The sequence below is a fragment of the Silene latifolia genome, chromosome 7, assembly GCF_048544455.1.
Source record: "Silene latifolia isolate original U9 population chromosome 7, ASM4854445v1, whole genome shotgun sequence".
NCBI lineage: Eukaryota > Viridiplantae > Streptophyta > Magnoliopsida > Caryophyllales > Caryophyllaceae > Silene > Silene latifolia.
In genome coordinates, this window is record NC_133532.1 from 91541652 (window position 1) to 91613740 (window position 72089).

At 40.7% G+C, this 72089-nt stretch overlaps 4 protein-coding genes and 1 long non-coding RNA gene across 8 annotated transcripts; 4 read left to right on the top strand and 1 right to left on the bottom strand.

Moving 5' to 3' along the window:
• Window positions 1-3021: 3021 nt before the first annotated feature.
• On the top strand, window positions 3022-4675 carry LOC141590352 (uncharacterized). Its single transcript, XM_074410949.1, has 3 exons — window positions 3022-4020; window positions 4125-4295; window positions 4472-4675. Exons 1-3 carry the CDS (start codon window positions 3022-3024, stop codon window positions 4673-4675), a joined length of 1374 nt encoding a protein of 457 aa, XP_074267050.1.
• Window positions 4676-4908: 233 nt separating this feature from the next.
• LOC141590353 (uncharacterized) lies at window positions 4909-6189 on the top strand. Its single transcript, XM_074410950.1, has one exon. The coding sequence runs from the start codon at window positions 4909-4911 to the stop codon at window positions 6187-6189; it is 1281 nt and encodes a 426-aa protein (XP_074267051.1).
• A 27744-nt stretch (window positions 6190-33933) lies between these two features.
• On the top strand, window positions 33934-36163 carry LOC141590354 (uncharacterized). Its single transcript, XM_074410951.1, has 4 exons — window positions 33934-34321; window positions 34373-34716; window positions 34865-35215; window positions 35279-36163. The coding sequence occupies exons 1-4, from the start codon at window positions 33934-33936 to the stop codon at window positions 36161-36163; spliced, it is 1968 nt and encodes a 655-aa protein (XP_074267052.1).
• A 4845-nt stretch (window positions 36164-41008) lies between these two features.
• LOC141592358 (uncharacterized) lies at window positions 41009-42380 on the bottom strand. The gene is made up of 3 exons (XR_012521133.1): window positions 42110-42380; window positions 41683-41800; window positions 41009-41447 (listed from the first exon to the last, which is right to left on the bottom strand). It is a non-coding gene; the product is annotated as an uncharacterized LOC141592358 (long non-coding RNA).
• A 338-nt stretch (window positions 42381-42718) lies between these two features.
• On the top strand, window positions 42719-53632 carry LOC141592359 (uncharacterized). 4 transcript variants are annotated; one of them, XM_074412989.1, is made up of 3 exons: window positions 42719-42952; window positions 52745-53022; window positions 53152-53632. In XM_074412989.1, exons 1-3 carry the CDS (start codon window positions 42831-42833, stop codon window positions 53562-53564), a joined length of 813 nt encoding a protein of 270 aa, XP_074269090.1. In that variant the 5' UTR covers window positions 42719-42830; the 3' UTR covers window positions 53565-53632. The 4 variants fall into 4 exon arrangements, 2 of the variants coding, with proteins under 2 accessions (XP_074269090.1, XP_074269089.1); XR_012521135.1 differs by lacking the exons at window positions 52745-53022; window positions 53152-53632 and adding an exon at window positions 43885-48340 and having other exon boundaries at window positions 42719-42968; XR_012521134.1 differs by lacking the exons at window positions 52745-53022; window positions 53152-53632 and adding an exon at window positions 43885-48340.
• Window positions 53633-72089: the final 18457 nt, after the last annotated feature.

Here is a 72089-nt window from a genome sequence, read left to right on the forward strand (position 1 = left end):
TCCGTTGGGTGGAGTTTTGTTATTCCAGCCATGCCCGTCTTTTTTATGGGGAGCACTGCTTGTGGTCTTGTCAGGGTGTCCAGCAGGGTGATCCGTTGGGCCCTTTGCTTTTCGCTTTGGTTTTGCATCCCTTAGTATGCAAGATCCGGGACACTTTTGACCTCACTATGCAGGCGTGGTACTTAGATGATGGCACCATCGTGGGTGATACTTTGGAGGTAGGGAAGGTCTTGGATTTGATTATGGTGGATGGCCCTCGTTTTGGACTGCATCTTAATGTCTCCAAGACGGAGGTCTTTTGGCCTGTTGCGGATCCTCGGAATCGGCTTCCTGGGATTTTCCCCCCTTCTATTTCTCGGCCATTGCGTGGTGTTACAGTTTTGGGTGGACCTGTCAATACTTGTCCTGGTTTTGGCAGTGAGATTGTGGCGAAGAGAGTAACTAAGATCATTGAGCTAATGGACTTGGTTGCGAGGATTGAGGACCCGCAATGTGAGTTGCTTCTACTTCGAGCTTGTACTGGTATTTCTAAGCTCTATTTCTCACTTCGTACTTTTTCCCCTAGTGTTTTTGGGTCGGTCCATCTTCCTTTTGATGTCGCTCTTCGTTCCAGGTTGGAACGTATTGTCACCGCGTCTGCGCCGGGTTTTGGGGATTGGTAGTGGCGCCTTGCTACATTCCCTTTTCATCTTGGTGGTCTTGGTGTCTATGCGGCGGGAGATGTTTTATTTTATGCTTTTATTGCGTCCCGTTTGCAGTCTGTTAGTTTGCAGGCTAAGCTCCTCGGCCCTTCTGGTATTGTAGCTGCTGGCCCTACTTTTGATGATGCCGCGTGGGTGTTTACTGCGACTACAGGCTCTGGTATCTTAGGTAACCCTAGTGAAATTGCTACCCCCAAACTTATGAAGAAATTGGCAGACATTTATTTCGCGACGGTTGCTACTGCCTCAGAGTCTGTTTTCTCTTCGACACCACGCCAGCTTGCTTTATGGCAGTATCAGCAGGGTTCTCACTCCTCTGATTGGTTACGTGCGGTTTCTATCTCGGGATTGGGTCAGACTATGAACGGGAGGACTTACCGTAGTGTGCTTGGGTATCGTCTGGGTGTTCCGTTATTCTCGGTATCTAGGCCCTGTCCTGCTTGCTCTCGGGTTTTTGCTGAGGATGTTTTTGGGGACCACGCTGTTTCTTGTACTGGTACTGTGGGCGTTAAACATCGGCATAACCTCGTCCGGGACACTCTTTTCGACATCTGTTATAGATATGGTATTATTACGGGAAAGGAGGTTGATATCGGTTTGGTTGATGAGCATGGTGGCTCTCTTCGTCCTGCGGATTTGTTGCTTTATTCTTGGGACAGAGGGTGTGATGTGTACGTTGACTTGACAGGGTCTTCTCCCTAGTGAGATTGCTGCCTCCAAACTTATGAAGAAATTGGCAGACATTTATTTCACGACGGTTGCTGCTACCTCAGAGTCTGTTTTCTCTTTGACACCTCGCCAGCTTGCTTTATGGCAGTCTCAGCAGGGTTCTCACTCCTCTGATTGGTTACGTGCGGTTCCAATCTGCGGGGTCAGGAAGCGGACTATGAACGGGAGGACTTACCGTAGTGTCTTTGGGGTATCGTCCTGGTGTTCCGTTATTCGCGGTATCTAGGCCTGTCTGCTTGATCTCGGGTTTTTTTCTTTGAGGATGTTTTTGGGGACCACGCTGTTTCTTGTCTTGACTGCGTGGGTGTTAAACATCGGCATAACCTTGTCCGGGACACTCTTTTCGACATCTGCTATAGATCTGGTATTACTGCGGGGAAGGAGGTTGATATCGGTTTGGTTGATGGGCATGGTGGCTCTCTTCGTCCTGCGGATTTATTGCTTTATTCTTGGGACAGGGGGCGTGATGTGTGCGTCGACCTGACAGGTTCTTCACCTTTGACTCAGACTGGGTTGACAGAAATTGAAACCCTAGTGTCGAAGTATTGGACTCACATTACCACCCCTGAAATACTATATTTCGCCAAAGGTTGGTATTACTTTCGATTTGCTAGTGCGGAGGATATGCAGAAAATTAGGTCTGATACTTGGAATGTCAACGGGTATCCCTTGGTGTTCAAGCCTTGGAGTCCAACTGTAGTGGATGAGCTAACTGTTACCCATGTTCCTGTGTGGGTTCTTTTCCCAAATCTGGACCCTTGTTTCTGGTCTAGTACAGGCCTGAGTAAAGTAGCTAGTGCTATTGGACATCCTATATGTGCTGATGAATATACTACAAACAAGAGTAAGTTGGCTTTTGCTAGGATACTTGTGGATGTTGATCTTTCAAAGGAGTTACCTAAGGCTTTTCAATTGAATACCCCTTACCGTGGTACCCTTCTGCAGAAGGTGGAGTATGAGTGGCTTCCTTACTTTTGTACTGCTTGTAACAAGGTGGGTCATACAAAGGATAGGTGTAATCCTGCTGGGAAGCCAAGGGCTAAGCCTGTTTACAAGCCTAAGCCTGTGGTTCCTGAGGGTGATGGAAGGAAGGTTGTCTCTCCTCATAAGACACCTGCCCCCTCCAATACTCAGGCAAAGAAATCTGTGGCGACTAATTTGTCTAATAGATTCACTGTTCTTCAAAATGAATCTGTTCTTGAGCCAGCTGATGAGGTCTCCTCTGTGGTAGATGTCTCTGATACTGAAGAGGATGTTGGCCAGGAGGAAGAGGTCTCTGATAATGATGAGGGCTCTGGTCAGGAGGATGCTGCTTCTGAATCTCAGGAAAGTGGCACTGTGGGAGATACTATAGTCCCTGACTCTTCTATTGTCTCCAAGGATACTGAGGATATTGATGTGGATCCAGATGGGGCTGTCCTTCCCCATGATTCTCTCCTCTTGGAACATTAGGGGTCTTAATGACCCCTTAAAACAACAAGAGGCTCTAAGCTTTTTGTTGGAGAATAAAGTGGATTGTGGGGCTATCATTGAGACTCATGTGAAAGCTGGTGCCCTTAAGAATGTTAGTGGAATTTTTTCTATATTTCAAATGGTGCATAACAATGATATGCATTATAATGGTAGAATTTGGGTTTTTTGGAATCCTAGGGTGTTTTCTCTCACTGTTATAGCTAAATCTTCTCAGCATATACATTGCTCCTTACTTCACCATGCTTCTCAAAAACATTTTGAAGTGACTTTTGTTTATGCTTTCAATGTGAGAGGGGATAGGAAACTTCTTTGGCAACACCTTCAAAACATCTCTCATCAGGTCCTTGTGCCTTGGGTTTGTATGGGTGATTTTAATGTTGTTCTTAAGATGGATGAGAGGTTGGGTAGTGATCATATTCATCTGGCTGATATGCAAGAATTTGGTCAATGTTTAGATACCTGTGGTTTGGTGGATCATCCAGCTACTGGAAGTCATTTTACTTGGAATAACAAACAAGGGAATGGTCTTAGGTGGGCTAAATTGGATAGAATTCTAGTCTCTCAAAGCTGGTTTAGTACTTTCCAGTCTACTGCTAGTTTTTTGAATGCTAGTGTTTCTGACCACTCACCTTGCCTTCTTAATGTTTTGGACAATGGTTATCTCAGGAGGGGTTCTTTTAAGTACCTGAACTGTTGGGCTTTATCTCCTTCTTTTCATAAATGTGTTAGGGAGGGTTGGGATTCTCACTACTATGGGGGCAAGATTTCTACTTTGTTTCAAAAGCTCAAGAGGCTGAAGGGGTTCCTGAGGGGGATTCACTCCTCTGATTTCTCTAATTTGTCTCTTAGGGTTTCTGTTGCTAAGACTGAGCTCCTGTCCTGTCAAGAGAGACTTCAGACTAATCCTACTGACAGCTCTTTAATCTCTGAAGAGAAAGAGCTTCTTACCAATTATTTGTTGGTCAAGAAGGCTGAATTGCAAGCTCTGCATCAAAGGGCTAAGGTTCAGGATCTCAAGGCTAATGATGCTTGCACTAGATACTTTTACTCTCATCTTGCTGCTAGGAAGGCTACTAATAGTGTTGGTAGAATTTTGGATATTAATGGCGGCTACATTGTTGGTTTAAGGAGGTGGCTCAGAGTTTCGTCTCTTATTATCAGATGTTGCTTTGGGGTCACTAGCACTTTGTCTTGCCTATTCCCGAGGATTTGTTTTTACAGGATATTGTTTCTCTGATTGTCATGATGCACTTGTCCAACTTTGTGTTGACTAAGGAAATTATGGATGCTCTTAAATCTATTGATCGTAATAAGAGTCCTGGACTGGATGGGTACTCTTCCTGGTTTCTTTCTCGGATGCCTGGACTGAGGTGGGTTCTGATTTCAAGGCAGGTGTTAGGGAGTTTTTTGATAAGGGTGTGATGCCAAGAGCTGCTAATTCAACTCTCCTGGTGTTGGTGCCTAAAAAGGAAACGCCCTCTTCTGTCACATCGACGACTTTAGACCCATAGCTTTGTTGTACCACGTTTTACAAAGTTGTAAGCAAAATTCTTGCTAACCGTTTGAAGCAAACTTTGGATCTTGTCATTGGGCACAAGCAAGCGGCTTTTGTTCTTGTGAGGGACATTTTTGATAATACTATGGTGGCTCATGAGCTTGTCTCTAAATATGGTAGAGCATACCTTACCCCTAGATGTCTCCTCAAAGTTGACATCGGGAAGGCTTTGACTCTTTCACTTTGGGGTTTCTTGGAGATTGTTTGGTGCAACTGAAGTATCCTCTTCAGTTTCTGGATTGGCTTATGGCCTGTGTTACTTCCCCTCACTATTCTCTTCAAATCAATGGTGGGATTGAGGGTTTTTTCCCTGGGAAAAGGGGGTTAAGGCAAGGGGACCCCCTATCCCCTTATCTTTTTGTCATTTGCATGGAGGTTTTATCAAGACTTTTGAGACGACTTCCTAGATATGATAACTTCTCTTTTCATCCTAAGTGTGTTCAACTAAACATGACACATTTGATATTTGCTGATGATCTGGTGGTTTTCATTAGGGGAGATCTTCCCTCTGTTAAAGCTGTTGCAACTTGCTTGGATAAATTTGATCTTATGTCTGGGTTGCAAGCTAATCCCTCCAAAACTAGTCTATATTTTGGTGGGGTGTCTCCTGATATAAAGGAGCTTATACTGGCTACTACTGGTTTCAGTGCTGGGGAATTCCCTTTCAGGTATTTGGGCTTGCCACTCTTTACTGCTAGAATCACAAAGGATATGTACCAGCCTCTTCTTGATAAAATTAAAGCTAAGATTATGCACTGGGCTAATAGCTCTTTGAGTTATGCAGGGAAGACTCTGTTGGTTAACTCGGTTATTTTTGGTTTGAACAACTTTTGGGGTGCTAGTGTCCTTTTGCCTAAGGGCATAGCTAAGAAAATCACTAAAATGTGTAAGGATTTTGTTTGGGGTATTGATGAGGGTCATAGGAGGCATATTTTCATGAAATGGCAACTGTTGTGTGCCCCAAAACTGGAAGGGGGTATGGGGATAAAAGAGGTTCTTAGTTGGAATTGTGCTCAAACGACTAAGTGGGTATGGAAGCTACTGTTCAAACCTCAGTGCCTCTGGTCCAGATGGGTTCAGACCTATGTTCTTAAAGGGAGGGATTTATGGTCTGCCACTGCTACTATATCTCAATCTTGGTATTGGAATAATGTTGTTCGTATGAAGGATTTGCTTTTGGATTTCACTGGATCTGCTGACCAAGCTCTGTTGTTGTTGGAGTCTTGCTCTCCTCAGGATAAGTACAGCATCACTATGTACTACAATGCTCTGAGAACGAGTCAGGATACTGTCCCCTGGGCTTCTCTTGTTCATGGGAAAGGCTGTCTCCCAAAACATTCTTTTATAGGGGTCTTGCTGATGCACCACACTTTACCAACTACTGATCAGCTGGTTGCTAGGGGTATGGTGATGGTTAACAGATGTTCTCTATGTGAATGCCAAACAGAGGATCTCCACCATATTTTCTTCTCTTGTGGCTATTCATCTAGGGTTCTTACTGGGATTGCAAATTGGTTGGCTATTAGTGTTGGATCTACTGAGTTACAGGAGGTTGTTCAGGCTTTTCTCTCATTGAAGTTATCTAGGAAGCAGCAAGCTGGGTTCATGGCTATGGTTTACTATATTTGGAAGGAACGGAATGACCGTATCTTTAAGGGGATTTGCACTACTCCTGAGATGCTCTGCTTTAAAATTCGTTCTCATGTAAAGTTGCGTCTGTTTGGTTCTTAGTAATCTGTCACGTTTATGGTTTTTTGTTAGGAGTTTTTTTGTTTTCATCTTAGGGGGCTTCCTTGGCTTCCTTTGTAGGAAAGAATGGACTGGGTCTTGTAATTATGATTATTTTTTGATATATAAATCCAAGCTTTTCTGCAAAAAAAAAAAAAAAAAAAAAAAAAAATAATAATAATAATAATAATAATAATAATAATAATAATGATAATGATAATAATAATAATAATACTAATAATAATAATAATAATGATAATGATAATGATAATGATAATGATAATGATAATGATAATAATAATGATAATGATAATGATAATGAGAGGTGAGAGAGGGCGATTTGCGTGAGAAGGGAATGGAGTTGCCATCTGCCACACGCCAGAGTTCTCGCGTCTGCCACTGCCTCACGCCGGCCACCCAGACCTCACGTCGTCGGCCGGGTGTTGCGTGGTGGTGTTAAGATTGCTGTTGTTTATTTTTTTTTTAGGGTTTGGCGTAGGGTTTCTTGTGCGACGGTGATACGAACGCGGATCTAGGTTGCTTCTGACATAACCGGCATCCGTCAGCCTCCGTTGCACGCCATCCTTTTGCCATGTCACCGCCGTCTGCTCCGACGTGGTTTAAGGTTGTGCTCACGCCGCCTGATTTGTTCGTTGTGTTTTTCTGTTGGTTTTTTTGTTAGGGTTCCGGTAGGGTGGCCTTTCTGGTGTTGCTTTTTGGCCGTCCTGCAGTTGCGGCGTCGCCATTTTTGGTTAGTAGTTCATGGGTTGCGGGTTGTTTGTGGGTTGCGGGTTTTCGGAATTTGCGAGTTTTCGGCTTTGGAAGTGTGGGCTTTTGCTGTTACTGTTCCGGCACTACTCCTCCTTTTGTCGTATGTTGTTGACGTCCTTGGACGAGGTTGTGTGCTTTGTTGCGGTTTTCGATTTCGGTGGGTTGTGTTGCCTCTTGTAGCTGCTAGGTGCACTTGCTTGGTCTTCTTCACATTTTTGCCATACGTGAACTTGCTGCTCCTTCATCACCCACTTGTTGCTCGGTTTTGCTGCTGCCCTACCCCTCCTTTTCGGCCTGGTTCTTCTGTGCTCCTGTCCGTGGTCTAGCAGGCTATAGCTTAGGTTTTATGGTCTTTTTTGCATTGCTTTGTTTCTTTCTTCTCACTGCTTTATCATACCTGATTTGGTTCGATATCACTGCCCTTTCGTTGGTCTTGATTGGTGTCGTGATAGTAATGGTAAGGGCCTCGTTAAAGCCCCCCTACTACGGCACTTTAAGGATCGGCATTGTTGTGGTGAAGCTATGGCACTTACGCGTCAAACTCGTTTTGATAGTTTGACGGTTTTTTCTAATGCCGAGACTACTTTGCAGCGGATGGGGGTCTGGTTTTGCGGGGTGGGTCTTACCACTCATACCTTTCGTACTAAATATCGGCCTAATGAGGATGATTCTATTGTGGAGCCTCCGAATTCTGGTGATGGCCTTGTCCACTTTTTTATTTCTGGTATTCCCCGGCCTTCTGTTTCATCTCCGTCAGTCTCATCTGATGTTGGGGTTGAGCCGGTTGGTTGGACTATCTCTTTGCTTGATCATTTGCTTTCTTTGGGGTTACGCACTGTGAAATCTATCCCTCCTAAGTGTCGCCTTTGGTTTGCTCGGGTTTTAAAAGGGGCATTATATGATGTGGCTTGCTCTCCTGGTGACCTCTCCTGCTGGATTCGTTTGCTTGTATTGCCTCTTTGTATACTTAAGACCTTTTCCCCGAGGAGTAATCTTGAGTGTAGGACCGCTGTCAGACGTCAGCGCCAGGAGGAGAGTATTGTCAGTGCTATTCTTGCTTGGGGTGTGCCTAGTGGCAGTTTGCAGCTTTTACAGGCGACTTTGGATGAGGTTCCCCCTTCTTTTCATGTGGAGAAGGACCTTGATTTGAGCGAGCTTAACCTTCGGCGGTGTCAGAGGAAGATTAGCGATCGTCATTATTCTGATGCTGTTCGGGTGCTTTCTTCATCAGGTATTGCCTCTTACTCTGACCCCACCCTTGTGGCTCTGAAGGATAAGCACCCCATCGCCCCATCTCCTTCTTTGCCACCTTTACCTATTGATCATCATCCTCTCGTTGCCTCTACGACTGTTGTGTTGGATATGATTTGGAGTTTCCCACGTGGCACTTCTTGTGGTCGGGATGGTTTTCGTGCCCAGCACCTTGTGAATTGTTTGAGTGGAGCTGTTGTGGCTATTTATGACGATTTGACTGCCTCTATTGCTCGGGTGGTTAATCTTTTCCTTGAGGGTCGGTGTCCGCAGGCTCTGGGTGAGTACATAGCTAGTGCTCCGCTCACGCCACTTGTTAAACCGGGTGGTGGTATACGTCCTATGTCTGTTGGCACTGTTTGGAGACGCCTTGTCTCTAAGGTCGGTGCTTTTTTTGTTGGTCCATCTTTATCTGGCTATTTTGCTGGTCTTCAGTTTGGGGTCGGGGTATCCGGTGGAGGAGAGGCTATTCTTCATGCCTTGAATCGGTTCGTTGAGGCTGGCGGTGGTGAGGAGGGTCTTTCTATGTTGATGGTCGACTTCTAGAATGCGTTCAACTTAGTTGTTCGTGAGACCACGCTTCAGGAGGTTCGATGTCACTGTCCGGTCCTATCCCGATGGGTGGAGTTTTGTTACACTAGTCATGCCCGGCTGTTTTATGAAGAGCATAGCTTATGGTCTTGTTGAGGGGTTCAGCAGGGCGATCCGTTGGGCCCTTTGCTTTTTCCTTTGGTGTTGCATCCGTTGGTGTGCAAGATCAGGGACTCATTTAACCTGAGTTTGCAGGCTTGGAACTTAGATGATGGCACTATTGTTGCGGATACTTTGGTTGTGGGGAAGGTCTTGGATCTGATTATGGCAGATGGTCCTCGTTTTGGTCTCCATCTTAATGTTGGTAAAACCGAGGCCTTTTGGCCTACGGAGGATCCCAGGAGTCGACTTCCTGGTGTCTTCCCCCACTCTATTTCTCGGCCTTTACATGGTGTCACTATTCTGGGTGGTCCTGTCAGTACGTGTCGTGTTTTTAGCAGCAACCTTGTAGCAAAGAGAGTGACTAAACCGTCGAGCTATGGATTATGTCGCGAGGATTGATGACCCATAGTGTGAGTTGCTTCTGCTTCGGGCCTGTACTGGTATTTCTAAACTTTAATTTGCCCTGCGTACTTGTTCTCCTCGTGTCTTTGGGTCGGCCCAGCTTTCTTTTGATCTGGCACTTCGTTCTAGCTTGGAAGATATTGTCATTGCGTCTGGGCCTGGTTTTGGGGATTGGTAGTGGAGGCTTGCCACCTTTCCTTTTCATTTTGGTGGGATCGGGGTTTATACGGCTGGGGATGTTGCATTATGCTTTCCTGGCGTCCCGTTTGCAGTCTACAGAGTTATAGGCTAAGCTCTTACGTCCTTCTGGTATCATTACTGCTGGCTCTACTTTTGATTATGTCCCGCGTAATTTTAATGAGGGTACAGGTTCTGATTTTATACGTGATCCTAGTGAAATCGCTGCCTCTAAACTTATGAAGAAATTGGCAGATATATATTTCGCAGAGGTTGCCGCTACTATGGACTCTGTTTTCTCTTTAACTCCGCATCAGGTTGTATTGTGGAAGTCTCAGCAGGGGCCTTACTCTTCTGATTGGTTGTGTGCGGTTCCTATTTCAGGGTTGGGGTAGACTATGAATGGGAGGACCTATCGTAGTGTGCTTAGCTATCGATTGGGTGTCCCGTTCACGGTGTTTAGGCCCTGTACTAATTGTTCTCGGGTTTTTTATGGGGATGTCTATGGCGATCATGTTGTGTCTTGTGCTGATACTGTGGGTGTTAAGCATCGGCATAACCTCGTTTGCGACACCTTATTGGACATCTGCTACAGGTCGGGGATCTCTACTGGTAGGGAGGTTGATATCTGTTTGGTTGATGGGCATGGTGGCTCTCTTCGTCCGGCGGATCTGCATCTTTATACCAGGGACAAGGGGCGTGATGTGTGTGTCAATCTGACGGGGTCATCTCCTTGTCTCGGGCATCGGTTGTCGATTTTGTCTTAGGTCGGGTTGTCGGCCGATCTTTGCTCAGCGGAAGTGTGCCAAGTACCGGGGTTTGTGGACGATGCCTGGTTATGGTTTCCTACCCTTCTCTTTTTCTTCGCTGGGAGAGCTGGATACGGATGTTGTGGCTTTGCTCAAGCGGATCCAGAAATTCTCTGTTTCTCAGGATGCAAGGGCTCGCGTGGCCGCTTACATTTTTACTAGACTTAGCTTTGTTATCGCAAAGTGAGTGGGGGCCCAGATTGTTTCTCGGTTACCCACTAATTTCTTGTAAAAATTGTGATAATTTCTAATAAAAGTTACTGGTTAAATAATAATAATAATAATAATAATAATAATAATAATAATAATAATAATAATAATAATAATAATAATAATAATAACAATAATAACAATAACAATAATAACAATAATAACAATAATAACAATAATAACAATAATAACAATAATAACAATAATAACAATAATAACAATAATAACAATAATAACAATAATAACAATAATAACAATAATAACAATAATAACAATAACAATAACAATAATAATAATAACAATAATAATAATAATAATAATAATAATAATAATAATAATAATAATAATAATAATAATAATAATAATAATAATAATAATAATAATAATAATAATAATAATAATAATAATAATAATAATAATAATAATAATAATAATAATAATAATAATAATAATAATAATAATAATAATAATAATAATAATAATAATAATAATAATAATAATAATAATAATAATAATAATAATAATAATAATAATAATAATAATAATAATAATAATAATAATAATAATAATAATAATAATAATAATAATAATAATAATAATAATAATAATAATAATAATAATAATAATAATAATAATAATAATAATAATAATAATAATAATAATAATAATAATAATAATAATAATAATAATAATAATAATAATAATAATAATAATAATAATAATAATAATAATAATAATAATAATAATAATAATAATAATAATAATAATAATAATAATAATAGGAGAGAAGAGAGAGGGAGAGGCGTTTTGGCGATTTGCGACTGCGACTGCGACTGCCCTACAACGTCTACTGTCATCACGTCACAACGCCTGCCGCCGCCGTCTTTCACCCACTGCCACCACCGTCTTCTCACGCCGGTCCCTTCACGCCGTCGGTCGTGGGTTCATCTGTGGTGTTTTGTTTGGGTTTTCGCGGTTTCGGTTTTATGTGGTATTGTGTGACGGCTGCCGTTTTCTGCTACCGTCAGACTCTCTCTGCCATCACCGTCTTTCCCTCCTGCCGGCCCCTTCTACACCGTCGGTAGTGGGTTCGTCGGTCTCGGTTCAATAGGGTTTCTGCGGTGGTTTATTTTTAGCGCATTCTTTTTGCCTGTTTTTCCGACGTACTGTCGCTGTTTAATGTCTCCCACCTTTCTCACCGGCCATTAGACCTCACGTCGCCGGTCAGGGGAGCCCATTGTTGGTGGTTTTCAGCGGTTGTTTTGCGTCTGGGGTTTTTTTTTTCTGCGTGGGTTGCTGCCGTCTTTTCTGTGTGTTCCATCTGCCTGCCTGCGGTGGTTGACTCACGGTGCCACCACCCTTTGGCCATCAGACCTCAAGTCGCCGGTCATAGCTGTGGTGGCTGACGGCCCTGCCCATGTTTGCACTCCGGTGAGTTTCTGTGTTTTGTATGCGTTTGGTCTTTTTCACATTACGGTTTCGTTTTTCCTTTTTCTCGTGATTGCTGCTCCTTTTTCTCTGTCGGTGCTTTGTCCGGCCACTGTCTGCTGCTGCTGCCTTGTGGTGGTTGTGGTTTGTGGTGGGTGTTGCGGGGTGATAGTGCCGTGGGGTTTGGGTTGCTTGGGGTGTTTGTTGATCATCGCCGGAGTGGGTGGTGTGTTGGTGGTCACTGTAACACCCCCATACTCCAAGTGCCTTACCAGGACCACTCAGGTATGAAGATATTACCATCTCGGTTACCCGAGGCATGATATTCAAAAGACAATAACGAAACAACTTAATTAATATAACTTTAGTGAAAAGTACAACTGAAACCAAATCCCAAAATACGGGTACAAGTTCTTAAAACCAATTATCTACTGAAATACTGAAATGTCATAAACTAAAAGACTACAGCGGAAGACTTCTATCGTCAGACGGTGGCACCTCCCAGCTATCCCAGTACTCAACTCAAACCTGCTCAATTACTGCTCACCATCCCCGAATGGATCACCGCAGGTTTACAAAACAACAACCGGGGTCAGTACTAATCACACAACTCAATATATATATCAACAATAAGATAAACAGACAGCTTAACCGTCACACACACAACCACATCAATTCCAACAATCTCAATCACCGACTATCCACTGGACCAGCCCTGCCAGTGGGGGACCGCAGCCGTACCCACCAAATCCCCGCTCCTCATAATGAGTGATAACCCTGTCCATTAATGTGCACATCCCCTTCCGTGGCGGGTTCCACGAAGGGCGAAACTAGGGCGTGAAGCCACTCCCACAAGTGACCTCACTCAGCCGAGGACACACCTCGAGAACCAGAGACAAACAATCACAATCAACAACCGTCACAATACAATTACTATATTATTCAATCCACCACAACACATCAACAATCATCCCATTATGGGACTAATACTGAGTAGGAAATCCTACCTGGAAAGCACAACTATCACACGGTCTCTACAGCTGTATCAAAAAGCTTCTTTTACGAAACCTCCTCCTATCATATAACATACAAATGCTACCAAATCACAAACTACTCCAAAACCCCCAAATCCCTAGATTAGGGTTTAACCAACTTAAAGGAAAGACAACAAAAAGGGTACATAGATCTTACCCTTGACGCAAGGATCTCAACGGTATAACAAACGATGAAAACCGACCTTCCAAACTCCGGGATTTGCTAACAATGCGATTAAGATGATGAACGTACTTGCTTTCTCTCTTTGACAGTAAATTAGGTTTTGCAAAAGTGTTTAACATAATGACGAAAAGGGTTATATATCTTAATCGCATAATTAACAAAACCCGAGAAAAACTCCCCGTAAACCGGCTACTCGATCGAGTACCCAAGGTACTCGATCGAGTACCCCCTTACTCGATCGAGTATCCTAGTTACTCGATCGAGTACCCAAAAGGTTAGAAACTATTTTAAAACGCAACTTACCCTTACTCGACAGAGTAAGGCCTACTCGATAGAGTACCCAAAGACTCATAAATACGGAGTATTACAGTCTTCCCTCCTTAAAAAGAACTTCGTCCCCGAAGTTCAAACCACAACTAAACAAAGGTACTCCCACAACACTTCCGACTCAACAACCAAAACAAAACTCAACATAAAACATGTTACTAACCCAACTCATCCCGACAAACATACCGACACAACATACAAAAAGGGTATAAAACTCTTAAAAACTCTTCGCGATCATCTCCTACCCCCCTAAAAGAAACAAGGTTACGTCCCCGTAACCATACATACCTGATCAAAAATAAAAGGGTAACGCTCTTTCATAGCTTCCTCTGGCTCCCATGTAGCTTCCTCAGTCTCGTGGTTAGACCAAAGGATCTTAAGCAAAACTGTCTCACCACTCCTAGTTTTCCTAACTTTTCGGTCAAGAATCTGCTTAGGCACCTCAAGATATGACAAGGACTCATCTAGCTCTAAGCTCTCTGCCTCTAACACATGTGACGGGTCACTCACATACTTCCGCAGCTGCGATACATGAAACACATTATGCACTCTCTCTAGCGCAGCTGGTAAAGCCAGACGATATGCAACTTCCCCAACTCGCTCTAAGATCTCATAGGGCCCGATAAACTTCTGACTTAGCTTGCCTTTCTTCCCAAATCTCATAACCCCACGCATAGGAGACACTTTCAAAAGAACCTTGTCCCCAACCTGAAACTCTATATCCCGGCGATGTAGATCTGCATAACTCTTTTGCCTATCCTGAGCTGCTCTCATCCGTTCCCTGATCATCTTAATCTGTTCCACCATCTCGTGCACCATCTCTGGTCCTAAAACCACTGCCTCAGCACTATCGTCCCAACAAATCGAACTTCTACATCTCCTCCCATACAAAGCCTCAAACGGTGCCATACCAATACTAGTGTGATAGCTGTTATTATAAGAAAATTCTATCAAGTCCAACCTCTGTTCCCAGCTACCACCAAAGTCCATCACACAAGCTCGCAACATATCCTCAAGAGTCTTGATTGTTCTCTCGATCTGTCCGTCTCTGTCGCGGGGATGAAATGTCTTTGTACTCATCTTCAAAGTTGTTCCCAACGATTCCTGCAACTCTTTCCAAAACCTTGATATAAATCTCGCATCTCTGTCAGACACTATGTCCTTAGGGACTCCATGTAACTTAAGCACGTTCTTTCGATAGGCCATAGCCAATTGTGCTTTAGTCCATGTATCTTTCATTGGAACAAAGTGAGCTGACTTTGTCAGTCGATCCACTATTACCCAAATCATGTTGTTACCTTGTTGACTCTTTGGCAAACCCACGATAAAATCCATGGAAATGGATTCCCACTTCCACTCAGGTACCGTTAAAGACTGAATCTTACCTTGTGGTCGTCGCTGTTGCCCTTTTACTCTCTGGCATGTCAAACAACGGGCCAAAAACTAGGCTGTCTCTTTCTTCATCCCAGGCCACCAAAACGTATTCTTTAAATCCTTGTACAACTTATCTCCACCTGGATGAACTGAATATGGTGTGCAATGCGCCTCTGTCATGATAGTCTTTTTCAACTCCTCATCATTAGGAACACACCACCTACCATCAAACCTCAAACTACCATCTGTGTGAATGGAAAATCGGGACACTGTCCCTTTCTCTACTCCACCTCTCCACTCCACTATCTTAGGATTCAACGCCTGCTTACCTCGAATGTCATCATAAAACTCCAGCTGCACTGTTAGATCACCCATGGCATCTCCTTTCTGCATCATATGTATCCCAAACCTCGTTACCTCATCTCTCAGCCTCATCAAAGATAGAGCTGTACACAGAGAATGTACACTCTTCCTACTCAAAGCATCAGCAACTACATTGGCCTTCCCTTCATGGCAGATAATTTCCATGTCATAATCGCCAATCAGCTCCATCCACCTCCTCTGTCTCATGTTCAACTCCTTTTGAGTGAAAATATACTTGAGACTCTTGTGATCAGAAAATAACTTAAAGATTGCTCCATAAAGGTAATGTCTCCATATCTTGAGAGCAAACACCACTGCACCCAACTCCAGATCATGAGTAGGGTAGTTCTCCTCATAAGGCTTCAATTGCCTAGAAGCATAGGCAATCACTTTACCGTTCTGCATCAACACGCATCCCAACCCATTCTTTGAGGCATCTGTATAAACCTCAAAGTTCTCAATCCCCTCAGGTAATGCTAAGATAGGAGCTATGGTCAAACGCTCCTTTAATGTTTGGAACGCCGTCTCACAACTCTCATCCCAACGAAACCTGTTCTCTTTCCTCATGAACGCTGTCATAGGTCTAGCTATCTTGGAGAAATCCTTCACGAACCGTCTGTAGTACCCAGCTAAACCCAGAAAACTCCTGATCTCAGCAACATTCTTTGGTGCTTCCCACTTTGTCACTGCTTCAATCTTTGCCGGATCCACAGCTACTCCATCTTTAGAGATCACATGCCCCAGAAAAGCAACTTTCTCTAACCAGAACTCACACTTGGACAGCTTTGCATACAACTCATGCTCCCTCAAAGTCTGCAACACAACCCTCAGATGCTCCTCATGCTCCTCCTTAGTCTTGGAGTAGACCAAGATATCATCGATAAACACCACTACAAACTTGTCCAAAAACTGTCTAAAGATCCTATTCATCAAATCCATAAACACTGTCGGTGCATTAGACAACCCAAACGGCATCACCACATACTCATAATGGCCATACCTCGACGTGAAAGATGTCTTTGGTATGTCCACCTCTCTAATCTTCACTTGATGGTACCTCGATCTCAAATCAATCTTAGAAAAGACTGATGCACCACTCAACTGATCAAACAAGTCATCTATCCTTGGCAAAGGATACTTGTTCTTCACCGTCACTCGGTTCAGCTCCCTGTAATCTATGCACAACCTCAAACTCCCATCCTTCTTGTTCACGAAAAGAACTGGTGCTCCCCACGGCGATACACTAGGTCTAATGTATCCCTTCTCTATCAGATCATCCAACTGTTTCCTAAGCTCCTCCATCTCCTTAGGACCCATACAGTACGGTGCCTTAGAGATTGGCCCCGTCCCTGGTTTCAACTCTACTTTGAAATCTATCTCTCTTCTCGGCGGCAACCCCGGAATCTCCTCTGGAAACACATCCTCAAACTCTCCCACCACTGGTATCTGATCAACTGTCGGACCCTCTATCCGGTCATCTCTCACATGGCACAATATCAAAGGACATCCCTTCCTCAGATATGACTTCAAAGTGACAGCTGCAATCAACTTAACTCTGCGTTTGACTAGAAACCCACGATAAGACACACTAACACCCTTAGGACCTCTTAAAGACACTTTCTTTTGATGATAGTCTATCTTAGCTTTATACTTTCCCAGCCAATCCATCCCAACTATCATCTCAAAACCGTCAAAAGGAAACTCTAGCAAGTCTACAGGAAAATCAACTTGCCCAACTATCATAGATACATCCCTATATAACCTCCCACATGATACAGACTCACCCGAAGGTATAAAAACTTGCTCACTTACAGACTCATATACCCTCAAACCCAACCGTTTAACATGACTCGAAGATACAAACGACTGAGAAGCCCCTGAATCAAACAAAACAAAGGTATGAATACCATTAACAAGAAAAGTACTGGTGATAACGTGTGCATCCTCCTCAGCTGCTTTCTTGTCCATCATGAACAGCTTTCCATCGGTCTTCTCCACCTCCCCGGACAAGATCTTGGTGATGTGGTCGGCTTAGCACCCGACCCCTGATTGTTGTTGTTGTTCGTTGGTGGTTTCTTATAAGAATTACCGCCGTTGCGGTTGCCTCCACTCTGGTAGCTCTGACTTCCCGGTTTGGCCATGACCCGGCCGGTCTATTGCTCGCATAGCTCGCGCGGTCTCGGAAAGTTCCGGTGCACTTGTGCACTCATGTCTATTGTGACCTACACCACCACAACTATAGCAGGTCACTCCCCAACCACCACTAACACTTCCACGTCCACGCCCAAAGGAAGTCCCAAAGATCAACCCCGACCCGGAAGAAAACCCTTTAGACTGATTGTGGTTGCCTTTCTTGTGACTAGGTTGGCCACCACCCTCGCTCTCAGACTTCCTTTTCTCACCACCTAACCTCTCCCGAGCCATCTCTACCAACCTCTCGGCTCTCCCCCACCCTCTCATAAGCTTCCTTAACATCGCAAGGACTCCCACGGGTAACTTATCCATAATCTTAGGGGTCAACCCCTCTCAAACCTCGGCACGCATTCTCGCTCACTCGGACCCATATCCTCAAAGATACCTAGACTTGTCATTGAACCGCCTGTAGTACTCGGCCACGAGACATCTCGGCGGTCATCTTAAAACTCTCAAACTCTTCTCTCAACTGACTCCTCACATGCTCCGGTACAAACTCTTTTCTCATAGCCCTACGAAACTCTTCCCAAGGTATAGCAGGTAAACCTTGGTAGCACTCACTTTCACTGTATCCCACCACTTACCAGCTGCCTCCCTCAGATAGAACGCAGCCTGTTCCACTCTCATCTCATCAGGACAGTGAACCAAATCTAATATGTTCTCTATCTCTCTAAGCCAGCTATCAAGAAGGTTCGGCTCCCCAACTCCCTTGTACTCTTTCGGGTTAAACCTCGCTATATAGAGGCTGATTTTAGAGTGATCAACCTCTTTCTCCTTATCCTTATCCTTATCTTTCCCCACAGTCTTTAAAGCCTCAGTAAGAGCATCCTGATGCTCCAACATCTTAACGATGTCATCTATGATCATAAGCTCAGCTCTCGCATACAACGCATTCTTCTTGGGCGGCATCTTGAAACTATAACAGAAAAAGGGGTGGATATAAACATACGCGCCAAAACCTCAAAACACGAAAACAAGCTGCCCAGACCCTACTCGATCGAGTTCCCAAATATACTCGATCGAGTAACAGGCTACTCGATCGAGTGCCCAACATACTCGATCGAGTGCCCCAACTTCAGACTCCAAACAGACCTTCTGATCTCTAACATACTCGACCGAGTAGCTAGGCTACTCGATCGAGTGACCCCCTACTCGATCGAGTGCCTGAGGTACTCGATCGAGTGCCCAAAAACACGATTCTGGACTCAAAATCGTCAAAAACCCACCCGATCAAGTCAGTCCCACTCGATCGAGTCATGCTAACTCAGAAACGCTACCCGTATGCTATATCATATGCTAACATGCTAAAAACTTTATAAAACCAACATTATATCATGACTAAGCATATATTGCTACGCATCTTTTCATACGATCTACGAAATCATTATATCATGTTATTTAAACGCCACATCGTAAACATCCATCATGTTTCTCATTCCAACAACAGTTCTACATATATCATCAACCTTTCTTTCATATTCTCAACCTTCTACTGCAAACATCCAACAGTTATACACACTTCATCACATTCACACACAAGCTAACCAAACAACGCATACGACCTTGACATACACCCCCCATGTGACCGGTTCAAAATTGTAGGGCGAGTTCGCGACTTCAGGACGTCTCCCAAGCCTTTGCATTAGCTCCTACAACCTTTACCCCGGGTTCATTTTAATTGACTCCCTATGTTCATTAGGTTCATTGGTTACGGGTTTCGGATCGTCGCTCGATACCATTTGTAACACCCCATACTCCAAGTGCCTTACCAGACCACTCGGTATGAAGATATTACCATCTCGGTTACCCGAGCCATGATATTCATAAGACAATAACGAAACAACTTAATTAATATAACTTTAGTGAAAAGTACAACTGAAACCAAATCCCAAAATACGGGTACAAGTTCTTAAAACCAATTATCTACTTGAAATACTTGAAATGTCATAAACTAAAAGACTACAAATGGAAGACTTCTATCGTCGAGGGGTGGCACCTCCCAGCTATCCTAGTACTCAACTCAAACTCGCTCAATTCTTGCTCACCATCCCGAATGGATCACCGCAGTTTACAAAACAACAACCGGGTCGATACTAATCACACAACTCAATATATATATCAACAATAAGATAAACAGACAACTTAACCGTCACACACACACAACCACACCAATTCCAACAATCTCAATCACCGATCGTCCACTTTGGACCCGACCACTGCCGATGGGGGACCGCACCGTACCCACCAAATCCCCGCTCCTCATAATGAGCGATAACCCTGTCCATTAATGTGCACATCCCCTTTCGTGGCGGGTTCCACGAAGGGCGAAACTAGGGCGTGAAGCCACTCCCGCAAGTGACCTCACTCAGCCGAGGACACGCCTCGAGAACCAGAGACAAACCATCACAATCAACAACCGTCACAATACAATTACTATATTATTCAATCAACCACAACACATCAACAATCATCCCATTATGGGACTAATACTGAGTAGGAAATCTTACCTGGAAAGCACAACTATCACACGGTCTCTCTACAAAACATATCAAAAGCTTCTTTTACTAAACCTCCTCCTATCATACAACATACAAATGCTACCAAATCACAAACTACTCCAAAACCCCCAAATCCCTAGATTAGGGTTTAACCAACTTAAAGGAAAGACAACAAAAAGGGTACATAGATCTTACCCTTGACGCAAGGATCTCAACGGTATAACAAACGATGAAAACCGACCTTCCAAACTCCGGGATTTGCTAACAATGCGATTAAGATGATGAACGTACTTGCTTTCTCTCTTTGACAGTAAATTAGGTTTTGCAAAAGTGTTTAACATAATGACGAAAAGGGTTATATATCTTAATCGCATAATTAACAAAACCCGAGAAAAACTCCCCAGAATGCCGCTACTCGATCGAGTACCCAAGGTACTCGATCGAGTACCTACTCGATCGAGTATCCTAGTTACTCGATCGAGTACCCAACAGGTCAGAAACTATTTTAAAACGCAACTTACCCTTACTCGACAGAGTAAGGCCTACTCGATAGAGTACCCAAAGACTCATAAATACGGAGTATTACAGTCACCTTGTCCGGGAGTGGATCTTGCCTCTGGCTGCTTGTGCGGTTGCCCGTGTGGTGGTTTTCGTTCGGGTGGTTGTTTTGGTGGCTATATCGGTTTTTGTGCAGGTAGGGTGTGGGGTTTTCTTCCTTCATGCCCGAGCTTGTGCGGTACCATTGTCCTTTTTCGGGTCTTCATGGGTGTCGGGATGGTTTTGGTAAGGGCCTTACAGAGGCAGCTTGGCAGAAACATTTACAGGTCCGATATTGTCATGACGGTACGTTGGACCTTACGCGTCAGACTCTTACTGATAGTTTGACTGTTTATTCCAATGCCGAGAGTTCTTTGAGACGGATGGAGCTCTGCTTGTGTGGGGTGTGTTTTAAAACATGTACTATTAGAGCTAGATAACGGCATAGTCGGGGTGATTTTGTGATGCATCCGGAGTGTGTTGATGGCCTCTACACCTTCCATATTCATGGTATTCCTAGACCTGTGGCTCCTTCGACTTCGATTTCTTCTGATGATAGCGTAGAGCTCGTTCAGTGGTCTATATCTTCGCTGGATCGTTTATTGTCTTTAGGCCTTCGCACAGTGAAATCCATTACTCCTAAATGCCGTCTTGGGTTTGCTCGGGCTTTGAAAGGGGCCTTGGATGCGGTGTTTGATGCCCCTAGGGATATCTCCCGCTGGGTTCGTTTTCTAGTTCTACCGCTTTGTTTGCTTAGGACTTTCGCTCCTCGGAGTAATCATGAGTGTCGGACTGCTATTCGGCGTCAGCATCAGGAGGAGATTATTGCCAGGGTTATCCTTGCTTGGAGGGCACCTGGGGGGGGGGTTGCAGTTGTTACAGGAGTGTTTTGATGAGGGTCCTTCTTCTTTTTCTGTAGATGAGGATCTGGATCTGAGTTAGCTTAACCTCCGCCAATGTCGGCGGAAGATCTCTGATGGCCACTATACTGCTGCTGTCCGGGTGCTTTCTTCCTCTGGGGTTGCCCCCTACTCCGATGCCACTCTTGTGGCCCTGCGTGAGAAGCATCATGTCTCCCCGCCTCCTTTATTGCCTCCTTTGTCTGGGGATCATCATCCTCTGGTTTCCTCTTCGGCGGTGGTTTTGGATATGATTCAGAGTTTCCCACGTGGTACTTCTTGTGGGAGGGATGGTTTTCGTGCCCAGCACCTTATGGACTGTTTGAGTGGCGCTGTTATGGCTATCTCTGACGATTTGATCACTTCTATTACTAGGGTGGTTAATCTTTTTCTTGAGGGCCGGTGTCCTCTTCCTCTGGGTGAGTACATTGCCAGCGCCCCTCTCACTCCACTCGTTAAACCGGGTGGTGGGGTTCGTCCTATTGTTGTTGGTACGGTTTGGAGACGGCTTGTCTCTAAGGTTGGTGCTTCTATGGTTGGTCCGTCTTTATCTTCTTATTTTGATGGGCTTCAGTTCGGGGTGGGTGTGTCCGGTGGAGGAGAGGCTATCTTGCATGCCTTGAACTGGCTCATTGAGGCTCGGGGGGCTCAGGTGGGGATTTCTATGTTGCTGGTTGATTTCCAGAATGCGTTCAACCTTGTTGATCGTTCGACCATGCTTCAGGAGGTCCGCCGTCGTTGCCCGGCTCTCTCCCGTTGGGTGGAGTTTTGTTATTCCAGCCTGGCCCGCCTTTTTTATGGGGAGCAGTGCTTGTGGTCTTGTCAGGGTGTTCAGCAGGGTGATCCATTGAGTCCTTTGCTTTTCGGTTTGGTTTTGCATCCATTAGTTTGCAAGATCCGGGACACTTTTGACCTCACTTTGCAAGCGTGGTACTTAGATGATGGCACCATCGTGGGTGATACTTTGGAGGTGGGGAAGGTCTTGGATTTGATTATAGTGGATGGCCCTCGTTTTGGATTGTATCTTAATGTCTCCAAGACGGAGGTCTTTTGGCCTGTTGAGGATCCTCGGAGTCGGCTTCTTGGGGTTTTCCTGAGGGGTAATATCCGTATAAGACCATTTAATTATAGGATTATAACGCAAATTTAATACGTGATTTATAGTCATAAACGAAAACAACGATGAAACGATAAAGATCAAGGAATAACCTTCGGTCCTAGTGCAAATTGGCAATGAGAGATCAAAGTAGATCTCCTCCTAAATGATGCACCCAAGATCGTCCGAGAAATGCCCTTGTGCTAGAATGAATCCTCTAATTGCCTTGCAATATTGAGAGGATTATTTTGTGAGGTTTTCTTTAGATGAGAGATCTAGGTTTAGAGAGAAAAAAAAGTCTCTCAAAACCCTAAAATTTTTATCAAAATGAATTAGGTTGCAAAAGAGAGAAAAACCTCTCTTTTGTCCTCACTTGGCCGGCCATCCATGGGCTCACTCGGGAAGTGGGCTTCCACTTCCTTTTAGTTTTAGCTCATGGTCCGGTTCGCAAATTGCTAAAACGCATTATCGACGGGTTTTCTAATTATAAATTGTCATCGGTTATCGGTAATTAAAGCATCAACTAATAATACGGGTTAGTTGAATTATTAATACATGTCCGACAAAGACAATATTGTATAATTAATTTATTCAATATACGTTAATCAAATATAAATCGTTTATATTCAATTTTACGAATTAATTGCTTAATTCGCCTTAGCCGTTATTATTTAATCCGTATTAAATAAAATATCTCAACATCACATTTTGACTAATTATTAGTCAAATAACTCGACTAACTTGGTTAGTCAAATTTGCATCTACATGATCAGTATTTTCATACCGTCACATCTCTCAAACGTATCCTATAGGTGTGACTTTTAGGGACCAGTTGATCACCGCCATCTGTATGACAATAACGTCAAACTTATCTAGCAAGCCAACCGTTATTGATAAACGTGGACCAACTGATTATGATACAAAAGTATACCCTTTGATCCTTTTAGAGATTTATAAGTCCTTGCACTAACTGTAAAGGACACCAGCCCCAACAAGCTCCCACTTGTCCGTACAAGTGTATGTGCAATGACGTTATCCGCACTAACTGGAGGACACCACCTCCAACAAACTCCCACTTGTCCGTACAAGTGTATGTGCGATAACCGATTCTCATATTCATTTAAAATTTCTCCCACTCAATGTAAAACAATTTGCAGATCCGGATCCGCAAAGGTCGTATTTTACAATCGATCTGGATCTAGAGTGGTTTCCCCGACTAGAGAGTAACTTAACTGATAAAACGAATCCGTATCCGAGCATGGCCATGCATTTCGATTCTGACTCCTCGAGTGGCCCTGAGAAATATCGAGTACCCGATAAAGGCTGAATATTTCCTTCAACTCGAACTCCTTCCGATCTAAGCACAAAGCATGAAATGACCCGAAAAAATCTACTTGGCCCCCTGGACTGGATGACCGTGAGAAAGAAACCAAAGTCACCCAAAATCTGCCTTAGTCTCAAGAGACAGTCGATAGTCAAAAGAATCGACTCTTAGGATCACCATGGAGGTCCTATCCACGACCGGGCACCGAATGTTATAAAACATTTAGGACTCCACGTCGATGTCACAATTGTGTCCTACGAGATATCCGTATAACTCGCCTCTGCGATTGGTCGATCAACCGGTTGACTTATGGCTCGTTGAACCCACCATCAACCAACGTCACAAAATAATTGCCGAGTTATCAGCTCATGTGGGCAATTAAGGACCAAAAATATAATGTTTGTTCAATTCACTTTGTGGTGTTCAAAAATTGTCGTACAATTCCACATGAAAAACAAAATATATAAATATCAAAACGATGATGTCGTATAGAGTACAAAAGAGAATGAATCTAATCCATAAAAGAGTACTACAACTTAGGAACACGTTTAATTCCCATGGAATTAACGCGCCCTTCATGCTTATCTTGTCGTAATGGTTTAGTGAGAGGATCTCGCTATGTTATCATCTCGTAGCAATCTTTTCTATCACTACTTCCTTTTGCTCCACGTAATCTCGGATTAGATGAGCTTTCCGTTGTACATGTCTAGACTTGTTGCTAGACTTTGGCTCCTTAGCTTGGAAGATGGCACCACTATTGTCGCAATAGATGGTGATCGGGTCATTCGAACTAGGCACTACGGATAGCCCATGTAAGAATTGACGCATCCATATCGCTTCCTTTGTAGCTTCGTGACGCGGCATAGTACTCGGACTCGGTCGTAGAATCTGTTTAATGTGATTTGTTTGGAACTCTTCCACTGATCAGCGCAGGCGCCATTAAGAGTAAAAACGAATCCAGACTGAGATTTCGAGTCATCACGATCCGTTTGGAAGCTAGCATCTGCGTAACCGGTTGCGCATAGCTTTTGTTCGCCTCCATAAGTCAATGCCCAATCTTTAGTCCTCCGTAGGTACTTAAGAATGTTCTTGACAGCCATCCAATGTGATTCACCCGGATGCTTTGTTGGAATCGACTTGTCATACTCAATGCATATGCCACGTCCGGACGTGTGCATATCATGGCATACATGATTGATCCTATAGCCGAGGCATAAGGAATCCGTGTCATGCGCTCTTTCTCTTCCGGTGTCTCTGGTGACTGAGACTTGCTCAAATGCACCCCTGGAGCCATAGGAAGAAACCCCTTCTTGGAGTTAGTCATGCTGAATCTCTCTAGGACTTTGTCTATGTAAGACTCGATCGAGAGACAACATCCGTCGTGATCGATCTCGATAGATACGGATGCCTAGAATTCTTTGTGCCTCTCCCAGATCTTTCATCTGGAAATGGTTTTTCAACCATACTTTCACCGAAGTTAAGAGAGGTATGTCATTCCCAATCAGGAGTATGTCATCGACATACAATATTAGGAAGACAATCTTGCTCCCACTCGACTTGATATAAAGACATGGTTCCTCGACGGATCGAGTAAACCCATTTTCTTTAATCACTTGGTCGAAGCGATGATTCCAACTCCGAGATGCTTGCTTAAGTCCATAAATGGAACGCTTAAGCTTGCACACTTTCTTAGGATGTTCTGGATCGATGAAACCTTCGGGTTGTACCATGTACAACTCTTCCTCCAAAAAGCCGTTTAAGAAGGCGGTTTTCACATCCATCTGCCAAATTTCATAGTCATGAAAAGCGGCAATCGCTAAGATAATCCGAATGGAACGCAGCATGACTACGGGTGCAAAAATCTCATCGTAGTGCAAACCTGGCACTTGGGTGAAACCTTTAGCAACTAGTCGTGCTTTGTAGATATCTTGTTGACCTTCCACAGAATGCTTTATCTTGTAAAGCCATTTGCATTGAAGGGGACGAACCTTAGCAGGTAAGTCAACAAGATCCCACACGTTGTTCTCATACATAGAGTCCATCTCGGATTACATGGCCTCAAGCCATAGCTTTGAGTCGGAACTAGTCATGGCACCTTTATAGGTTGCGGGTCCACTACTCGTTAAGAGTAGAACGTCATCTATGTCATGTTCCTCGACCATACCAATGTATCTGTCTGGAGGAATAGAGACTCTTCCCGACCTCCTAGGTTCCTCAGGAATGTTAACCGCAGCCGGGATTGAAGGAATTGGTTCCTCCAATGGTTGCTCGGTATTTGGTTCTGGAATCTCCGACAGGTCGAAGGTTCTATCACTCTTTGCATTCTCAAGAAATTCCTTCTCTAAGAATGTCGCACTAGCCGCAACAAAAACACGTTGTTCGGTTGGCGAATAAAAGTAATGACCAAGTGTTCCTTTAGGATAACCTATAAAGTATGTCTTGACCGATCGCGGGCCGAGCTTATCCTCGTGTCTCCACTTGACATAAGCCTCGCAGCCCCAAACCCGTATAAAGGACAAGTTAGGGACCGTTCCCTTCCATAGTTCATATGGAGTCTTGTCAACAGACTTTAGACGGACTTCGGTTAAGTATTAGAGTGGTGACAAAGAGCATAACCCCACAATGAGTCAGGCAACACGGTGTGACTCATCATGGATCGAACCATATCAAGTAGTGTTCGATTTCTCCGTTCGGACACACCATTCAATTGAGGTGTTCCAGGTGGAGTTAACTGTAGGGCAATCCCACAGTCTTTAAGGTGTTGATCAAACTCGTGAGAAAGATACTCGCCACCACGATCTGAACGTAGTGTTTTAATCTTTCTACCCAATAGGTTCTGTACCCTATTCTGGTATTCTTTGAATTTCTCAAAGGATTCACTTTTATGCTTCATTAAGTAGACATAGCCATATCTACTTAAATCGTCCGTGAAAGTGATGAAATACCTATAGCCTTCTCGTGCGGTGATTGACATAGGTCCACATACATCCGTGTGTATGAGTCCTAATAGGTCGCGGCGCGCATTCCAACACCTTTGAAGGAAATCCGAGTCATCTTACCGATGAGACATGATTCACACGTGCCAAATGATTGAAAATCAAAGGCCGAGATAGCTCCATTTTTTATGAGCTGTTTTTTCGCGTTTCTCATTAATGTGTCCCATACGGCAGTGCCATAGATATGTTTGATCTTTGTCACCAACCTTTAACTTTTTATTCATTACGTGTAATATTTCGGTGGTCTGATCTAAAACATAAATTCCGTTCATGGAGACTGCCTTGCCATAAATCATATCGTGTAATGAGAAAATGCAAGTATTATTCTCTATTACAAATGAAAATCCAAGTTTGTCAAGTGCAGAAACTGAAATAATGTTTTTGGAAAGACTGGGTACATAATAGCAGTTATATAAAAATAACTCAAATCCGCTAGGAAGCTGGATCACGTATGTTCCCCTCGAGACGGCAGCCACTCGTGCTCCATTCCCGACACGCAGGTCCACCTCACCCTTTACGAGGGGTTCGATGTTTCGGAGCCCCTGCACATGATTACACAGATGAGAACCACAACCAGTATCAAGTACCCAAGTTCCGTAACTTGCGTGGTTAATCTCAATCATATGAATAAAAGTAGAAGGAGAAGACATACCAACAGGTTTAACGCGACCTGCTTTTATGTCCTCATGATAAACAGGACATGTACGCCTCCAATGCCCAGTCTTGTGGCAATGATGGCATTCCATGTTTTCGGTCTTGCTCTTTGTCGCGCCTGATGAGTTACTTGCCTCACCAGGCCCACTCTTACCTGATCCCGACTTCTTAAACTTCGGTTTACCTACTGCTAGGCCTGGCTGAACTTTGCCCTTACCCTTGCCCTTGTTTGTTACAACGAGAACATCTTGTTTAAGGCTCCCACTAAACTTCATGTCCTTCTCGGTCTGTACGAGAAGGGAGTGTAGTGCGTGAGGACTTTTCTTCAAATCATTCATATAGTAATTGGCTCTAAAGAGCGCAAAGCCATCGTGGAGTGAATGAAGCATGCGGTCAATCACAATGTTCTCGCTGATTTTGCAATCAAGCGTCTCCAGTTTCTCGACATTCTCAATCATGCTGAGAATGTGTGGGCTAACCGGTTGGCCCTTCTGGAGTTTCGCCTCAAAGAAGCGACTGGTAAGCTCATAGGTCACGATTCTCGGTGCTTTCGAGAATTCCTTAGTGAGCGTAGTAAAAATCTTGTTTGCACTTTGGGCTATGAAGCGTTTCTGCAAATTGGATTCCATTGCAAAAATAAGTACGTTCTTTACCGCACCCGCTTCCATGGCGAAATCGTTATACTTGTCGATCTCGTTTATTTCAAATTGTGGGGCCTGGTTTGGTGGGATGGGCTCAATAAGATATTTGAGCTTCCCATCGCAATGGCGACATTCCGTAATGCCGCCTCCCAGTCCGTGAAGTTTGATCCATCATTCTTCAGTCGAGTAGACTGATTCATCTGATCCATGAAGATCCGAAGCCAGGACTCACGGTCCAACGTGACACTTGGCATTGGGTCGTTATCACGGCCAGCCATTATGTTATAGCAGTTTAAATGATCGTGTTCTACACTGAAAAAGGAAGAAAAACAAAAACGAAATAAGCAACTCATCGAGGTGATTTAAGTCTATTTAAAATTCATTTTAACGTGTAGACTCATTGCACTTGCATGATTGATCTCCCTCAAGAATAATACAAGTGATCCCAAGACTCAATTTCTGTAAATTGATAAGCCAACTGTTTAGCTAATTCTTCCGTAAGAATTCTTGGTCGATAGATTTCCGTAAATCCTATCTATAGTCCACCATGATCACAGGATCGTACGAGTGACCATAGTGTTGAGATAAAATAGGTCAATCGGTTCCAACTTACCCGACGTAGAAGGGGTCATATTATGCCTACCGACGAAGAAGGGACTCATTGGAGTTTGACCTATAAAGACCATTCTCAATTTTTGTTTATACGAGGAAGATCCCATCAACTAAATTATAATTCATATTAAGTGAACGAATAACTAGCGTCTGCGAGAATGAATTAATTTGGGTGATGGCTTAAAAACATGTGACATAAGAATGTCAAAGAAAACTAACTCGTGACCTCTATATGTGTCAGTTTTCATGCAATAATTAGGTGGTTTGGTTTTTAGGCGGAATATGATGCATATTATCGTTACGAAAAATAAATAAAAGAATGCAATACGTAAATAAAAATCCTAGTGTGGCCTATCCTAATAAAAAGAACATAAAACAACTTTGGAATCCACCGTTGGACCCGAGAAGCTAGTCTTGATGTTCCATCTTGATCCATGTAGCGGGAGTGAGCATCCGGTCTCCATCTTTGGTCTTCTCAAAAATTACAATTTAAAATTTACAAATATAAACCTATTTACATTCTAAATAAAAACTGTAATTAAAAGAAATAAAAATGGAGATACGAGATCTCAAAATACAACCAAGACCGTGTTCCATCATTACGGTAACACGTTCTACTAAGGCCACACTAAGTTACAACCGTTTGTAAAATAAATTAAATACGTAATTAAAAGCATTCAAAATAATCTAAAACGATAAATAAAATGCATCAACTAAATTAAATTTATTCGTGACATAATTCCGTAATTATGTTAAATTATCCAAACCACCAAAGATAATTAAAATTATGTGACAAAACCGCTTCATCAACTTAATTTTAATTCATGATAATCCGTTACTTTAAATCGTTTTAAAGTAACCAAATTGTTCGTGGGTGAACCGTTTCCTATCAATCGAGTGCATAAATCCGTATTATGCAATAAATGGCCGAAAAAAAAACAGAACAGTACCCACGAAAAAAAAAAATTTTTTTTTTTTGGAGCTGAAAACCGAGAGCTCAAAAACAAAACAATCGGCTTAAAAAAAACGTGAGCCTCATCAAGACAAACAAAAACGATTTGTAAAAGCCAATTGTAATTTATTCTAATCCGTATAGAATTCAAACTACAATTGATACATCTTTAACATATTGCAATAATTATCGATTAAAATTACAACATGTAAAGAACGATTGAAAACAAGAGATCGAACGATCTAACAAAAATGTGTGGCACGCAAATCAATGCAAAAACAGAAAACAGGCCGTGACAAAAGCCACACGGTTTTCAAAAAAAAAAAATTTGGCCGAGACAAAAATTTTGTGCCGCACGAAATTTTATGCAAACATTTTGATGGATCTTTAACATATTGCGATGAATATCGATTACAAAACAATATGCAAAGATCAAAATGAAAACAAGACAGACAACAACCATCACCGTGTAAACTTGACACGGATCCCAAGGCACAAAAAAAACGCAGCAAACGCAGCAAAAAAAAATAATGCCGTGATGAATAAATGGCTGCCGAGACAAAATTTAAAGAAAAATCCATCGATTCAAAATTCGTTTGATGAAAATCACATAGAAAAATTTACGTGGCCTCGCTCTGATACCACTTGAGGGGTAATATCCGTATAAGACCCTTTAATTATAGGATTATAACGCAAATTTAATACGTGATTTATAGTCATAAACGAAAACAACGATGAAACGATAAAGATCAAGGAATAACCTTCGGTCCTAGTGCAAATTGGCAATGAGAGATCAAAGTAGATCTCCTCCTAAATGATGCACCCAAGATCGTCCGAGAAATGCCCTTGTGCTAGAATGAATCCTCTAATTGCCTTGCAATATTGAGAGGATTATTTTGTGAGGTTTTCTTTAGATGAGAGATCTAGGTTTAGAGAGAAAAAAAAGTCTCTCAAAACCCTAAAATTTTTATCAAAATGAATTAGGTTGCAAAAGAGAGAAAAACCTCTCTTTTGTCCTCACTTGGCCGGCCATCCATGGGCTCACTCGGGAAGTGGGCTTCCACTTCCTTTTAGTTTTAGCTCATGGTCCGGTTCGCAAATTGCTAAAACGTATACGACGGGTTTTCTAATTATAAATTGTCATCGGTTATCGGTAATTAAAGCATCAACTAATAATACGGGTTAGTTGAATTATTAATACATGTCCGACAAAGACAATATTGTATAATTAATTTATTCAATATACGTTAATCAAATATAAATCGTTTATATTCAATTTTACGAATTAATTGCTTAATTTGCCTTAGCCGTTATTATTTAATCCGTATTAAATAAAATATCTCAACATCACATTTTGACTAATTATTAGTCAAATAACTCGGACTAACTGGTTAGTCAAATTTGGCATCTACATGACTGTATTTTCATACCGTCACATCTCTCAAACGTATCCTATAGGTGTGACTTTTAGGGACCAGTTGATCACCGCCATCTGTATGACAATAACGTCAAACTTATCTAGCAAGCCAACCGTTATTGATAAACGTGGACCAAATGATTATGATACAAAAGTATACCCTTTGATCCTTTTAGAGATTTATAAGTCCTTGCACTAACTGTAAAGGACACCAGCCCCAACATTTCCCCCCTTCTATTTCTCGGCCATTGCGTGGTGTTACAGTTTTGGGTGGACCTGTCAGTGCTTGTTCTGATTTTAGCAGTGGGATTGTGGCGAAGAGAGTAACCAAGACCATTGAGCTAATGGATTTGGTTGCGAGGATTGAGGACCCGCAATGTGAGTTACTTCTTCTTCGAGCTTGTACTGGTATTTCCAAGCTCTACTTCTCACTTTGTACTTTGTCCCCTAGTGTTTTTGGGTCTGTCCATCTTCCTTTTGATGCCGCTCTTCGTTCTAGCTTAGAACGTATTGTCACAGCGTCAAGGCCGGGTTTTCGGGATTGGCAGTGGCGCCTTACTACATTCCCTTTTCAGCTTGGTGGTCTTGGTGTCTATGCGGCGGGAGATGTTTTATTTTATGCTTTTATTGCGTCTCGTTTGCAGTCTGTTGGTTTGCAGGCTAAGCTCCTCGGCCCTTCTGGTATTGTAGCTGCTGGCCCTGCTTTTGATGATGCCGCGCAGGTGTTTACTGCGACTACAGGATCTGGTATTTTAGGTAACCCTAGTGAAATTGCTGCCCCCAAACTTATGAAGAAATTGGCAGACATTTATTTCGCGACGGTTGCTGCTGCCTCAGAGTCTGTTTTCTCTTTGACACCACGCCAGCTTGCTTTATGGCAGTCTTAGCAGGGTTCTCACTCCTCTGATTGGTTACATGCGGTTCCTATCTAGGGGTTGGGTCAGACTATGAACGGGAGGGCTTACCGTAGTGTGCTGGCGTATCGTCTGGGTGTTCCGTTATTCACGGTATCTAGGCCCTGTCCGGCTTGCTCTCGGGTTTTTGTTGAGGATGTTTTTGGGGACCACGTTGTTTCTTGTACTGGTACTGTGGGCGTTAAACATCGGCATAACCTTGTCCGGGACACTCTTTTCGACATCTGCTATAGATCTGGTACTACTGTGGGAAAGGAGGTTGATATCGGTTTGGTTGATGGACATGGTGGCTCTCTTCGTCTGGCGGATTTATTGCTTTATTCTTGGGACAGGGGGCGTGATGTGTGTGTTGACTTAACAGGTTCTTCTCCTTTGACTCAGACTGGGATGACGGATTTTGTGCCTGGCCGGGTTGTCGCTGATGCTGCTCAGCGAAAGTGTGCTAAGTATGAGGATTTGTGCGCGGTAGCGGGTTATGGTTTCCTTCCTTTCTCTTTCTCTTCACTTGGGGAGCTGGGTTCGGATCTTTGTTGCCTTGCTCAGCGGATCCGAAATTCTCGGTATCTCAGGATGCGGGGGCTCGGGTGGCCGCTTACATTTTTACTAGACTTAGCTTTGCTATTGCTAAGGGTGTGGGAGCCCAGATTGTCTCTCGGCTCCCCACCAATTTCATGTAAACTTTTATTTTTCTTTTAATGAAAGCTGCGCGCATCCTTATAATTAAAAAAAAAATAAAAAAAATAAAAAAAAATAATAATAATAATAGAGTTGTGTTTAGATAGAAGCTTTCTCTCTCTAGAAAGCTGCGATCTCCATTTTCGTCCGTTTTCTAGCTCGCATGGCTCGCGGAAGAGGTCGTTGTCTCAAAGGGAGACCACCATTGGATAGCTCGTCTCAATCTGCTTCTTCTCATACCACTTTCATTGATAATTCTAGCCAATCCTTGGAGAATTGTCAAACCCAGGTTATTTTGTCCTCGCTCCCCTGTTGTTCTCAGTGATTTTGTTGATACTGCGGTTCATAATTCTGCGCGTAAATCACGCTCTTCTCCTAGTATCTCTCCGACTATAGTTGTTAATACGTCTAATATCATTCCGAATTCCGCCATTGTTGCAAATAATTTGACTTCTACTATGGATTCCTCTGTTATTGTGGCTGATGCTAGGGGTGGGCACCGGTCCAAAACCGGACCGGACCGGACCGGAACCGGTTTGGACCGGAACCCGAATCGACAAAATTTATGGACCGGGACCGGACCGGATTACAAAAATTCTGGACCGGGACCGAACCGGAAAAATTCCGGTCCAAGACCGGACCGGTTGGACCGGAATTGCCCACTTTTTCAAATTCCGGTCCATTGGACCGGATCGGACCGATTGGACCGGATTGGACCGGAATAAAAATACAATTTTAAGAAAAAAAATGCAAATAACAATAATTCCGGGCATTCCGGTCCAAACCGCTCCGGACCGGAAAATACCGTTCCCGGACCGGACCGGACCGGAAACCGGAATCTTGAAAAATGGTGGACCGGAGACCGGACCGGAATTTTTAATTCCGGTTCCGGTCCACTAGATTTCGGTCCGGACCGGTCCATTTTTCCGGTACGGACCGGATTATGCCCACCCCTAGCTGATGCTGTTGTTTCAGTTAGTGATGCTGTTATTGACCCACCTATTGTCATTGAATCTGCTATTGTTGCTAATGATACTTCTACTTCGGAGGAACCTGTTGTTAATTTGGAAAAACCAAAGCAAAACCTAGGTTTTGGGGCAAACAACCCTATAAAATGGAATGATGTTGTCAAAGGGCCAAGTCAATTGGGCATTACCTTATTCTTTGATGAACATAGCAAGAACTCTACTGAAATTGAGGTCAATATAGAGGATTTTAAGGGAGAATTGGAATATTGGCAGCATACTTTAATGGGGAACTTTCTTGGGTCTAAGCCTACTCTAAAGCAGGTCCAGGATTTTGCCTAGAAAACTTGGATGCACATTGCCTCTCCTGTTGTCCAATACTACAGGAACGGGTGGTTTAGTTTTAGATTTACTAGTCAGGAGGACATGAATAATGTTCTTAGGGAGGGTCCTTGGAAATTGGGATCAAGCTCACTCATTATGAAACAATGGTACCCAAACTTCTCCATGGAAATGGATAAGGTTTCCACTGTTCCTATCTGGGTCTTGTTACCTGACTTAGAACCCTTCCTCTGGTTAGAATCTGTTCTCAGTAAAATGGCAAGCAAGATTGGTAAACCCTTTTTTGCTGATCTTAACACTACTTGCAAGACCAAATTGTCCTTTGCTAGAATCCTGGTTGAGGCTGATGTTTCTGCCACATTGCCTGATCAAATTGTTCTTAATACTCCTTTCCATGGCTAATCCGTCCAGAGGATCATCTATAAATGGCAGCCCTTCCACTGTTCAGGGTGTGGGAAACTAGGTCATCAGATTGGTAGCTGCAAATGGCACCAACCTAAACCTCGCAGAGATCCTAAGAAGGTGTATAGGGCCAAGCCTGCTAGTGACCCTATTCCCCCTAGTGTGCCACAACCTGAGGCTGCGTTGGGCTCAGTATGCCATAAGCTAGGTGGTACCTCAACTAGTCAGGCAGAGATCACTAAACCTGATCCTGTTCAGGGAAACCCAGTACCCTCAACTGGGCCCTCACATGGTCAGGCAGTTGTCTCCTCTTCACTGGCTGCTGAAATGCACTCAGAATGTCATGAGCTAGGCCAACAATCCCCTCAGCATGTTGGTAGCCCTAGGATGGTGGATAGGAGGTCTTAAATTGCCAAGAAGAGAGATTGTACTGAGGCTGCTCATAGTGATACTCAAAGTGGTGGCATACATATCTTAATAACTGAGAATAGGTTTGATTCACTTAGTGATGGGACTGACACCTCTGATGCTACTGTAGTGGAGAAGGAACCTCCTGATAAAATATCCTATGAAGATAAGCTCATGGAACATTAGAGGGTGCAATGACCACCTCAAACAGCAAGAAATCAGTGATTTCTTGTGGAGAAATAAGCTAGATGTGTTTGGAGTTTTGAAAACCAGAATAAAAGAAAAGAAAGCTGGCAATCTCATCAAAAATAAGTTCAGCAAATATAGTGTGATCTGCAATTATGACTTTCATTACAACGGTAGGATTTGGCTCATTTACAATCCTACTACAGTTATTGTTACTCCTTTGATCTCTCATGCTCAGTTCATTCACTGTGCAATAACTCACCATGCTACTTCAAAACAAATTTTCCTCACTATGGTTTATGGTAGTAATGACCCCAAAATAAGGGAAGATCTTTGGACTGCTCTTTCCTCCATTTAGGATTTTGTTACTAGCTGGGTCCTCTTGGGGGACTTTAATGTGGGAAGAGATGTTAGTGAGAAGGTTAGCTCCACTCCTCCTGATCTTGATGACATCCTTGCCTTTAATGCTTGCCTCTTAAATTGTCGGTTGGATGATATTGGGGGCTCTGGGTGTGAGTACACCTGGACTAATAAACAAGATGATAGCACTAGAACCTGGTCCAAACTTGATAGGGCATTGGCCAACCCTGACTTGTTCAATTACTTCCCTACCACTTATGCTACTTTTCTGCCTGCTGGTATTTCTGACCACTCACCTGTGTTGGTGAATGTGTTTGATGATCCCCATATACAGTCCAGATTTAGTTTCCTCAACTGCTGGATTGCTCATCCTTCTTACAGGAAGCTTATCACTCAAGCATGGCATCTCCCTGTGCAAGGTAATGCTATGTTCAGGGTGTTTAGTAAGCTCAAGAATGTTAGAGCTAGTTTATATGCTCTCCATAAACAAACTTATAGTGACATTTCCATTAGAGCTGAGGCTTCTAAGACTGCTCTTCTGGATTGTCAAACACTGCTGCAGTCGTGCCCCCTTTCTCAGGACCTTATCCTAAAACAAAAGCAGTTATTGGTTGATTATAGTGTTATTAAGCAAGCTGAAATGAGTATTCTGAAGCAGAAGGCTAAAATTGATAATATAAAACATGGAGATTGCTCCTCCAAATATTTTTTCTCCAGACTGCAGGAGAGGAAAAACCAACAGATCATTGGTAGGATTGTTGATAGACATGGGACAGAAAGAATTGGGCAAACTGATGTGGCTGAGGGTTTTGTTGACTATTACACCCATCTCTTGGGGTCTGCTAAGCCCACTTCTCCCTTGGATGATGTCATTATTCAATAAAGTTCCTGTGTCTCTACTGAGGATTCTGCTAGCCTTATTAAACCTGTCTCTATGGATGAAATCAAAGAGGCGCTATTTAGCATTGGTTCTGACAAGAGCCCTGATGGGTGATGTCGTCGGGTCACATCCAATCAAACACATTTATAATTCTCAACAAACAACTAGTTAGTGGTTAAGTCGAGGTCGATCCATGGGACGGTGTGCTTTGGATCCTAAGTCTATCTATCTCAATTTATGCTAGTGTCACAATTAATTTGGGTTTGTAGTTGTGTTCTAGACTAATGCAAGCAATAATGTAAAACAAGCAATAAAAGAGAGATGTAAACAAATGATTAAAAGTACTAGGATATCATGGGGTCATAGGTGATTCATGGCGTTGATCATACAAACATGTTTACAAAGTTGCAAGCAATTAATGTTGTGGAGGAACCGAGTTGGTTTATGTCTTACGGTTCTTAGGAAGAGTTGGGTCCCGGAGTCGAATCGATTAGATTGTACAACACCTACAAGTCGACTTAATTTCCTCCTAATCACTTCTATGCATGGTCTAACAAGACTCGAGTTGGTTTATATCTTACAAGTCAAGTTGAATAGATAAGAGATGGTTATAAATGCAAGGATTCATAGGCTTAGCATTTCATCAAACATAACATGTGCATAGGTTGACATCACAACAAGCAAGTAATTTAATTGTGCAAACATATTAGATTAAGCATGATAAATCCCATGTTTGTTTCCCCTAATTACCCATTAACCCTAATTAAGGAAACTAATCACTTATTATCATGGTAAACATGTCATTAATGGTGTCAATCATCACAACAAGTATAAACATGATAAGAGAATGAGGAAATGAACAATAATGAGTAAAGAGTAAAGGGATTATACCAAACTTGAGATGATGTAAATAATAGAGCAAAGAATAAAAGAAGAGAACTTGATTGATTGATGAAGGGTTGTCAATCCTCCAATAATTACCCAATAGTCTTCAATTACCCAAAAGTAACAAACATGAATAATAATTAAGGAGAGATTAATGTGAAATTTGTGGGAAGATTAAAGCATAATCTAATGTAATCTACTCCTAATCTATTCTAAGAAGATTTTCTAATGTGTAAGCCCCCTTTGATTATCATCAAAATGGGGTATTTATAGTAGTGCTTCATTAGGTTAACTAAGGCTAAACTAGTAATTAACAATTCTAAGTTCTATGCAGGGAATCGCTAGTATTTCGGAGAGATGGGCATCTTTGCTGAGGACGCCACGATCCGCTCGTCCAAGAGTTAAATCCGCTCGGATTGTTGCATGGAAGGACGAGTGGCTGAAAGGCTTGGACGCTCGGATTTCAGGCTTCTTGGACGGGCGTCGTGGCTTCTTGGATGCTCGGATTCTTCTTCAGAATCCTTCTCTTCACAAACTCCTTATTCTCGCAATATTAGTTTTTGGTTCTTGCCCTTCCTTCAATACCCGTTCAACCAAGATCGTCAATGTCCTTCCGAATAGGCTCAAGAGACGGGAATTTTCCGTCTAATTGTCTCCTTTCCTACAAATCAAACACAAAGTAATAGGAAAGCAAAATAGGAAGCATTTGACGGGTAAAATGGCTATGAGACGCTATAATAATATGCAAAATAGGTTCAAGTCGGGGACTAAATATGCACAAATAATGGTCACATCAAATATCCCCAAACCGAACATTTACTCGTCCCGAGTAAAGAAGTTACAAAAACTAGACCTTTATTTAAGCTATCCTACTAATATAACCGATGTGAGACAATTAGCGGGTCTCACTCCGCCCCTTCAACTCACAACAAGACAACCATGAGGTAGGATGCCTTCTTGCAAGGCAAGGTGGGGGTTGCCAAAATGGCGATACATCCAAGCATTAAAGCACACAAAACAAGTAATGGATGCATCTACAAAAGAATAGCCACCTTCCTCATCTAAGTGGCGGAAATTATCTACAAGGGAAGCAATTCAAAGGTACACACTTCTTCATAGATGCAATTTCTTCAAACTACTAAGCCTAGAAGGATACCAATAAATCACCTCCAAGTTGTGTCAAGCTAGGGTACCGTTGTCCTCAATCGTTAAATGCTTTTGTCAAGAATAGACTCCCTATGGTGTTAGAAACACTGGAGGATCGCGGAATTCCCCTTCTTGCCTAGACAAGAAGAAGGGTCTTCCCCTCTCTAGCATGCACAAAAATGGATACGATGGATAAAGGGATCGATAGAATTTGAGTTTCATTTGGGAGTTTGGTTTTGTTGTTGTTTTTCCCCCCAATTTCATGTGGCATTTGACATTTTGAGAACATTTTCTTTTTGCAATTTCTTTTGATGTTTGGCATTCAAATACTTGACAACTTTTCAACTTTTGCATTTTCTTTTGAACATTTTCAAAGTGTAATACCCCAAATATTTTACTCTCATTTTAATACATTAAATTTAAAAAAAAAAAATGAAATTAGAAACTTAAACGGTGACCACTCGTTTGAAGCGGTTGCTTTTGTTTTTTTCATTCCACGCTTAATAGACAACTAGTGAAACACCCGTGAAAATTCCCGGGACTGTTTAAAAATTTTATAAATAGAGTTTATTTAAAAAATTTGTAAAATGAATGTAGGTTAGACTGTATATCTAATTATTATTATTATATTAATCAAATTTAACAAAAAAAAAGTAGGCGATTAAGGCAGGTACAGACAAATTCCAGTCCAACTGGTCCGATCTCGGTCTTAGATTGGAATTTTCCGGTCCATGCTCCAAGATACTTTGTCATTTCGGTCCGATCCGAAACGGTGCACAATATATTTTTTTTAAGAAAGTAATCAACTTTTTTATTCTCAAATTGCCAGACTTGTTGAAAACCAACCTTGTGTGTGCTTTCTTAAAGGTATCAATTAATTAACATATACTCCTTCCATCCCGGTTATTTGTTGTCAATTACTAAATGACATGTGACCAAATTGAGTGTGTATTAGCAAATTGTTCATAAAATGCATTCTTAAAATAGAAAGTACAACAAATGATTCAGACACCCCAAAATTGGAAAAGACAACAAATGACCGGCACGGAGGGAGTACCAAATTAGATTCTTGAAAGAAAATTGGAACCCACGACGTGGGTTCAATTGTTCCCAAGATTTTTTGTGTCGAGCCTGAATGTAGTATTTAGGAGTTTAGATGCTCAATTAACGCCTGTAATGGAGTTGATCCAAAAATATATAGCATTAAGCAAATGTTTACAACAATAAATACATGAAAGCTGATAAAATAGAGTTGACACTTGAAAATAACTAATACAGACTATCTGGATTTGACCATTATTTCGGCGGTTAGTTGTCCTCTCCAATCACCAACAGTGTTCAGCCTACCATTTATGTACCACCTTTATCTTCCTCCGAATATCCTGACCTCAATTATAAAAATTGTGATGGAGTAAATTTGATTGCAAAGCTATCATCGAGGCTTGTAAGGAGACGGGGGCAGGAGATCAAAACTCCTCTACAATTGTCTTTCTTCAAGTTTATTAGGTGACAGCTCATGGCCTAAATCTCAAAGTACACCAAGCACACATCATCTCAAATGAACCTGTTTAAATGGCTCGATTAGGTTCTTTAAGATATATTTGCTATTCATGTGATCAACATGATAAGATCTAGATCTGCGAAGTTTTAGCCAAATTAAAATTACTAAATGAAAGAATGGAACAAAAGGAATCTATTCATGTGATTTGAATTACAAATAAGTTCAAACACAAATCAAATGAATTACCAGAAATACGACTACTTATAGATGCTGCAACTAATAAGTAAACTCTCAGATGATGAATCCAAAAGAAACACAGTTTGTCAGTTTGGCTACAAATGCAATTATCACTTGGTTGGCATTACATCTTAAACTATATTAAAATGAACATTACTTGTATATGAAGCAATTAATCACACTTTGCAGCCCTGTCCATAGACCATAGTAACACAAAACCGACAACTAATTATTATACTTATTTTGTACGAGATTTTGCTATACTACCTAATACTCTAATAGGTAGCCATGCACCATCCATCTATGTTCAAAGAAGTAAAGACCTATTCATAACAATGAACTTGTAAGCTTTAATTTACTCACCGCCTTTAATTTGAACAAATTAATGTATTAATGACCGAATAATAAAGGGGAAGTTATGATTACTTACCGTAACTGGTTATCCCATTGCTAATAGCCTAATACTGCACGAAACTGTTCTTACCAAAGTGAATTAGATGACCTCTCGATGCAACCAAATGTTCCTAATATGGTTGTAGCGGAGCAACTTATCCTCTATCCTGCCTTGTAGGAGTGCAATAGTTAATCGATGCCGAACATTTCCCCATTGCTGGCATCCAATAAGTTAAATCAAATATTAAGAATCACCATTACGACCCTTCTAATATCGAGAATGTCATGTGCTTTCTTTTATCTTCTTCCAAATTAGGAAAATGTCATGTGCTTTTTTTTATCTAACAACCTGTAGGTCATAGAGGAAATCAGCTAGTATGACAGACTAACAGAGAAAAACGGTATTTCAAGGGATCAAGAAAAAAAGACATCTTGCCATAACTCAGAAAGGCATATGTATACTTCAAATTTAAATTCATCATCAAGTCGATTTTTTATGTAAGTTACCATTTATAAAACGTCTTTCATTGATACAAATCAAACTAATTCGGCAAAAGTTCCTTTTTTTCTTTCTTTTAGCATACCTCGTTTGATTTTAAGAATTAATTCACATTAAAAAAAAAATCTTAGTTCAAAATCTCTGTTTTCGCAAAAACAGTTCGCAATAGCAGCGGATGTGGCCTCGGAGGAGGAGCGATGAAGACGTTCATCGCAAAAACACAATCGCCGGCAGTCTAATCAGGGAGAGCGACGGAGATGTTCTATTCTGAAAAAAGTCTAGTAGACAGTGCAGTCTATTCAGCGTAAAAACTGATGGCTCAGTGCCTCAGTCCCTCAGCAATTACCATAAAAGATCCACAACTATAACACAAATTTAAGACTGAACAGAAAGAAGGCGAATCACACCCATACATAGGCAACCAAAATCCGAAACTAATCATTACCCAGAAATAGATGCCTCACCACAGTTTCTATGCAATAAGTATTGACAGCACTGCACTCACCTAATGAAACTACATTATTTGCACGAATTGTGATCACTTATTTTAATCATTTGCTCTTCTTGATTTTGTTTTGCCATATTTTGACCCGTCTCGCTTATCTCGGTCTGACTCGACTCGGTACCTACACAATTAAATAAAAAGAGAATTACCAAAATTCCAAAACCCATATGAAATGACATTAATTGAAATACTTATTCAACTATTGTGCTAGTTCATCACAAAATATGAAATAATAACTGATCATTCTGACAGAGAAGACTGAAAGATGAGATCTTGAGAATAAGGAAATGAGAAAATGAAATAAAAATTACTTCGTAGAGGAACAACAGTGAAAGGAAATGAATGGGTGGCCTTACACGATGACACGATGATACACATAATATCCGACCATCAAATTGAAGGGCAAAATAGTCTGATTGGAAATAAACCCAGTGTATAAGGACATCTCTTGACCCACCATCTCGATCTTCATCCCTAAAATTATTCGTGATTGGAATCAATAGTCAATTAACCACAACACAGAATGGGGGCAAAATTATCAGTAACGGCTATTAAGTGAACCAAAAGTAACTCAAATCATTCCTCAATAATATAAAGTTAATAATACAGATAATCAAAACCTTGAAAAAGATGAAGATGAAATCAACGAATGTCACGAAATGTTAAAAAATGTCAACATAGAAGTCATTCAGACAAATTTGAAAGTGATGGAGTTAGTAAGCGAACTAAAGCTCTAGATGATTAAAAATGGCGGAAATTGAAGGAAAGGGTAAAGATTATCACCTGTCATGGCTGTCAATCTGCCATAAAGCTCTCTTTCGAGGTTGTTCTGGTCAAGAGATGTTCATTGTCTTCTTTGGAGTTGTAGGCTATGAAAGTTGGAGAGTATTAGCGATTTGCTGAGTATGACGGTGTCTAGAAGTGGATTGTTGGAGATCTGAAAGTTGGAGAGTATACTGTGAATTGAAATTTTGTTTTGAGAAGAGAATTAATTTGCTGAGATAATAATGGTGACAGGTGGGTAGAAGAAGTTTTAGAGACATTTTTTTGTTAAGCACGCTTCCTTTTGGAAACTTGTACTAAATATGCAGTGACTTGGGTAAAGGGAAGACTAGGCAATAGACTAATTTACCCATGTGCTTTTTACCAATTAATTGTACTGTCATTCTCAAGTAGCATAGAAAATGACAAAGTGTCACATTTAATTTGACTTTTTTTTTTTTTTTTTTTTTTTTTTCTGATATGGCCATATTGCAAAATCGTGATTGACTCAAATAAAACTGATTTTGTGAGGTTGAATGTGAGGGCTGCATTACCTTAATTCTCAAAGGAGATTGCGCCACCTCAGCAGTTTTACAAGATTCTTTTATATATATAATGATAATGATAGTTATCAATTTGGGGAAAAAAAAGTGAGAGGGTGGAGATCAAAAAGAAAAGAAAACCTTGGCTGCCTGGGGATTTACTGGGATCACTCCGTTGCCTCCCTTCCTTGTTATCTACCATGGATTTCTATTCTAAATCCGGCTTGTCAAGCTGTCCAGCGATGGCTTTGTATTGCCAATCTTCTTTTCGTCCATTTTCAATTGTCTTGTGGAAGGGAAACTATTTATACTATATTTACAGGTATTTCAAATCGAAGGTAACACGATTCACTCGAGTTTTATGAAAGACGTGTAATTTTTGTTGATCGTTGCGGTTTATGAACTTCAATTTATTCAAGATGATGTGTTTAGTGAATATTATTGTGTACGGAGTATATAGTAGCACCCATATATTTGCTTTATTAATTCTATCTTGTTTGTGAGTTGGGTTGGCAACAAGGTTGAAGAGTGTTGCTGTTGAAATTTTTGTATAGCTAGGAAATATTTTGCTTTACAATTTGTGGCATAAAGGTGTTAGTTTAATTATTGAGTTGTGAGTGAATACTCATCTTTGGCCAGTAAGCAAATGGACAGTAGTATTAGTGTAAATAAGACTATGTTATGAGTTATTGCTATTTTTTTTTATATATTAGAAAATCGTCATAAAGCTTTGACGCACGCCAATGTGATTGAGATGGTCGGACAACTTTGAGGTTGTCCTTTGAGACGTGCGTGGGGCCGTACTACACTCGTTTTAGTTTGCTGTAGAGTCGGGTTGAGGAGTGTCGGGATAGTTGAGTAGAGGGTTATTGGAGTGGGTTCAAAGGTGAGTTTTATGGTAGTTTAAGAACGTTTAAAGACTGAAGTGACGGCTAGTCAGTACTCAGTAATTCAGTAGCAGTTAAGTGTCGGGTTTAATGATGAGACGAGGCGTGCTCGGTTTGGGAAAGTTGGTCTTGTATATTTGAGGGTGTACTTGAGATAATATTGAATCATTGCTATGCTAATCTTCTCAGTTATACTTCAGTTCAATGAAATACTTCATATAAGTATCATTTTCTATTTGATGATTTATAGTTTTCATAGATTAGTGTTGCTGTCTTGGAGTTGTTTATGTTGCACCTTCATTTAATTGACACTTGGGAATAACTAATCACAAATTTAAGTCTGTTATCTTTTTGGTTGACTGTACAGGCCTATTCTTGAATGTACTCATTTGGCTGAAATTGATGTTCCAAGTTTAGAATTCTCAGAACAAAAGCCCATCCTTTTGAATGACCAGTTTTAGCTCTCGATTGAAATGGGATCACTTGTTGTGCATCTAGGTTGTTGCGATTTGAGTATACAAGGTCCCATGATGCTAAATTTCATGGAGCTTCCGGTCTAAACCCTATTATATCTTGTTGCTGTTTTAATACGACAACTCTATTTCGGAATTTTACAATTTATTTAGCGTATGCGTTAAGATTCAAAGTTATAAGATTAGAAGATTATAGTTTGGCTCATAACCCGCAGTGGCGAGCCGGGCATACGAAAATGCCTTTAAAAGATTATAGTTTGGCTCATAACCCGCAGTGGCGAGCCGGGCATACGAAAATGCCTTTAAAAAGATTATAGTTTGGCCCAGAACCGCAGTGGTGAGCCGGGATACGAAAATGCCTTTAGAAGATTAAATTTTGGCTCTGAGCCGGGCATACAAAAATGCCTTTAGTAGTCGTAGCCATTACCCGACATACCTCTCATAGAGGTGTGCACATTAGTCTAAGGCCAGTCGTAATCGTCTTGTTAACCTGTTTCTCAAGGAAGTAAAGTTTCTTACTTACAAGTAGGTGAATTCTCTTTTGAATTGTCTTGTGACCAAACCATGTTGTAGAGATAAAATTAGTTCATTTATTTTATCATTTGAAAAACTAAACTAAAGCATTCTCATTTTCCATTTCTTTTGGTTCTAATATTTAAATTGCTCGAGCCTGACTCGCGTGTTTCTCCCTTTTGTTTAGTCAAATTATCTCAGTAATCAAATTATTTATTTTAAATATTTAAACAGTTATTTATTTTAATAACGGTATTTAAGTTGTTGTCTCTTCATTTGTACTACCTCGGGGAACCGAGATGATAACAGCTCTATTTATTTGGGAAGGTCTAGTGAAGACTCCTAGATAAATGGGGGTGTTACACAAAGTCACCCCAATTAGTAACGAGGGTGCCTTATTTTTGAAGCATAGGAGTCTATTTTTGCTCCTCTTTTCTTTTGATGCATTTTGCAAACTTTTTGGCTTTTCATTTCATTTCTTGAACTCAAATTTTTGAACAATTTTTGTTCTCATTCCCTTTGATGACAAAATATGGTAGAACATGGATGAATGATGGTTTCATGGTTTCAAGGGTCACCTTGGAATAAACGGTAGCCAAGGAGTTATCACACCACAAGGTACTCTTGACTAGGCCTTAATCCATGGGTCAAAGGATACTAGCATGACACATCCTAGGGTGTTTTACAAGTATTCTAACAATCAAAGTCTTAAGAAGAAAAAGCATCTACTAGGGCCTATATACACTTGTCAAGTTTCCCAAGTAGACGGTTTCGCAAAATTTTTCAACATGCAAACTACATGCCATGATGCAACTAAAATTTATACATCCTAATGCATATGCTTCTACCAACTAGCATGCCAAATAATCTAAATGCAATCCTAAATTCACATTGTTTTTACCGCATCAATCAAAATAAAGCCACATAGTCATTAACATAAAGAGGAAAAAGGAGATTGGAAAGATCATACCATGCGGTCTTCATGATCCTCATTTCTCGGATGTGGCGTAGTCGATCAATGTGAACAAGGATGAACAAACACAATATATACAAACAATATATACAAGACTACGCTACAAAGGAAATGAACATGTTTTTGGATTTTTCAATTTTTCAAATTTTTATGCATTTTTGGAATATAAATTCCCATCCCCCACTTTATTTTGGACATTGTCCTCAATGTACATATAGGAGTAGGAATGAAAAAGAAAGTACATGTTTTTTTTGGATTTTTGAATAAATGCAATGATATGAATGAATGCATGCTTTAACTAAATGCAATTCTATATGATATATATAACAAATGAATGCAATCTAAACTATATTATATGATGCGTGATAGATGATTAAGTCACTTATGATCAAACCTCCCCAAACCGATTTAAACACTATTTCTAGTGTAGAAAAGAATAGGATTGGTCATTAGTGATTATGCATGAATTCTAGTCTATATGCAACTATCTACATGAGGTATATCATAATGCAAACTATACTACATGAAAATGCAATATGAAATATAATACAAGTGCATGTGAAGACTAAACTAAATGCAATGCACTATACAAAAGAGAGAGGGAGAGAAGAGTATCATACAAATGGAGGTGGTGAGGTAGGCATGTCTCACTCGTCATCATCATCTTGGTGGTAGCCATACCTACTAGAGGTTCCTTCTTGGTCATACCCTCCTCCTTGACCAGGGTATCCTCCACCTTGACCACCAAAGTTCCCGTCTTGGTTCCCTTGATTAGGGAACAAGAGATGTGGTTGAGCCAAAGATGGTCGAGGGCCATTAGGGTCGAGGTACCCTTGCTGTGCCATTTGATAATACTGAGGATAAAGGGCCATGTAGTTATCGACCCTCCCTTCATGCACCCCAAGATCAACTCTATTCATAAGTTTCATCAAGTCATGAATACCCGGAGCATCGGGGATTTGTGGTTCGAATGGCGTATGAGGAGTAGGGTACGGTGGGATAGGCACATAGGATGGTGGGGAAATGGGCCTTGCCGGTATCCCACGAGGTTGTGGTGGTTGGCGGGGTACTTCTTCTCTTAGAGGGGGGTTGCCGAGGATTTGGATGTCGAGAAGGTAGCTCGGCCTAGGCGAATACGGGCTCAACCTTGGGTCGGTACCGGGCATATTCCACCCCGAAAGAACAATAGAAGTGCACCCTTTTGTGAACCATTCTACACTCCCTTCTTGAGGGTAGGCACACTACCGGTGGTGGTTGAAGACGGCGTCCTCATCAATCAAAGTACTCCCCTGAAGGGGTGTATAAGTCCCATATTGGTTGAACCCGGGACAAAGGTAGTTTGCCAAGATAGTAATTAGACCTCCCATCACGAAGGTCTTAAGTTGGGTGTTCCCTTGAGAGAAATCAAAGCATCTCGTAAGCATCTCAAGGGGGGTATTGAAGTTGTACCTCCTTGTCCCCCGGACATTTAGATAGGACTCAAGGAATGTCAAATCGAGGAGAGTGCACCTATCTTGCTTATATCTCCCATTAATTGTGCCGGCTACGAAACGTTCGGTGATCTGAATCGCCGGGTGTTGAATAGCAAAGGTGTAGCATTGTTTTTGGTGAATGAAATCCCTCCCGGAAATAGCCTTCCATACTAGGTCAACATCAAAATCGGAGGGTTTGTTGATGTTGTTTGTTGGTACAATGAGACCAAAAATTTGAGCAAATTGGTCAAGTGATAGGCTATGGTCAATGTTGCACAACCTAAACTCCATACCAACATTCACCCTTGTGTTTGAAACAATACGAAGGATACTCAAAAATTCCAAGGTGAGGCTAAGGTACGTCTCTTCATGGGCATGGAATAATTTCCCTATCCCTAGACCGTCAAAGAACATTTCGGTCTGGTACCTTATCCCTAGGGTTTCTAGCACCCTAATATCAATAAACTGAGTCGGTTCGTAATGCTTACCTAACAACTTGACGAACTTGGTACGGTGGGCATCGGATGTGAAGAGTACCTCCGAAAAGTACTCAAGTTGCTCCACCCCTCCTCTTATCACGGGATGAAAGTTTCTTGGTATCACCATTTGTTTAGGGGATGAAGAAGATGAGCCCTTGCGTTTCTTGGTAGCGGCTTCAACAAGTTTCTTGGCTTTTCCCTTGATGTTCATCATTTTCGATTTGGGAAAGTTAGGGTTTTGTTGTTTTTGTTGAGAAAGGAGTGTTTTGGGGATGAAGATGAGTAGATTGTGTTTAGATATAATGAGGAAATGAGGGATGGTGGGGGTAGTTTTATAGAAAAGAGGGTAGGACGAGCGGCTTCGGGTCGGGCCTGGGCGGATAATCTAAGAAGAGCGCAGGAATCCGAGCGTCTTGAAGCACGGGACGAGCGTCTTCTTCAAATGGTCCGAGCGTCGTGTGAAAAATCCGCTCGGATTTCGTTACAGGGTCTTGCCTTTTCTGGGAGCAGTAAAAGACGAGTGTCTTCGTTTTGGGACGAGCGGCTTAATCGGAACGGGCGTCCTCTTTTGAATCCGCTCGGATTTTGTTCAGTCCCAAAATTTTTATTTTTTTCTTCAGGTATCAAGCAGGACGAGCATCTGACAAGGAATACGGGCGTCTTTTTCAGGACGGGTGTCTCGTTCTTCAATCCGCTCGGATTTTGTTACAGAACTGGACACCACATGGAGGGAGGCTCAGGAAGAGCGTCCAGGCCTCGGGACGAGCGTTTTCCACTGTTCTTCAGACTTTTCTTTCTTTTCTTTTTCAATATTGTACCCTTGCACCCTTTTGATATTCCTCCTTATCGTTTTCTGAAATTTTGCTCAATAAGAATGTAAGGAAACTCTCTCTCACTACTCTCATGTAAGAAATTGTAAACGAAAATGCGAAAATGTACAATATTATACAAGGTAAAGGTCCTAGAAATATCTTAAAAATGGTGGTTTGAGATAGGACTCCACCAAACTAGTTCAAATTGTAGAGGTTCTTGTCCATAGAGCTCAAGGCTCTTAGTAGAAGATCAAAAGCTTGTGAACAAGCTCCAAATAAGCATAAGTATGGTTTGCTTAACTTCAAGACGAAGCTTGGCCAAGGGAATTTGTCATTCATTCTTGTTTTCTTCCTCTTCTTGGCACTTGAATATTCACGATGCTTCAAACCAATTAGCCCATGATTCTTGTCATTATAAGGTAAGAAGTATGGTTCATGGTTGTTCGTAGACTTCTATTCACTACCTGCTTTTTCAACTTTGGTGATGATGATAGCATTCGAATTTATCAATCCTTCAAGAGTAGAAGGAGAATTCTCATGACTTTGATGACCGAGTTCCTAAGAGGTTGACATTGTGGGTGCCAAATTTCCACAAGAAGCTTCACGTGCAAGTTTCTCTTTGAGTTTTCCACCAAGTACCCTTTGTATGATGCTTTGACCTTTTGAAGAAGGTCCACCATATCCTCTCCGACAATCATTGGCTCCATGGTAGGTGCCCAGTAGTCTTCATGGGAAATAGGGAAGGGACACTCATCTTCATAATAAGATATCTCAAATACCTCAAGGATAGGCTCCTCAAGCAAGGTGATATCACAAGTCCATTCCTCTCCCCTAATCCAAAGGTCCTTATAAGACACGTATTCTTCATAAGTCTCTTTTATGGTCTTGTCATCATCGCTATCTTCATATGAATCATAAGTGGGCGCTACATGCAATTCTCTCTCCAACATCCCAATGTTCACATCAAAAGACACGCCCTCATACTCACAAAGGCTAAGAGTATTTGGCTTACTCAACCTCATATCTTCTTCATCAAACATCACACTTTCATACTCACAAGAGATCAATGAGGTTGGCTCTTCCTATTTTTCATTTTCCATGCCAAAAGTTACTACTTCAAATTCACATTCATGATCAATGTTCAAAGAACGGTGGGGAGTGATTGCTTGGGATTTTTTCATTTTGGCAATTTGAATCTCCAATTCCTCACCTTTGGCAACAATGCCTTGAAGAACATTGTCCCTCTTTTGGCTTTCCTCTAGCATTTGTTTGAAGAAGTTTTGTTGATCTCCCATCATTTGGAGAATCATATTTTGAATGGGTTCATCTTCTTGTTGTGGGCATGTGTGAAAATGGTTGTATTGTGGCAATTGAAAGTCATTATGAAGTGGGTATTGAGTGGGTGGTTGTTGTGGATATTGGATGTGGTGATTTTGGTGGCAAAATTTGAGGTAGTGGTTAGGATTTTCATTGTACAAATAGTAAGGTAGGTTTGTGTTGACTTGCTTCTCAAACTCCCCATACCCATAGTCATACTTAAAAGATCCACCACATACTCCATATGTCAAGTCTTGAGCCATCTTAGCTAAGATAAGGAAACAACTACAAGCATGGAAACTACACAAAAACGGTAAAAACAATCCTTGAGGAACAAATTCCTCAAGGTGAAAGCAAAATCAAAATAGACAAACAAGTAAGAACATAATGACATAGCACCATCCCCGGCAACGACGCCATTTTGATGGGCGATGTCGTCGGGTCACATCCAATCAAACACATTTATAATTCTCAATAAACAACTAGTTAGTGGTTAAGTGGAGGTCGATCCATGGGACGGTGTGTTTTGGGTCCTAAGTCTATCTATCTCAATTTATGCTAGTGTCACAATTGATTTGGGTTTGTAGTTGTGTTCTAGACTAATGCAAGCAATAAAGTAAAACAAGCAATAAAAGAGAGATGTAAACAAATGATTAAAAGTACTAGGATAACATGGGGTCATAGGGGATTCATGGCGTTGATCATACAAACATGTTTACAAAGTTGCAAGCAATTAATGTTGTGGAGGAACCGAGTTGGTTTATGTCTTACGGTTCTTAGGAAGAGTTGGGTCCCGGAGCCGAATCGATTAGATTGTACAACACCTACAAGTCGACTTAATTTCCTCCTAATCACTTCTATGCATGGTCTAACAAGACTCGAGTTGGTTTATATCTTACAAGTCAAGTTGAATAGATAAGAGATGGTTATAAATGCAAGGATTCATAGGCTTAGCATTTCATCAAACATAACATGTGCATAGGTTGACATCACAACAAGCAAGCAATTTAATTGTGAAAACATATTAGATTAAGCATGATAAATCCCATGTTTGTTTCCCTTAGTTACCCATTAACCCTAGTTAAGGAAACTACTCACTTATTATCATGGTAAACATGTCATTAATGGTGTCAATCATCACAACAAGTGTAAACATGATAAGAGAATGAGGAAATGAACAATAATGAGTAAAGAGTAAAGGGATTATACCAAACTTGAGATGATGTAAATAATAGAGCAAAGAATAAAAGAAGAGAACTTGATTGATTGATGAAGGATTGTCAATCCTCCAATAATTACCCAATAGTCTTCAATTACCCAAAAGTAACAAACATGAATATAATTAAGGAGAGATTAATGTGAAATTTGTGGGAAGATTAAAGAGTAATCTAATCTAATCTACTCCTAATCTATTCTAAGAAGATTTTCTAATGTGTAAGCCCCCTTTGATTATCATCAAAATGGGGTATTTATAGTAGTGCTTCATTAGGTTAACTAAGGCTAAACTAGTAATTAACAATTCTAAGTTCTAAGCAGGGAATCGCTAGTATTTCGGAGAGATGGGCATCTTTGCTGAGGACGCCACGATCCGCTCGTCCAAGAGTTAAATCCGCTCGGATTGTTGCATGGAAGGACGAGCAGCTGAAAGGCTTGGACGCTCGGATTTCAGGCTTCTTGGACGGGCGTCTTGGCTTCTTGGACGCTCGGATTCTTCTTCAGAATCCTTCTCTTCGCAAACTCCTTATTCTCGCAATATTAGTCTTTGGTTCTTCCCCTTCCTTCAATACCCGTTCAACCAAGATCGTCAATATCCTTCCGAATAGGCTCAAGAGATGGGAATTTTCCGCCTAATTGTCTCCTTTCCTACAAATCAAATACAAAGTAATAGGAAAGCAAAATAGGAAGCATTTGACGGTAAAATGGCTATGAGACGCTATAATAATATGCAAAATAGGTTCAAGTCGGGGACTAAATGTGCGCAAATAATGGTCACATCAAGCCCTGGACCAGATGGCTTCTCCTCAGGCTTCTTCAAAGATTCTTGGGAGCTTGTTAGCTCTGATTTTTGCAAAGCTGTGATGGACTTCTGTAAAACTGGGAAAATGAGTAAGCAAGCTAACTCTACCCTGCTCACTTTAATCCCTAAAAAGAAAGTTAGCAATTTTGTCACTGATTTTAGGCCCATATCTTGCGGCACCACCATTTATAAAACCATTAGCAAGATTCTTGTCAACAGGTTGAAGCCTATCCCCCATTCTCTTGTGGGTCCTGAGCAAGCTGCTTTTGTCCATGGGAGAAGTATTTTGTGAACATTATTCTCTCTCAATCCTTATTAAGGAATTATACCAGGAAGCTTCTTACTCCTAGGGCTTTAATCAAAATTGACATTCAAAAAGCTTTTGATTCTTTGCAATGGGATTTTATCCTTAATATGCTTCATGCTTTGCACTTTCCCACTGCATTCATTCACTGGATTATGGGATGTATCTCTGGTTCTTGGTTTTCCATTAAAATCAATGGTGCTGCCCATGGGTTTTTCAAGGGTCAGAGTGGCCTTAGGCAATGAGACCCTATTTCTCCTTACCTCTTTGTACTCAGCATGGAAATTTTATCAAGGCACTTAAGGATATTAGACTCTCAGCCTCAGGTCTCTCTACATCCCAAGTGTGCCAAAGTTAAGCTAACCCACTTAGTCTTTGCTGATGATTTAATGCTTTTCACTAGAGGAGATGTGCCTTCAGTCACTGGTGAAATGGGTATTCTTAATGATTTTGCATCTTGGTCTGGATTACATGCTAATATTACTAAGACTGAAGTCTATTTGGGTGGAGTTTCCCCCTCTGTCAAAGCTCAAATTCTGCAGACAACTGGTTTTACTGAGGGACATTTTCCCTTCAGATATTTGGGATCCCTCTCAATTCTGCCAAGAATTCTGTGGAAATATATGATACTCTTATAACTAAGATCCAAAACTCTCTTCTTCATTGGTCCAACACCTTCCTCTCCTATGCTGGTAGGATACAAATTCTTAATTCTGTTATCTTTGGACTGGCTAACTTTTGGTGTGCTACTGCCTTGCTCCCTAAGACTATTCTGAAAAGGATTAACAAAATTTGCAAAGATTATTTATGGAATATTGAGACTGATAGAAGGAAACTTGTATTCCAATCTTGGAAATGCATTTGCAGACCTCGAAAAGAAGGAGGATTCAATATCAAAGAATTGCTCTCTTGGGATAAAGCACTCCTGGCTAAATGGCTATGGATGCTTGACCATAATTCTGCAGGGTACTTGGCTCAGTGGAATCGAGCTTATACTTTCCATGATAGTTCCATTTGGCAGCTGAGCATTAAAGATAGATACCCTGAAAGTTTGTGCAGCATTATAAAGGTCAAGAATGAAATCCCGGCTAGGACTGGTTCCATTTCTGCTAGCATAACAGCTGTGACCAGTTGGTATAAAAATGGTAAGTTCAGAGTTGCCTTGGGTTATGACTGGTTCAGATCCCATGGCCCTCCTGTCTTCTGGTTTAAAGCTCTGCAAGGCCCAGCTATCCTACCTAAGCACAATGTTACTGCTGCTCTTTCTACTCTAGGGAAGCTACCTACTGTGGATCTCCTCATCAGTAGAGGCATGGTTTTGATCAACAAATGCACACTATGTAAGCAGATGGCCGAGACTCACAGGCATCTCTTTTTCACGTGCATGTACTCACAACAAGTCTGGCAAGGACTGGTGCATTGGATGGCTTTACCTACTCGAAGTAATGATCTAGAAACTGAACTCAAATGGATGGTGCAATCTAGGGGCAGACATCATTGGAAACATAATTGGAAGAGAAGTTATTTAGCTGCTGCTATCTTCTATATGTGGCAAAAACGAAATGGCCAAATCTTCAATGGAAAGGAAACGAAGCCTGCAGCTCTTATTGAGCAAATCAAAACTGTTGTCAAGATTAGATTACTAGCTTGTCAGTCTCATAGGTCTTGTATAGAGCTTGAGAGCTAGGTTACTTTGTGCCCTTTCTAGGGTGCTAGTGGATAGTTCTTGTAAGTTTTTATCCTCTTTTTAATAAAATGAGGTATATCTTCTTGCAAAAAAAATAATAAATAAATAAATAATAATAATAATAATAATCACTATTATTATTATTATTATTATTATTATAATAATAATAATAATAATAATAAAAATAATAATAATAATAAAAATAATAATAATAATAATAATAATAATAATAATAATAATAATAATAATAATAATAATAATAATAATAATAATAATAATAATAATAATAATAATAATAATAATAATAATAACAGCAACAACAACAACAACAACAACAACAACAACAACAACAACAACAACAACAACAACAACGATAATAATAATAATAATAATAATAATAATAATAATAATAATAATAATAATAATAATATTAATAATAATAATAATAATAATAATAATAATAATAATGACAATGATAATAACAATGATAATAATAATGATAATAATAACAATGATGATAGCAATGATGATAATAAGAATAATAATAATAATCATGATAATAATAATCATAATAATAATAATAATGATAATAATAATAGTAATGATAATAATAATAGTAATGATAATAATAATAGTAATAAGAAGAAGAAGAAGAAGAAGAAGAAGAAGAAGAAGAAGAAGAAGAAGAAGAAGAAGAAGAAGAAGAAGAATAATAATAATAATAATAATAATAATAATAATAATAATAATAATAATAATAATAATAATAATAATAATAATAATAATAATAATAATAATAATAAATAATAATAATAATAATAATAATAATAATAATAATAATAATAATAATAATAATAATAATAATAATAATAATAATAATAATAATAATAATAATAATAATAATAATAATAATAATAATAATAATAATAATAATAATAATAATAATAATAATAATAATAATAATAATAATAATAATAATAATAATAATAATAATAATAATAATAATAATAATAATAATAATAATAATAATAATAATAATAATAATAATAATAATAATAATAATAATAATAATAATAATAATAATAATAATAATAATAATAATAATAATAATAATAATAATAATAATATTATTATTATTACCGTCGGATTTAGGGTTCGTGCTTCTCAGCGATTTAGGGTTCGTGCTTCTCCTTCTTCCTCACACCGGCAGGTAACCTCACGTCACCGTCGGATTTTATCACCGCCGGTCACCTCACGTCACCGGCGTCATCTTTTTCTGGGTGGTAGGGGTAGTTTTGGTGGCGTTGCTTTTTCGCGGGTCTTGCGCTTTGTCGCTTCTTTCTGTCACACGGCCGCCGCCGGGACCCTCCCCTCCACATCACGCCGGCAGTGTATCGCTCGTCGCCGTTGTGCTTGCCTGTGTGTGGTGTTTCCTGTTTTCTTTTTCGTGGCTAGGGCAACAGTTGTTTGGCGTTTAGGGCAACCTTTCCTTCTCCGGTTGCTGCTGGTGTTTTTCTCCGGTAGCGCCTGTCCGTTGCATCCCCTCTGCCTTTCATCAACACTCCTCTACTACGCTGGTGCGGGTTTTGGGTTGTTCTTGTTTGGTTTATCGATTGCGGGTTTTCGGGTTTGCGAGTTTCTGTTTTAACGGGATCTCTTGTGCGAGTTTCTGTTTTGACGGGGTCTCTTGGGCCTCCGGTCACCTTGGTCGGTTGAGGGGTGTTTTTCAGGTGAAGTTGACTGTTGCCGGCTGCTGCTTGTTACTTTTTATCCTGCCTTGCCAGGTTTCTTTGCTGCTGCGTTTTTCTTTTGTGTTTTTATTTCGGCTGTCGCGTTTTTGTTGCCTGCTGCCATCTTTGTTGCTGATTGGTTGCTCAGTCCTGGCTGGTGTTTGCATGGTGGGTAGACGTGGTGGTGTTTTTTTTTTTCAGGGTAGTGGCTTTTTGGCCGGTGGTTTGTGGAGTGTTTGTCGATCACCGACGGTGTAGGCTGCTTACTAGGCCGCTGGTTAGTGTCTTTTTGGCCTTTGGCTGCTTGTGTGTGACCGGTGTTGTGGTTATCTCCGGGTGGTTTGCTTGGGGTCTATATTGTTTGCCGTGTGAGTTGGTGGAGGGGTTTCTTCTCCATGCCCGAGCTTGTACGGTACCATTGTCCTTTTTCGGGTCTTCATGGGTGTCGGGATGGTTTCGGTAAGGGCCTTACTAAGGCAGCTTGGAAGAAACATTTGCAGGACCGACATTGTCATGACGGGGCGTTGGACCTTACGCGGCAGACTCTTTCTAATAGTTTGACTGTTTATTCCAATGCCGAGAGTTCTTTGAGACGGATGGGGTTCTGGTTGTGTGGGGTGTGTTTTATGACCCATACTCTTGGTGCTAGATGTCGGCATAATCGGGGTGATATTGTGGAGCATCCGGAGTGTGTTGATGGCATTTACACCTTCCATATTCATGGTATACCGAGACCTTTGGCTCCTTCTACTTCGGTTTCTTCTGATGATAGTGTGGAGCTCGTTCAGTGGTCTATATCTTCGTTGGATCGTTTCTTTGTCTTTGGGCCTTCGCCTTTGTGAAATCTATTCCTCCTAAGTGTCGTCTTGGGTTTGCTCGGGCTTTGAAAGGGGCCTTGGATGCGGTGTTTGATGCCCCTAGTGATCTCTCCCGCTGGGTTCGTTTGCTTGCTTTACCTCTTTGTTTGCTCAGGACTTTCGCTCCTCGGAGTAACCATGAGTGTCGGTCTGCTATTCGGCGCCAGCATCAGGAGGAGAGTATTGCCGGGCTATTCTTGCTTGGGGACTCCTGGAGGGGGTTTGCGGTTATTCTACGGAGTGCTTTGATGAGGGTCCCTCTTCTTTTTCTGTGGATGAGGATCTCGAGTTGAGTGACCTCAACCTCCGCCAATGCCGGCGGAAGATATCGGATGGCCATTATCTTTTTCTCACGTCAGTGCTTTCTTCCTGCTCTCGGGGTCGCCCCTACTCCGATGCCACTCTCGTGGCCCTGCGTGAGAAGCATCCTGTCGCCCCGCCTCCTTCATTGCCTCCTCTGTCTGGGGATCATCATCCTCTGGTTGCCTCTTCCGCGGTGGTCTTGGATATGATTCGGAGCTTCCCTCGTGGTACTTCTTGTGGGAGGGATGGTTTTCGTGCTCAACACCTTATGGACTGTTTGAGTGGCGCTGCTGTGGCTATCTCCGATGATTTGATCACTTCTATTGCTAGGGTGGTCAATCTTTTTCTTGAGGGTCGGTGCCCTCTTCCTCTGGGTGAGTACATTGCCAGCGCTCCTCTCACACCACTCGTTAAACCGGGTGGTGGAGTTCGTCTATTCTTTGTCGGTGCGGTGCGGAGACGGCTTGTCTCTAAGGTTGGTGCTTCTATGGTTGGCCCGTCTTTATCTTCTTATTTTGATGGGCTTCAGTTCGGGGTGGGTGTGTCCGGTGGAGGAGAGGCTATCTTGCATGCCTTGAATCGGCTCATTGAGGCTCGGGGAACAGGTGGGGCTTTCCATGTTGCTTTGGTTGATTTCGAGAATGCGTTCAACCTTGTTGACCGTTCGACCATGCTTCAGGAGGTCCGACGTCGGTGCCGGCTCTTTCCGTTGGGTGGAGTTTTGTTATTCCAGCCCGGCCCGCCTTTTTATGGTGAGCACTTGCTTGTGGTCTTGTCGGGGTGTTCAAATGGTGATCCGTTGGGGCCTTTGCTTTTCGCGTTGGTTTTGCATCCCTTGGTTTGCAAGATCCGGGACACTTTTGACCTCACTTTGCAGGCATGGTACTTAGATGATGGCACCATTGTGGGAGATACTTTGGAGGTGGGGAAGGTGTTGGACTTGATTAGGTTGGATGGCCCTCGTTTTGGTTTACACCTAAATGTCTCCAAGACGGAGGTCTTTTGGCCTGTGAGGATCCACGGAGCCGGCTTAGGGTTTTCCCCACTTCTATTTCTCGACCATTGCGCGGTGTTACGCTTTGGGAGGACCACGAGATTTGTCCTGGTTTTAGCAGTGAGATTGTGGCGACGAGAGTAACTAAGACCATTGAGCTGATGGACTTGGTTGCGAGGATTGAGGACCCGCAGTGTGAGTTGCTTCTTCTTCGAGCTTGTACTGGTATATCTAAGCTTTACTTCTCTCTTCGTACTTGCTCCCCTAGTGTTTTTGGGTCTGTCCATCTTCCTTTTGATGCCGCTCTGCGTTCTAGCTTGGAACGTATTGTCACCGCGTCAGGGCCGGGTTTTGGGGATTGGCAGTGGCGCCTTGCTACATTCCCTTTTCATCTGGGTGGCCTTGGTGTTTATGCGGTCGGAGATGTTTTGTTCTATGCTTTTATTGCGTCCCGCTTGCGATCTGCTGGTTTTGCGAGGCTAAGCTCCTCGGCCCTTCTCGTGTTGTAGCCTGCTGGCCCCGCTTTTGATGATGCCGCGCAGTGTTTACTGCAACTACGAGTTCGATATATTAGGTCGCCCTAGTGAAATTGCGCCCCAAACTTATGAAGAAATTGGCGGACATTTATTTCACGACGGTTGCTCTTTGCCTCGAGTCTGTTTTTCTTTGACACCTCGCCGGATCGCTCTTTGGCGATCTCGGCGGGTTCTCACTCCTACGATTGGTTGCGTGCGGTTCCTATCTCGGGGTTGGGGCGGGACTATGAACGGAGGACTTACCGTAGTGTCTTGGGGTATCGTCTGGGTGTTCCGTTATTCTCGGTATCTAGGCCCCTGTCCCCTTGCTCTCGGGTTTTTGTCGGGGATGTTTTTGGGGACCACGCTGTTTCTTGTCTTTTGTCTTGTGGGCGTTAAACATCGGCATAACCTTGTCCGGGACACTCTCTTCGACATCCGCTATAGATCCGGTATTTCGCGGGGAAGGAGGTTGATATCGGTTTGGTTGATGGGCATGGTGGCTCTCTTCGTCCTGCGGATTTATTGCTTTATTCTTGGGACAGGGCGTGATGTGTGCGTCGACTGACGGGTTCTTCACCTTTGACTCGGATCGGGTTGGCGATTTTTTGTGCGGGCGGGTTGTCGCCGATCTTTGCTCAAAAAAGTGTGCTAAGTATGGGGATTTGTGCGCGGTGGCGGGTTATGGTTTCCTACCTTTCTCTTTCTCTTCACTCGGGAGTTGAGTTCGGATCTTGTTGCCTTGCTCAGCGGATCCGAAATTCTCGGTATCTCGGAGATCTTGGGGCTCGGGTAGCCGCTTACATTTTTACTCGTATTAGCTTTACTATTGCTAAGGGTGTGGGAGCCCAGATTGTCTCTCGGCTCCCCACCAATTTCATGTAAACATTTTGTTTTTATTATAATGAAAGTCAAATATTTTTATAATAATAATAATAATAATAATAATAATAATAATAATAATAATAATAATAATAATAATAATAATAATAATAATAATAATAATAATAATAATAATAATAATAATAATAATAATAATAATAATAATAATAATAATAATAATAATAATAATAATAATAATAATAATAATAATAATAATAATAATAATAATAATAATAATAATAATAATAATAATAATAATAATAATAATAATAATAATAATAATAATAATAATAATAATAATAATAATAATAATAATAATAATAATAATAATAATAATAATAATAATAATAATAATAATAATAATAATAATAATAATAATAATAATAATAATAATAATAATAATAATAAATAATAATAATAATAATAATAATAATAATAATAATAATAATAATAATAATAATAATAATAATAATAATAATAATAATAATAATAATAATAATAATAATAATAATAATAATAATAATAATAATAATAATAATAATAATAATAATAATAATAATAATAATAATAATAATAATAATAACTAGTATCCGCACCTTCCAAAAACCACCCGATGATGATCGGACTATAACGTGTTTTTGATATGCGTGTGTGGATTGGCTATACATGAGACGGTTTAGTACACTACTCGGATATGAAAAATTATTTCATAAATGGTTTTCTAACTTCATTTGCATTAAAATAACACTATTTAGAGTTAAAACCGTCTTCGGACCCAAAACCGACTCAGAAACCCGCAACTCAAGTCAACCTGAGTCAACCCGAGTCAACCCAAATACCAAATGTCGAAAATAATGCCATGAATGTCTTTATCATGTCATTTCATTCAAATGACCCTATTTAGAGTCAAAATCGACACCGGGCTAAAAACCGACTCGAAATTCAAATCCCGACTCACACGGGTCAAACCCGAGTCAAGCACACAAATTACCTACCCCAAGTAACACCCAAAATCATCTTATTAGGTTCCCATGTTATTACACAACATCTTATTAGATTACCACAAATCAAACCAACCAAATAATAGATAGAGCAAAGGCCACGTCCAAATTGAAAGGGACAGTACACCCCTTTCAATCACTAGGTGGCTCGCGCCTCTTTGGGCTGTCTGCTTAGCCTCTAAGCTAACTCAACCGACCTACCATTCCACATTTCTCTATAAATACCCACCATCACACACCATAATCTTTACGCGAGCGTCCGCCCCCTCACATCTCTCTTAAACTTCTAGACTCGACTTCCTAAATCACAAAATCGACACGTGTTTTCGACCTACCGATCGAAAACACAAGCCTTACACATTTTGTTTGGTACCGTCGCCGTGCATTCAAACGACCCATTTGACCAACTCAATTCATCAATCAACATGTTTTAATTAACATATTATCAACCTATTTTCAAAACAAAATCCTTTTTTAAGACACTCTTTTAAACTTCTTTGATCGCGAGTAGTCACAACGAGAAAACCATCTCTAAAGTCGTCTACCTCGCAAACATCAATACACGTAAGTTTGAGGGTGTAAACAACTCATTTATTTCATGTCTTTAGTGTTTTTATGAGTTTATATGCATGAACAATGCTTAACACGATTCAAATATTGGATAGACGAGCCAAAACCGTATTTTTGGCCTGAGACAGGGGCTGCTAGTATAGCTGCATGGCTCGCGCCTCAATGCCCTCTCAGGCCTTAATCCAGCCGTGTTTGTTCTCGTCTTTCCTCTCTCCTCTTTATTTCATTTCTTATTTGCAATCGGTTTTTACCATTTCAAATGTTTCAAATCATTTTTATGACAAACTTTTTAGCCATAAATCATAATCACCCTTGGTTCCATATACCATGATGGTTTAATCCGTGACTCGGTGATATTAATTGGTTAATTACATTTTAAAGGAAATTCTTTTCTTTTATTTACCATCTTAATTCATTTTTATGATAAACATATTTTGACCATTACAAAAATCATCCTTGGTTCTTTATACCATGACAGTTTAATCCGTGACTCGATGATATTATTGGTTAATTACAAATTAAAGGGTATTTTTACCCCCTTTTATTTTACTTAGCATCCTTCTCATTTATTTACATTTGCAAACATATTAGTCATAATTCATAATCATCCTTGGTTCTTTATACCATGTCGATTTAATCCGAATACGATGACAAACTTGACTAATTACAAATAATTGAACTTAACATAATTAGTTCAAATCAAACATTTTCCTTTTACACATTTTATTATGCTTTTTAAACTTGCTGGTCGTACTCACTTGGAGATTTAGTTTTCGGTTACTTGTCGTTAAGAACACCTAGACCAAAACAATATTTATAACTTCACAAACAACTCTACTATTAGTAAAGAGGCAAGTAAAGGTCGGATCCCAAGGGACGGGTATTGATGTAGGATTTTCGATTGCAAGTAGCGGTGTCTAGGGGTGTCACGATTTGGGGTTGAGATGAGAAGATCACTAAACTAAATAGCAATAAAAGTAAACAAGCAAGATGATTAAAATGAGATGTAAACAATTGATTAAAAGCACTAGGGTGTCATGGGGTCATAGGGGATTCATGGGAATTGATCATACAAACATATTATCAAATTATAAGCAAGCAATTATTGTTGTGATGGATCGAGTTGGTTTATATCTTACAATCCTAGGAAGGTTTGGGTCCCGGAGCCGAATCGATTAGATTGTACAACACCTACAAGTTGACTTAATCCTCCCTACTCAACTATATGCATGGTCTAATGAGACTCGAGTTGGTTTATGTCTTACAAGTCTCATTGAAAAGGTAAGTGATGGGTAAAAAATGCAAGGATTCATAGGCTCGCATTTCATCAAACATAACATGTGCATAAGTTGAGATCACAACAAGCAAGCAAATAAATTATGAAAACATATTAAATTAAGAATGAATCATCCCCCGTGTTGGTTTCCCCTAATTACCCATTAACCCTAGTTAAGAAAACTACTCACTCATTATCAAGTTTAACATGTTAACAAGGTTGTCAACCACATTAACAAAGCAAAACATGATGAATAAATGAAGATGATTAACAATAACTAAAAAGGGATTAAGAGGATTATACCTACTAATGATTTCAAAATAAAGCAAAGAATAATAGAAGTACTTGATGATTGATTAGAAGGTTGTCAATCTCCCAATAATAACCCAAATAATCTTCAATTACACAAAATAAAAGATGAACAAAAGAGAAATTAAGGAAATGAGATTTGTATTAAGACTTTATTAGAAGTTGATTATAAGATTAAGAAGAGATTAGAATGATATAAACTACACTAAGGATTGATAAGAAGAACATGATTATCTAATTAGACTAATGGGGTATTTATAGTGGGGATTAGGTACACAAATTAGGGTTTACTAAGGGCTTAAATGACGATTAAGTCCTTGAGGAATCGCTCCTCTCAGAAAAGATGCGAGTCTCCTTTTTGCCGGTCTTTCATAAATATGCGCATCTTTCATGGAGGGAAGAAAAGGTCGTGTGGGCCTGTAAGAGAATTCAGGCGTCCAAGGTGTCAGGACGGGCGGATTTCTGTGTCTCTGGACCGGCGGATTGATAGCTGGACGAGCGGATTCTGGCATGGTTGGACGGGGGATTTCGTCACAGCTTTCTTTTCTTCTTTTCTTCTTCCAATAATCCTCCGGGATTTAGTCGGGGATGCAAGGATTTCTTCATCATTGCCCATCTACTATAATATATACAAAGGCCTTCTAGTCTTGTCTTCTCTTTGATGCTTGGTCATTAGATTCGATCAATTCAGCTCTATTTTGTCATGAAAATGCATGGTTTGCACTCCTCTCCTACCAAGAAAACAAAACCTCAAAGAATATGCAAAACAAAGGACTAAAGATAGTAAATGACCCAAATATGCACTAAAAAGCATAGGAACGAGGCTAATTCGGGGACTAAATATGCTCAAATAATGGTCACATCAAATATCCCCAAACCGAACCTTTGCTCGTCCCGAGTAAAGAGGTGACAAAAACAAGGACCATTATTTAAACTAACCTAATAGCATAGCCGATATGAGACAATTAGCGGGTCTCACTCCGCCCCTTCAACTCACAACAAGACAACCATGAGGTAGGATTCCTTCTTGCAAGGCAAGGTGTGTCTTACCAAAATGGCGACACATCCAATCATTAAAGCACACAAAATCAAGTAATGGATGCATCTACAAAAAGAATAGCCACTTTCCTCATCTAAGTGGCAGAAATTATCTAAAGGGGAAGCAATTCAAGGGTACACACTCCTTCATAGATATGGTTTCTTCAAACTACTAAACCTAGAAGGATACCAATAAATCACCTCCAAGTTGTGTCACGCTAGGGTACCTTTGTCCTCAATTGTTAAATGCTTTCGTCAAGAGTAGACTCCCTATGGTGTTAGAAACACTGGAGGATCGCGGAATTCCCCTTCTTGCCTAGACAAGAAGAAGGGTCGTCTCCTCTCTACCATGCACAAAAATGGATATGATGGATAAAGGGATCGATAGTATTTGAGTTTCATTTGGGAGTTTGCTTTTGTTGTTGTTTCCCCCCCCCCAATTTCTTGTGGCATATAACATTTGAGAACACTTTCTTTTTGCCATTTCTTTTGATTTTTGGCATTTCAATACTTGACAATTTTTCAACTTTTTGCATTTTCTTTTGAACATTTTCAAAGTCACCCCAATTTGTAACGAGGGTGCCTTATATTTGAAGCATTAGGAATCTATTTTTGCTCCTCTTTTCTTTTGATGCAATTTGCAAACTTTTTCTTTTCTTTTCGTTTCTTGAACTCAAATTTGAACAATTTCTTTTTGTGCCCATTCCCTTTGATGACAAAATGTGGTAGAACATGAATGATGGTTGCATGGTTTCGATAGTCACCTTGGAATAAACGGTAGCCAAGGAGTTATCACACCACAAGGTACTCTTGACTAGGCCTTAATCCATGGGTTAAAGGATACTAGCATGACACATCCTAGGGTGTTTTACAAGTATTCTAACAAACAAAGTCTTAAGAAGAAAAAGCATCTACTAGGGCCTATATACACTTGTCAAGCTTCCCAAGTAGACGGTTTCACAAAATTTTTCTAACATGCAAGTATATGCCATGATGCAACTAACATTTATACATCCTAATGCGTATGATTCTACTAACTAGTATGTCATATAAACTAAATGCAAGTCCTAAGTTCACATTGTTTTTACCGCATCAATCAAAATAAAGCCACATAGTCATTAACATAAAGAGGAAAAAGGAGATAGGAAAGATCATACCATGCGGTCTTCAATATCCTCATGTCTCGGATGTGGCGTAGTCGATCAATGTGAACAAGGATGAACAAACACAATATATACAAAACAATATATACAAGACTATGCTACAAAGGAAATGAACATGTTTTTGGATTTTTCAATTTTTCAATTTTTTTGGTTTTTTCGAAATTTTCGATTTTTTTGGATTTTTGAATAAAAGTCAAGTTAGAATTTCCCATCCCCACACTAGTATGGGCATTGTCCTCAATGGCCAATACGATAGGAAATTATGCAAGCATGATGCATGATTTCTAAACTAAATACAAACTATGCTAAGCTACACTACATGATGCGTGGGTTTTTGTTATGGCGGAGAGCGTAATTTAGATTACCTCCCGATGTGTATGCATGGACTTCCCCAAACCAAAATAGACATTATTTCTAACGTCTTGAATTTCGGGGTAGTTCATGCACACGGAATGCAATGCATGAAACTACAAATTGTCATTTTGGATTTTACAAGTTGGGAACAATAAAGAGAACACCTTAATAGAGCCAAGATGTTAGTCCTCCATGTTGCTAGGACTCCTCAAACAAATGATCAAAATACAATAAAGAAAACAAAAGAAGTAGACAAACCATAAGAGGGATGAAAGAGTGTAGGAGCCTCCAAGGTTTGCTAATCCTCCATCATATCATCATTATCATCATCTTCCTCCATAGATGTGGAATCATCTCCACTCCCACTTTCACTTCCTTGCTCTTCCTCACTTTCTTCTTCTTCCTCTTCTTGAGCTTCTTCTTCTTCAACATTCTCTTGAACCTCTTGTTCCTCACCTTCTTCATCAACACCCTCATCAACAATATTCTCCTCTCCACCCGGTCTTCCACCACTAGAGGTGCTAGGAAAGAAAACTTCCCTATCCGCCCAACTAGGCAAAGGACATGATGGATCAAGAAGTCCTTGCCTAGCTAGATGTAGGAGTGGCGGATATTGGGCCTTGTAAGCATCCACTCTATCATTGTAAGCTTGCTTGTGTATTTCCCTCATGAGTAGAGTCAAGTAATCATTTCCTACCTCGACATCCTTGGGTTTGAACTCGTGATACTCAAATGGGTATGGTGGTGTGACAATGGAGTAGGAGGGCTCATCAATCTCGCCTCTTTGTTGTTGAATAATGTACTCGGTCTCCTCGAAGAGTGGAAGAAGGTAGTTTGGTTAACCACCCATATTTGGTGTCAAGAGGAGCATGCTTGACCTATTTAAACTTGTGAATCATGGTGTCCATATCAATGAGATGACCTCCTTTGACCGCCACATAAGTTTTGTCTTTGTTGAAATTTGGGTTGAAGTGCTTGGCCAAATAGGTAACTAGTCCTCCATTCACAATAAAAGCGGTGCCCTCTTTACCACAATCGACATTAAGCCATCGTTCAACCAAAAGTCTTAGAGCATTGTATGGCTTAGTATATTCCCTTCCTATGTTCAAGGCCGACTCAAGAAGTACAAAATCGAGCTTGGTAAGATGATTAGTGCCATTTTTCGCTATCAAAGTATTCCCAATGACCTTATGCCACACTCTAATGCCCGGATGGTGGACTAATAGAGCACGACAATCATGAAAGCGCACAAATTTCTTTCCGGAAATTGCCTCCCAAAGAGGAGCGGGGTCATACTTTTCGGGGATCTTTTCATAGTACGGGGTATCACTAAGGCCTAAAATCTTAATCAATTCATCAAAAGTGATTCGTCTATTAACATTTTCAAGACGAAACTTGATGTGGGTTCTAGTTTCCACCCTTGTAACTTTCAAGGAACTCAAAAATTCCAATGTGAGGGAGGGGTATGTCAATTCTTTCATGATAAACAATTTACCCAACCCCATAGCCTCAAAGAAGGTTTTGGTTTGTTCAAGAACACCCAACTTTGTCAAAGCATCTTCACAAATAAATTTTGTAGGCATAATGGTCTTCTTAGCAAAGAGAACAAATGTATCCCTATGAGAGTCGGAAGTGAAAATTACCTCCGGATAATTAGATAATTGCTCAATGACCGGAGTTGTTGATGTTGTAGCTTCCATAGGGGGACCTTGTTGAACCTCTAACCTTGCCTCATGGACTACCAATGCCTTTGATAATTGTTTTGCTTGAAGAGTTTGTTGCCTTTTTGAAAGTGTCTTCTTTGGGGGTGCCTTGTTACCTCCTTTAGTTCTTGCCATTGTTGATTACACCAAAGAGAGATTGAAATCTTCAATTTTTAGTTATGCTCAAATCGATTTAAGATGAAAGAATGTTGCTTTGTATCTTAAAAATCGACTCAAAGGTTGAAGATTTTGGTGTTTGAATGAATTGTTGTTGTAAAAGGAGTGATTAATTTTTGTTGTGGGGAAGTTTGGATTTGATTTTGTTGAATTTGGTTGAGGAAATCTTGTTTTATTGATGTAGAGGATGAGCGTTTTTGGGGTTTTTGGGTTTTGGGTAGTGTTTGAATGTAGAAGAAATGAAAATGAATGGGGGAAAGGGGTTTTAAGAGACCCGTTAAATTTGAAATAGCAGCAGGGACGAGCGGATTCAGGACTGGGACGCTCGGATTCTGCACGTTTTGCTTCATGAAATGACGCTACAGGATGAGCGTCTTTGTGCAAAGACGAGCGAATTTTTCAATGTGAGACGAGCGGATTCTTTGAAAGACGCTCGGATTCTGTTACAGGGTGATACTTTAAAATCCAACAGCAGAAAGACGAGCGTCTTTGCTGTAAGATGAGCGTCTTGAATCAGACGAGTGGATTCTTCACTGGGACGCTCGGATTCTGTGACAGACCATTTTTTTTAATTCCACAACTCAGCCAGACGAGCGTCTGGTTATATAGGCCGCTCGGAATCTACAGGACGAGCGGGTTCTCTCATTAGACGCTCGGATTCCTTCCTGTCCACACGGATTCAGGTCCATCCGTGGGTACTGCATAACCCGTATCATTTTCACTCTTCAATGCTCGTGTTCTTCATTGTAGGAGCACTACAAAGGCATGAATAGCCTAGGCAATTGCTATCCCCACACTAAGTCAAAGCACTACACATTAATAAAATCATAAGTCCCTCCCTCACTTCTCTCAAAAATGATGAATATCTTGATCAAGGCACAAAAATATAAATCCAAAAATGACAAAAATGCAATGTAAAAATTGAAATGCAAGTTAGGGAGTTAGAATATTTACAAATGGTGGTTTAGGGAGGACTCCACCAAACTCTCATCCAATGTGAGATGTCAAGGGGGCATGTTCAAGGTGTTGTTGTTGTTACTCAACACCTTGAAGAAGTAGTCGAAAGCTTGTTCATTATCATGATAAAGATCCTCAATGGGTCTTTGCACTTGTTGTTCTCCGTGATGGTCTTGGTTCATAGCATTACCAATATAGGGATTGAATATTCCTTCGAACTCATCATCCCAAAGACCGCAAACTTCGTCTACTTGATCATTAAAAATTTCTTGAGTTGATTGAGACAACTCTCCTTCTTTCTTGTCTTGGCCAATGAGGCCATCTTCTTCACTTGTCATGGGTGAGCTTTTCAAGCTCTCTTTGTTGCTATTCTCTTGCTCTTTTGATGGAGCATCATCAACTTTCTTTTTCCATTGGAATTCCGACTTCTTCCTATCATCCTTCCGGCTATAGTGATCAACCATGAAGCATGGATCATGCAAACAGAGAGCTCTCATGGTCTTGTCAAGATTGAAAGTTATGCTCTCATCTTTCACTTCTAGAGTAAGCTCTCCGTGCTTCACATTTATCACCGCACCCGTGGTGTGCAAGAAAGGTCTACCTAGAATGATCGGAATATTGGAGTCTTCTTCCATGTCAACAATGACAAAGTCCACCGGGATGAAAAATTTCCCAACTCTCACGGGAACATCTTCCCATATCCCTAACGGTGTCTTCGTCGATCTATCGGCCATTTGGAGTGTGATGTTGGTACATTTAAACTCTCCCATCCCTAACCTTTTACTAACCGAATACGGCATAACACTCACGCTTGCTCCTAGATCACACAAAGCCTTGTTGATCGTGGTGTCGCCAATGGTACACGTTATTGAGAAGCTTCCCGGTTCTTTAAGTTTCTGAGGTGAACTCCCTTGAAGGATTGCACTTGATAAGGTTATTTCAGTCGTTGGCCTTAATCAAAGTAAACCTAAACTACTACTAACAAAATAGCTAGCGGTAAGTCATGGTCGAATCCACAGGGAGACGGTGATTATCTAGTTTGTTTATATTTAAATCTGTCTTAAAGTAACCAATTTGGGGGTTTGTTTTGTTTGTATGCTAACCAACTAATTGCAAGTAATTTAAAGGGTTTAAACCAATGATATTAAAAGTCTAGGATTTCCGGTTCACTAGGTCAATTATATGGGGTCTATTAATCAATTGCTAGATCTGTCAAGCTGTCTAAGGTCATAAGATCGGTCGACTCTATTATGCCCTTTAGATCGATTCTAACATGCGGTCGCTATAATTAGATACAATCTATTTGATTATCGCAGCCTATATTAATTCTAACCCGGTCGGTGAAAGGATTAATTCGCTACACTAATTAACTACTCAGACCTAAGTTAATTAACTAGAATTAGAACAATAATCAAACGACAACTTATATGATTTCTCTAGCAATTAATCAATTTCCCCTTTCTAATTTAACCTAGATCCCCTTCATCCTAGATGAAGATTTAGCTACTCATAGTAATTATAATAACAACAATAACGATATAAGAAAGCATAATTAAGAACATAAAAGATGAACAATAATGATAGAATAATTATTAAGGAAAGATTGATACCGTAATAAAGGAATACTTAGATCCGGAAGGAAGAACAATAAATAAACTAAACTAAGTATTTGAGAGAGTTTTATAAGGTAGCTATACTAAACCTACTGAAAATAAAGCATAAAAATAACTTAGGGTACGAGTTTTGGTATTTATAGCAATACATAACCGACTTAAGGAAAGTTGAGGGAATTATAAAACTGGAAGGTTCCTCGATCGAGTCGAGAGTGACTCGATCGAGGCACCAAAGTTCAAGAACACCCAACTCTCGACATTGCGAAATTTAGTTGATTAGGTTGGTTCCTCGATCGAGTCGAGAGTGACTCGATCGAGCATGAAGTTCCTCGATCGAGCCAAGGTTGACTCGATCGAGGCACCAATTTCCTGCTTCGCGCACTGAACTTCAAACGGCCGCCATTTCTTCGTTACTTGTCAGAAACAAGCGATTTTCGCGGCGTTGGAAAGCTAAGAGGATAAGCTTTCACCTACAATTAAAATCACTTGAAAATCTGTTGTAGAACTCGAGATATGGCTCTTCAAAGTAGGCACTTGTAATAAGAAGCTCTTTTCTTCGTGTTTTCTTCTTAACTTCTCTTCCTTCATTCTTATGGATTCTCATGCCATGCTTCGTGTATCCCTTCATGCTCACTCCGCGATGCCCACTTAATTCCTTTACTCCTCAAATGCATCATTCCTGCATTAAACATCAAAAGGCGGAAGTATCAACATTCTAACAAAAAAGGCATGTAAATGATATAAACTAGCACGAAAACCGTATCAAAAGCAATTAAGGGGAGGCATAAATATGCATATAATTATGACTCATCAAACTCCCCCAAACCATCTCTTTGCTTGTCCTCAAGTAAAGCAACACACAATACAAAAGGCAATCATACAAATGGTGAATAAACGACTCAGAGCTAATGTTTAATGCACATACAAATCCCAAGCTATCCATATCAGTAACAAAGTAATGACTAAAGTGTACCAATAAAACAAATTCAAAGGTACGGGAAATAGAAAACGTAGCTCAAGTCTCAAGTCACCATACTAGATACAAATGCCAAATACCTTTCGATCTTGCAAGACAAATTAGTCGGATTCTCGCGGATTCACTCATGCACTCATAAGTATATAGGGTGAGTTATATGTGAAGATAGAAAGAAGTAGAAACACTCACTCAACTTATGAAACATGCATGCAATCTAATGTGATAGGGATTTCCCCAACTAATATGCAATCATCATATGTAGACAAAAGTACATGTATCAAGGACAATAAGGGTGGCAAATGGGTTAAAGGAATAGAAGTGGTTTGTGCCAAAGCACGTTATGGATATGTGGAGCTAAGACGGTAGTCGCAGCGCTAACCAAAACAAAAACCAAATCTTTGATAATAAATGAACCCAACTTAGAGAAATTAAATGATCTCAACTTTACAACACATGAGAATGAATGAAGTATTCTCCAAATATGCATTAGACTCCAACAACCATCCTTTTGATCCTTGACAAATCCAAATGAAGCAATTTCTTTTCTTTTCTTCTTTCAATTCTCTTTTTTTTTCGATTTTTTTTTTCTTTCTTTTCTTTTGCTTCATATTTTTCTTTTCCAACACAATTGCTAAATAATGATCTTGCTATACCCACATGACAACAATAAGTCCCAACCCAACCATAATAGCAAAATAAACATGAAAAACAAGCAACTGCGACTGTCCCGAAAAGGTAGGCAAATTCTTGGATTGTAGCTCATATGATGTAATTTAAGATTGGCTACAAGGGTTCAAACGGGCTAACAAAAGGTAATGTAAGGCTTATTTGAACGATAAGAATCGCCTATCCACATGTACTTAGTCAAATGAAAGCAATAAAAGTATCAAGAAATCAATGTCACACTTATGCAATTTGATATTACACATTCCACAAGGAGAAACCACACTCAAGCCTAATTGACAATGAGACCAGTTTATTGATGTTTCTGGCCTTGGAAGCTCTATAGACCTCAGAATTTAAGTAGTTTACCAACGTAATTATGTCAAATCTAATCAATATAAGGCATGTCAATATGGTTAAGACTTGAATTATGAGCTTTGTTTTCATGGCTAACGAGTCAAAACAATGTACATGAACAACTAAATGGGATTCAAATGCAAAAATAATGCAATTTAACATCATTGTTATCTAATTCACCAAGACTCGACCTAAAACAAAGGAAAAACATGTTTTTGTATTTTATAAAATTTTTAATTTTTATGGATTTTTTATATAAATGCACACAACATAAATAAAAATCACACAACATAATAAAAGACTCATCCCCCAAACCTAAATGTCACAGTGTCCTCATTGTGATGCCTACAGCATATCAATCACACACAAATCTAGCAACCTAAAGGACACAACTAACAAAAGGAATGGAGAAGAAATAGACAATACAATAAAAGAAGCTACAAGGGAAGAGAATACCGGGTAAGAGCAAAGAAATTCCCCCAAACCAGCTGCAAAACAGGGGAAAATAATCATCCGCGCAATTCCTATCATCGTCTGGCTATGAATAAACCCAAAACGTGGTGACTCGATCGAACCCCATGCCACTCGATCGAGGCACCTGTTGCCGTCCTCTTCCTTTCTTTATATATCAATTACCCGCAATTGGGAACAATCAAAACAGCTCAAAGCTCTTAAGAGTCGATCATAAATCTGCGCATGTGCTACACAAAAGCATAAGTAGCACCAAGATATAACAGGAGCATATAAAATCAATGTTAAAGACCGTCTCAGCATATCAAATATTTGATGACAATTATAGCAAAACCGCATCAAATTTGTAGTCCAACCAAGAGAATATGGAGTATCAAAACATAAAGTAGAAGTCATACGAGGTAATTTATCACTCACTACACCAGTAATCCTCATGAAATTATCGTCAACAATTACCTCTTGGTCAGGAGGTCTACCATTCCTAATATCAGAATCGGTGGCAAAAGAATATACTACCTCTACCAGGCTAGGAGTATTCATTGACTCATATGCCTTCTCATTCCCTTTGTTGATAAGCTCTATCCCATATACTTTAGCCTCTAAAGCATCCAACTCG

Bases quoted from the DNA above. Each gene is read 5' to 3' on its own strand.
- LOC141590352 (XM_074410949.1), top strand. From the start codon at position 3,022: ATGGTGCATAACAATGATATGCATTATAATGGTAGAATTTGGGTTTTT. The intron at 4,021-4,124 runs GTTGGTTTAAGG...TTGTTTTTACAG, and splicing joins ATATTAATGGCGGCTACATT to GATATTGTTTCTCTGATTGT. The intron at 4,296-4,471 runs GTGTTAGGGAGT...AACCGTTTGAAG, and splicing joins GGGTTCTGATTTCAAGGCAG to CAAACTTTGGATCTTGTCAT.
- LOC141590353 (XM_074410950.1), top strand. From the start codon at position 4,909: ATGACACATTTGATATTTGCTGATGATCTGGTGGTTTTCATTAGGGGA.
- LOC141590354 (XM_074410951.1), top strand. From the start codon at position 33,934: ATGCACATTGCCTCTCCTGTTGTCCAATACTACAGGAACGGGTGGTTT. The intron at 34,322-34,372 runs GCTAATCCGTCC...TCCACTGTTCAG, and splicing joins TCTTAATACTCCTTTCCATG to GGTGTGGGAAACTAGGTCAT. The intron at 34,717-34,864 runs GTGGATAGGAGG...ATGCTACTGTAG, and splicing joins ATGTTGGTAGCCCTAGGATG to TGGAGAAGGAACCTCCTGAT.
- LOC141592359 (XM_074412988.1), top strand. From the start codon at position 42,831: ATGGATTTCTATTCTAAATCCGGCTTGTCAAGCTGTCCAGCGATGGCT. The intron at 42,953-52,744 runs GTATTTCAAATC...ATGCATTTGCAG, and splicing joins TATTTATACTATATTTACAG to ACCTCGAAAAGAAGGAGGAT.